This window comes from Pleurodeles waltl, chromosome 1_2, assembly GCF_031143425.1.
Source record: "Pleurodeles waltl isolate 20211129_DDA chromosome 1_2, aPleWal1.hap1.20221129, whole genome shotgun sequence".
Lineage (NCBI taxonomy): Eukaryota > Metazoa > Chordata > Amphibia > Caudata > Salamandridae > Pleurodeles > Pleurodeles waltl.
This window is the reverse complement of record NC_090437.1, coordinates 1,212,280,743-1,212,352,831: the sequence shown is the minus strand read 5'-3', so window position 1 is coordinate 1,212,352,831 and position 72,089 is coordinate 1,212,280,743. Positions and strand designations below refer to the sequence as shown.

General features: G+C 45.5%; 1 long non-coding RNA gene across 1 annotated transcript; it reads right to left on the bottom strand.

The window, feature by feature from the left end:
- Positions 1–22,423: 22,423 nt before the first annotated feature.
- On the bottom strand, positions 22,424–55,805 carry LOC138296105 (uncharacterized). The gene is made up of 3 exons (XR_011203760.1): positions 55,556–55,805; positions 32,934–33,007; positions 22,424–24,002 (listed from the first exon to the last, which is right to left on the bottom strand). It is a non-coding gene; the product is annotated as an uncharacterized lncRNA (long non-coding RNA).
- Positions 55,806–72,089: the final 16,284 nt, after the last annotated feature.

Sequence of the window (72,089 nt, the reverse complement as noted above, 5' to 3'; positions counted from 1 at the left end):
ATTGCCCAGGAGGGCACAAGTATCGTCACTGGTCAGGAGACCACCGCCAGAGTCATTGCCCAGGAGGGCAGAAGTATTGTGGGCAAAAGTATTGTCACTGGTCAGGAGACCACCGCCAGAGTCATTGCCCAGGAGGGCAGAAGTATCGTCACTGGTCAGGAGACCACCGCCAGAGTCATTGCCCAGGAGGGCACGAGTATCGTCACTGGTCAGGAGACCACCGCCAGAGTCATTGCCCAGGAGGGCACAAGTATCGTCACTGGTCAGGAGACCACCGCCAGAGTCAGTGCCCAGGAGGGCACAAGTATCGTCACTGGTCAAGAGACCACCGCCAGAGTCAGTGCCCAGGAGGGCCCCGGCTGCCACAGCCCCGTTGGAAAATGAGGGACCGTCATGCCACACACCAATGCACAGATCAGAACCAACCATGGCAAAGCCCCGCTGAACAAGGGAATCACCGCCATGGTGAAGACCGCTGAACAGGGCACAGCACCGCTGAACAGGGCAGAGAACCGCTGAACAGATCAGAGACCGCCATGGCAAAGCCCCGCTGAACAAGGGAATCACCGCCATGGTGAAGACCGCTGAACAGGGCACAGCACCGCTGAACAGGGCAGAGAACCGCTGAACAGATCAGAGACCGCCATGGCAAAGCCCCGCTGAACAAGGGAATCACCGCCATGGTGAAGACCGGTGAACAGGGCAGAGAACCGCTGAACAGATCAGAGACCGCCATGGCAATGCACTGCTGAACAAGGGAATCACCGCCACATCAAGCATCGTTTTCCCATGTACAGCTGGGACTGTGATGGGACAGAAACCGTCACGGGGAGCTAAATGCAGTGTGGGCACCATTCCCCCTCCAGAACCAGTGGACACTGTCATCCACTTGAGAGACTGTGGCTTTGCACTCCCCAGGATGGTACAGTGGGCAAATCACCCACTGTATGGACTTGAGAGACTGTGGCTTTGCACTCCCCAGGATGGTACAGTGGGCAAACCACCCACTGTAGTGACTTGAGAGACTGTGGCTTTGCATTCCCCAGGATACATCAATGGGCATGGAGCCCCGTCGTGGATCTGGTGTGGTGCTGTAATCCGGCTGAGGTGCCCCCCCCTTCCCTTCCCCATGAGGTGCCTGTTGTATTTCTATCTGATGCCCCAGCAGTGTTCTCTCCGTTTGTGGACAGGTATCGTGTGTGGGCCTCGCCCATGCATTTTTGGACCAGTGGTGCACGGACATTGATATGTGCATACCTGCACTGCTTCTCGTAATGTATATACTTTTGATTGTGTATATATTTATATATGTATATATTTGGTAACTGTATTTTGATACATTACAATTTTTCGACTGATTTCCTTTGGTCTTTGCATTCTTCCGGGGAGGTTATGGGTTGTTACTGTGATGTTTTGACATGCATAGCTGTGTGTGTTATAATGTGCGAGGGTGGGGGTGTTTCGTGTGTGTCCCCCTTACTTTTGCCTCCCCCTCCCCTATGTCGTAGGTGCAGTACTCACCGTTGTCTTCGTCACCGCCGTTGCTGGTGTTCATAAATGAGGAGGAAGACAAGGGCAGGTAGGATTTGTAATTCCAGCTCCATGGTGTCCTCCTTCCTCGTGGAGTGTGTTAAGGTGAGCGTTTTCCCATTGCAAAAGCTGTTTCCGCCGTGTTTTTATCCACGTGAATCCGCCCCGGAAAAGGTGGCGGATTGGCGGGTTGTGATACTGTGGGCGGTACATTGTCTTCTGCCTGTCTGTTGGCGGTGGCCGCCGCGCTGCTTGTCTGTACCGCCGTGGCGGTCGGAGTGTTAAAGTGGCTGTCTATGTTGGCGGTTTCCGCCACGGTCATAATTCCCTTCTGTTGTCCGCCGGCCTGTTTGCGGTATTACCGCACCTTTAACACCGTCCGCCAGGGTTGTAATGACCCCCTAAATGTTTAACACAACTATGTTTCCCCACTGCTGGTTGACAATGCATTAATCAAACAATCTCTATTACCATATAGTTCTAGTCCAGAATAAACATCCCCTCATAGGCGACCTCCCCGGCAATCACTTCAAATTCAGAACCCTCAGATAAGTTGGACATGTCAGCTCTGAAAACTCCCCAGATAGAATACGTAAAAACGGGTGCTAAAGTTCCCTAAAGTCCCCACTCCGCAGCTGTGAAGTCAGGGTAAGCTTTTCCATAGCAAGGATAAACCAGAGCTTGTGCAGCCAAGAGACTGTTGACGGGATCTGCTCTGTCCCCCACACTGATAGCAACAGCTGTACAGCAGCATTCAAGGCCAAGGCCATCTGTCGACCCTTCAAAGATCTTAGGGGAAAAGTGAGCGGGTTGGGGAGACCCAGCAAAGTATACGCAGGAAATCTAGGGATCTGAGTGTCAAAGGCACTGTCCACAGTGTCTATTATGTCCTTCCAGTAACGGTGTAGTTTGGGACAATGACATAGTAAGTGCACAAGCGAGCCCCCACCCCCACACCTCCTCCAGCAAAGACTAGATTTGTCATGATTCCAAGCATGGGTCCTGTTTGGGGTGCAATACCAGGAGGAGGCTACTTTATAAGCTGTCTCTGTACCTGCTGAGTTATAAGCTGTGTGGTGCGCCCTATAAAAAACACTCTCCCACTCATCTTCCGATAGCTCTCTCTCTAGTTCCTTCTCCCATCTCAATTGACCCTTAGTCTTGGTTGAACGGGCCTCCCCGCAAGAGGACATAGAGTTCAGAAACCACACGCTTATCACCCTTTTTCATTAGAATCCATTTTTCAAACGGGGTTAACGGCCAATCAATTAATATCCTATTGGCTGGAAGCAGGGCCCAGTGCCTTATTTGGTAGTACATCATCCTGTCGGCCTCGATTAGGCCATATTGCTCCCTCAGCTGGTCGAAGGGGATAACCCCCTGCTCATCAAATAAGTATCCCACCCTTTTGCAGCCCCTCTCATACCACCGACGCAGTGCTTCCGGCTGTAGGCCAGGGCCAAAATCGGGGTTCACACCCAGTGGAGTCATTGGGGACGGGAAGGTCGTCAAACCCGCCCTGCCGGCCACCTGATCCCACGCTCTCATCGTAACCTCCGTAACCGGTGATATATACAACCCCTGCGCCCTGTGATGGCGCCTAAGCCAGGGTTCCTTCCATATGTGAGAGCCAGCCACTGCCTGGTCCATGAAGCACCAATGCTTCTCAGAAGACGGTCGGCTCCATTCCAAAAGGAAACGCAACTGTGCTACCTGAAAGTATCGAAGGAGGCAGGGGACTGCCAGCCCCCCCTCCCTCTTAGGACGATACAGAACCTGCCGTGATATCCGTACCGCCTTCCCTTCCCATATAAATCTTAAGACCGCCATTTGGAGGGACGCTATAGTTCGCGGGGATTCCAGAGGGAGCACCTGGAACAGATAAAGTATACGTGGTAGGATGGTCATTTTCACTGCCGCAACCCTGCCCAGCCAGGACAATTTAAGCCTCCCCATGACTCCAAGTCGCGCTGCACCTCTCGCGATAGTTTCGAATAGTTCAACTTCGCTGTACTGGCGACTGTGGAGCCCAGCTCAATCCCCAAATATGGGAGCCCCGAAGAGGTCCATGTAAAGTGGAAACGTGCCTTCAGGTCCCTTTCATGCTCCGCAGTGATAAACTTGCCCAGAGCCTGCGATTTAAGCATGTTCATTCGGAACCCCGAAACCTGCCCAAATTCCTCTATAACACCCATTAGCGCCGGTAGTGAGGTCATGGGCTCCACCAAAGTAAGGATGACGTCGTCCGCATATAGCGAAATGAGATGCTCATTCCCCCCAAACCTCATACCTGTGATCTGGGGGTTGTCCCGGAGCCTCTGCGCCAGTGGCTCCATGTAAAGCGCGAACAGGAGGGGCAAAAGCGGACACCCCTGCCTGGTACCTCTTTGGACGGCGAATGGCAAAGAGAGCGTCCCATTAACCCGGACCGCTGCCCGAGGCTCTTGATAAATGCATCGAATCCATGTCATAAAGCCTGAACCCAATCCAAAGCGTTCGAGCACCCTAAACAGGTATGGCCAGTGAACCCTATCAAAGGCTTTCTCAGCGTCAATAGACAGGAAGAGCGCCGCCCTACGGGAACGTTCAGTTTTATCCAAGAGATGGAGCAATCGCTTGGTATTATCGGTGCACTGTCAATGAGGTATAAATCCCGCTGGTCGGGGTCCACAAGCCCCGGCATATAATAGTTGAGACGGTGTGCCAAAATGCCAGTGAACAGTTTGGCATCGATATTCAGGAGGGAGATCGGCCTGTACGAGGTGCATTCCACTTGGTCCTTCCCCGGTTTCGGGATAACAACGATAGTAGCGTCTCACATACTAGGCGAAAGCACACCAGTTTGACGAAAGGAGTTAAAAAGTTGCACAAGAACGGGAACAAGTTCCGCACAGAAGGATTTATAAAAAAGCGCAGAAAAACCCTTGGGGCCAGGTGACTTCCAGGTCTGCAACCGAGCAATCGCAGATATAACCTCCTCAGCCCTTATAGGTTGGTCTAAAGAGGCTGATTCTGTCACAGACAAAAGAAGGATTCTGGGGCTAAGTCACCGGGCTTCTCAGCCATGTACAGATTTCGATAGAATTCCGCAAAAGCCTACGCTATTTGGTCGATCGTGCACGCCTCTGCCCCAGAGGGGAATCGTACCATTTTTATCAGTGATGCTGCACGCTGTGCTCTCAACCTATGCACCAGTAGCTTGCCACACTTATTACTTCTTACATAATACTTTTGTTTGAGGCGGACTACCGCATACTCTGCCCTGTCCCAGTACAACATCCTCAGCAGCTTTCGGACCTCCTTGAGCTCTCGCCATATTCTAGGAGCACTGGTGTGTTTATGTGAGCGCTCTAACACCCTCACTCGCTGCTCTAAGTCCCCCGAGTCGAGTCCTAGCCTTATTGTCCCTAGAAGAAAGCGACATCACCGCACCCCTCAAGACAGCCTTCAGTGCCTCCCACAGTGTTGCAATGCTTGTTGTCCCGTTGTCGTTAAAGCTAAGATAATCTATTATTGCCCTTCGGATCGCCTCTACCGTTGCACCGTTCTGAAGAATCGAGTCCCTAAATCGCCATCCCGATGGACTGACCCTCTCCATGTCCGTGTGAATCTCAACTGTTACCGGAGCATGATCCGCAAAGCCAGCGGCTCAATCGCCGAGTCTCTAACCCTGGGTAGAAGCTCCTGGGATGCCAGAAAAAGGTCCAATCTAACGTATGTTTTGGTTGCTGATGAGTAAAAGGAGTAGTCCCTCAATGTTGGGTGCGCACTCCTCCACACATCCACCAGACCACACTCACTCAGCCACTGCCGCCCTACGTCCTACAAAGACCCAGTCTGACCATACCGTTGGCCTGAGCGATCCAGGTCCCCATCCATCACCAAATTAAAATCACCCCCCAGCAATACAGCACCATCAGGGGATTGGAGCAGCGGAGTCAGAGACTGTCTCAAGAAGGCTTCTTGTTGGGAATTGGGTGCATAAAGAGTAGCGATCGTGAAGGAGAAACACCCCAATTGAATCCTCATGGCCAAGAGCCTCCCCGGAACCTCATTCAATTTGGATATCACTTCCCCCGGGAATGAGCGTGATAAACGTATCGCCACCCCTGCATGCTTTGACGGTAGCGAGGACCAGAACTGCCTGGGAAACCACTTAGAGCGCATGCGGTAGGTATCTTTAAGGACAAGGTGCGTCTCCTGCAAAAGACATACATGACTCCCAGATCTCTCTAATGCTGAGAGAATGGCTAGCCTCTTAGTAGGGTTATTTAGCCCCCTAACATTTAAGCTTATACATTTGATGGTCATAGCCTATACTGAAGAAAGCAAGCAGTGGAGAGACAACATAGGACTACCACCCACAATATTATCTAGACCGCCTAGAATACTCAGGCCTGAGGATGCCTTCTCAAAGGACCAGCATCGCAGGGAAAACCAACAGCAAACAACCAAAAAGCACAACAGGTGCATATGACACAAAAGTCCTCGATCGTCCATCATCGCGAGGTAAAGTCTCCATGGGGCAGTATATCCCACCATATCAGTGACTCGGTCCATTGCCCCCGCCGCCTCGACCCTCTGCGACAATCAACATATTATTACGACTGCGGCCTGTAGTAATCCCGGGCGCCCCTGGGTGTCTAAACTAGGCTGAAGTACTGGCGGCCACGCTGTTCAAAGCGGCTTCTCTCTCCGATCACAGCTCTGAGGCCGTCGGGCGCTGCAGCTTCCTTTTCTTCTCTTTTCTCCGACACAGAAGAGGGCCCCCGCCTATAGAGCCGCCCCCTCACTCGCCTCCCGGCCTATATCCTCAAGGCCCAGGATGCAGCCAGCCTCCATAACAGATTTCACCTGCTGAAGCTGTTCCTCCCAGCGGAAGACCAGGCGGAACAGATGGCCCCAAGAATAGGACACATTGTGCGCCCTCAAATGATCCATGATCGGCCTGAACTCTCTCCGTCTCTGCAAAGTCCGCACAGATAAATCATGAAAAAGCTGGAGTTCATGCCCTCGAAAGAGTACACTCTGAAGGTTGCGGGCCCGCTGTTGAATCTTTTCTTTAAGGACAAAATTGTGGAGACAGGCTACAATGTCTGGGGGCGGTCTCCAAGGGCCCCAGTGCACCCAACTCGGAGCACCCGGTCCAGGACTACCTCCTGTGTCTCTTCTGTGCCAAGCAAGGAGCGAAACAAATCCATCACGTAGCCCCCAATGTCCTCTTTTTCAGCGCCAACCGGGGCCCCTCGTATACGAATATTTTGTCTCCTCAAGCGATTTTCCAAGTCCTCGACCGCCATCTGAAGAAGGTCCTGTTGCTCTCGGAGGCGGACTACTTCCTGTTGCAGGCCCACAACCTCTTCACCCCGAGGGATCTCACTGTCCTCTAGCTGCGATACATGTTCACCCAAGGAGGTAACCTCTCCTCGTATCTCCTTCACCTCCCGTAAGATGTCCCTACGCAGCTCTTGGATATCGCCCCGGAGCGACTCAAACAGAGAGGTCAGAAAGCCCTTCGTAACGGAAGACTCTCCTCTGCATCTGTCTCAACTCGACTCTCCAAGGCCCTCGTCTCGGGTAAGTCCTCCGTCACAGTCCCAGGTGCAAAGCGCGCCCCTTCCAACATATCCCTCACTGAGCGCTCGCGTTTGGACTTTGATGTCGCCATGGCGCGCCAGCCTGATCACACCTCACCAGCTTAGTTCCGCAGGTCCTCCAAGGTCACTTTCCGAAGCCGGTCAGTATGCGCCGCTCTGTCCGGAACCGCGCCCAGGTCCAGCTCCCAGCCGCCACCACTTACAACAGACCGCTCCTTGCACCTTTTCGCAAGACTGCAGGGCCAGGCTACTTAAAAGTTCAAATGCTGGGGTTGTGCCACCCAGAGGCCAGGTAGCTGGGCCCCCACTCTCCACTGTGGCCCCGCACCTCACCGACTCCGCTCCATGGTGCCAGGGCGAGGAAGCCCCGTCAGAAGCCCCCAGTCGAACAGGGCATGTGGGAGCACCTCTCTCCCTTCAGGTGCTCCAACCACCAGGCGCCGGGTCCCGCGGCGATCTCCAGTTCTTAAGGGGCCCAGGGTGAGCCCCTCGGCCCTCAATCCCAGGCGCCTTGTCTGCAAGGGCCGCCGAGGGAAAGGCCCGTCCCACGGCCCAGGCCGCACCTCGTGCCGCTCCGCGGCCGCACCCCGACTCCTGGGCCGAGCTCAGCTCCTCCCGCGGGAGCGGTGCAACTCGGCCCGACCGGAGCCGAGAAGCCCAGAACACCCGGGGGGAGCCTCGCAATGTAGGGAAAGCCTCCAGGCTTCCCCCAATCTGGCCGCAGGGCACCATTTTTACCTAAATCTTTAAAATTGCATACCTCCAGTTCTACTGGTTGGATTTTTGTTGTTTTAGTGTTGAATAATTTAGTAAATCTCACTCTAATTTTCTAAATTGGTGTGGAATTTTCCATATGGTCACTTTATTACTGTTTGGAGTACACTACAGCATAAAGACTTTACACATTGCCTCTAACTTAAGCCTGACTGTTTTGTGCCAAGCTACCAGAGGGTTAAGCCCAAGTTAATCTGGGGTTCGTTGTTTAGTAGGGTCGGACCCCCCTCGACCACTAACCCAATCTCCAACAAAAGGCATGAAGGAAGTTCATCTACTTCCCACTGAGTTCTTGACCTTTCAGCTGTGACAGTGAACTAGTGTTGGTGCCACCTTTCATATCAGCTTCTCACATAACACCGTGGCATCCCACAGGGGCCCATCATATCCCTTCTATTATTCAACATCTACCTAACTCCCTTCCCAAACCTGATTACCTCATTCAACCCCACCCCATACAACTATGCAGATGACAGACAAATCATTTAAAAAAATAGATGGTGTGGAAGGCCTCTACAATTTAAACCTTGACTGCCTTTGGGCCATAAACACATGGAAGATGAAAAACCATCTGAAGCTAAATATTGGAAAGACAGAGCTTATGACCTGCGGAAAATGACAAAAATACCAAAATAGCGGCAACATGAGACCCCTCTAACAATATCAAGAGAACTGAGAAACCTAGGGGTAACCATGAATTAAGACCTACATTTCTTACCACATTAACAAAGTAAGACAGAGTGCCATCTACACAATGAAAACACTATGGGGGTCATTCTGACCCCGGCGGGAGCCGCCCGCCTGGAGGGAACCGCCGAATGACCGCACTGCGGTCAAAAGACCGCGGCGGCCATTCTGGCTTTCCCGCTGGGCCGGCGGGCGACCGCCAGAAGGCTGCCCGCCGGCCCAGCGGGAAACCCCCCTCAACAATGAAGCCGGCTCCAAATGGAGCCGGCGGAGTTGTAGGGGTGCGACGGGTGCAGTGGCACCCGTCGCGATTTTCAGTGTCTGCAAAGCAGACACTGAAAATCATTATGGGGCCCTGTTAGGGGGCCCCACAACACCCGTTCCCGCCATCCTGTTCCTGGCGGTTTTGGCGGGAAGGGGGTCGGAATCCCCATGGCGGCGCATGGAGGATTCCCTGGGCCAGGGGTAAACCGGCGGGAAAACGCTGGTTGCCCTTTTCTGACCGCGGCTTTACCGCCGCGGTCAGAATGGCCCAGGAAGCACCGCCAGCCTGTTGGCGGTGCTTCCGTGGTCCCCGGCCCTGGCGGTCATGGACCGCCAGGGTCGGAATGACCCCCTATGTTGCATACTCCCATTCGTTGGATAATCTGCAAGCTTTACTATGCCAACAGCCTCTATCTTGATGCACCCACATTCATCATAGACAAAATACAACTCATCCAAAATGCTGCTGCCAAACTCCTTCACCCAAGAGAACACATGACACCAGTCTTGCAATCACTCCAGAGGCTACCTATGGCTAGAAGAGCAATGTTCAAAGTACTTTGCATTGCTCACAAAGCCTCCCATGTAAAGTACACGTGCAAGCTAAATTCAAGAAATACAAACAAATCAGGACACTGCCCTCTAGGCTTGCACCACTTATCATACCACCTTACGATAAGAAATCCGCAGTAGGCACTGCTTTCTCAGTACAAGCCACCAAGCTCTGGGACTTCCTACCAGCTAGCATTCAAAGCTTCCAGGATCATATAAACTTCATAAGATATTGAAAACATGGCTGTTTGCAAGAGAGCTACAGCACTACACATCCTGGCAACAGAACCTGGAAAGGCAGTTGCACCCTCAAGCTGAATCTTTATCTTACAAACCACAGATTGAAAAAACCCAACCAGCAACTACTTTCAATAAACTGGTAAGTTAAGGATGGCTGATTTGTGCTTCCCTGGGGTATTATGTTTTTATGTAAGTTCATACATAATACCATACAGACACCTGCAGAAGAGTTCAAAGCTGCCAACGTACTGAAAAACCCTAAACTGCGCATGTGTGTCTCCCACAGCTCATCTTCCATCAGACTGCTACGCGAAGCATCTCGTAACATCTTTACCCGCACACCGTGGTCATCACGCATGACATAGAAAGACTCCCCACATAGGATCACAAAACAAAAACAACACCCTTTCAACCATTCACCACCCTATATGGTGTAGCTTGCTGCCGATGTGAGTAAGGTTTTCAGATCCAAACATGGGGATAGCAAGTACAGTACAAATGTGCAATGCTATATTTATCATTTGTGCATCACCAAGATTTGCTTTGATCTTAGTAAAATCTTTTTTTCAATCAGACGTCAGAATTAGAAAACAAAATGTTCTTCATTTGTGCTTTTATAACTACTGGTATATGTTGAAATATTTGTACAGTTCATTTACAGGTATTTTTTTGTGAGTTCAAAAATGAATTGACATGCTACTGTATTTCTTTTCGCACTCCCTGTACTCTAGGCCACTGGAATTATGTGATTTTGCGGCTGCGGCATTTTCCGCATAATTATAAATTTGCTGTATTTGTCACATAATCCATCATCTACTGCATAAACGACAGATTTTAACCAAAAAAAAATTGTTTCTAGCCTAAACAGATCAAAAGTTACTAAAAACGATGCAACACATGCTGCCAGACAGTGGAATGTTCTTCGCAAAGGCTGAATGGTCACCTTTCAGTTATTTATAGCAGCGTTTGGATGTGAAACTGGTGCTAATGGAGTGAAACCTTTGCCTTGCTGTGACAGCGCTAACGTGTGAAAATGATTAAAAAACATAAAGTGATAATATCACATAATTCAACACATTGTTGCATATTTTGTGTTTTATTGCTTCATAATTTAGTCAACTTTGCCGCAAAATCCCTTTTGGATAATTTCAGTGGCCCTGTCAATGCCCTTGCGAGATTGTCACATAGTTCACTTTACAAAAGCTTCTCACTTTGCAGTCAAAGAAAGAAAAGTAAACCAGATCTCTAGCAGTTTGTCAGAAGACATAGCCTGACATTTAACCTGTCTTGGAACACGCAGCAACTCTGACAAGACAGAATCAAAATGTAAAGGCTTTTTTATTGCTAATTCACCTTCAGACCTCCTGCACCCCTATACTGTGCCTGGTGCCTATTAGGGGGCGAATATGGGATGGCCTGAATATCAAATTACCCCCCCCCCCCCCCACCCACGGCTACGGCCCTTGCTCAAACATAAGAGAGAACCTATATGATGGAAAAAGAAAAGAAATGGAGAGCACTTCAGTGAAATAGAAGGGAGTAAATAGGGTTTCGAAATTAACCCTTTGGATGCGGGCGTCGGCCAATGGCCGACGGCCGCACTACCTCCCTGGTGCGGGTCATGACCAGTGGCCGACACCAGGGAGGGGGTTAATACTTTTTTTTTTTTTTTTTAAACCCCGGGAGACACGGAAGCTTTTCCGTGTCTCCCCCCGCCCCCCACCCGCCACTTTGTGACGTCGCGGCGCGCTGACGTCACTTTGTTGATTTCCCCATCGGAGCAGGAAGTGGCCTTGCGGCCGCTTCCTGCTCCAATGGGGAAAACGGCCCCAAACGGCCTTCCCCACGTTCGGGAAGGCCTCGTAAGAAAGGGGAGGCTCTCCCCTTTCTTACGAGGCCTTCCTGAAAGTGTTTCCTGGCCCCCGATCGCAGCACAGCTGTGATCGGGGGCCACGAAACACCACTAGACACCAGGGATTTCACTTGGGGGGGGGGGGTCGGCCCCATTGGAAAACTGGCCAGCCCCCCCCCCCCCCACCCCCTGGGGGCATTTTTTTTTTTTTAAAAAGGTAGGTGTCCCCTTGGGGGGGGTGGGGTGGGGGGCGATTGCTCGCGATCGCGCCCCCCCAGGGGCAAAATTTTATTTTAAAAAATTAATTTAAAAACAAAAAACAAAAGAAAAACACAGGGGGTCGTCCGTGGGCAAGGCGACCCCCTGTGGGGGTAATATTTTTTTTTTGTTGTAGGGTTTCCCTGGGGGCCATTTTGGCCCCCAAGGAAACCTTACAACTACTAAAAAAAATATAGATCTATATATATATATATAGATACATCTATGTAGTCAATACATGTGTGGTTTCCCTGGGGGCTGCGATCGGCCCCTAGGAAAACCAGACCCACATATAAAAGTGATCTATATATCTATATATATATATATATATATATATATATATATATATATATATATTTGCCACCAGTTGTCTTGCAGTTGCAGCTTGCGTCTTCAAAGCAATGCACATACGTCAACTGTAGCTTTTAGTCAGCAATAAAAAAGTAAAGTAAGTATTGTGATTATGTTTCTGCTACAAAAGGATCAGAGTTTTGTCTAGTGGCAGTTTTAGTGCCATAAAGAAGCGCAGAAGGTTTATATGCCTACTGCAAAGAGCAAATCTGTATTTTATGTAAATAGCTGAGTACATTAGTAAAGTCAGCCATTACCTGCGCTATAATACAAATGAAATGTATGTGCGGGGTGGAGGGTGGCTATGGAGAGATGAAGGGCACTTTTGCTGGGTGGTAATGAGGGAATCCGAGGAGGAGGGAGTGGGAGCACCAATAATGATTGTTGGACTGGGCGCAGGAGGTGCTAAAGAATGTGACGAATGGTATCTGACAAGGTGTTTTTTGAGTATCTTGAAAGAACGTGCTGATTGAGGGAAGAAGCACAGGTAAGGTGGCCTCTACTGTTGCACGTATCTCACACACACCATCGATTTTGTGACCGTCTACGTAGGCTAGTGTTTTAGAGCAACAGTTTAGCCAATAGCAGAGATGGCATCTTGATGGATGACTGCTGCCGTCACTCAGGTTATAGAGGACAGCTCTGACATAGGATCAGAGACTGAGACATCAGATACTGAGACAGCATCTGAGGGATAGGACAATGGCGCAGACTCTGGGGGTCATTTTTCAGTCGGAGGAGTCCCAATCGATAACTCCTCTTCCAGTAAATTATGAGGGAGGTGAGGAGGACAGTCCTGCTGTCCCTTCGCAAGCACAGTCTGTGCAACGGGGTAATAGTGGGTTAGCCCAACCCAGAGAGCAGGTGAATGCGGCGGCAAGCAGAAAGAGAGAGTGCTCTCTTGGGAGCTCCCCCATTTACTTCAGCCCCAAATCGTATTGTGGACACATCAAAATTATCTATCACAAAACAAACTCGTTTTGTAAGGCAGGCACCTGTGTTTTTGGTCCTGGGTTCGGCGGCCATATAGAGAAACATACTAAACCCAAACATTTCTGGAAACTAGATATTCAGGGGAGTCCACAGAGGTGTGACTTGTGTGGATTCCCCAAAGTTTTCTTACCCAGAATACCCTGCAAAGCTGAAATGTTGAATAAAAACTCTATTTTTCTCGCATTTCTGTCACACAAACTACAGGAATATGCTGGGATCCACAAAATTCCTACCACCCAGTGATTCCTCACCTGTCCTGATAAAAACACTACCCCACTTGAGTGCCTACACCTAGTGCCTGCGTCAGGAATGGATCACCCCAGGGTCAACAGCTGCCTCATGTAAGGACCAACATTGACTGTTGTGTGATCTATTCCTGTAGCGGGCACCAGGCCTACCCACACAAGTGAGGTGCCATTTTTATTGGGAGACTTGGGGGAACGCTGGGTAGAAGGAAATTTGTGGCTCCTCTTAGATTCCAGAACTTTCTGTCACCGAAATGTGAGGAAAAAGTGTTTTTTAGCCACATTTTGAGGTTTGCAAAGGATTCTGGGTAACAGAACCGGTCAGAGCCCCACAAGTCACCCCATCTTGGATTCCCCTAGGTCTCTAGTTTTCAAAAATGCACAGGTTTGGTAGGTTTCCCTAGGTGCTGGCTGAGCTAGAGGCCAAAATCTACAGGTAGGCACTTTGCAAAAAACACCTCTGTTTTCTGTCAAAAAATGGGATGTGTCCATGTTGTGTTTTGGGGCATTTCCAGCCGCGGGCGCTAGGCCTACCCACATAAGTGAGGTATCAATTTTATTGGGTGACTTGGGGGAATGCTGGGTGGAAGGAAATTTGTGGCTCCTCTCAGATTCCCGAACTTTCTGTCACCGAAATGTGAGGAAAATGTGTTTTTTAGCCAAAGTTTGAGGTTTGCAAAGGATTCTGGGTAACAGAACCTGGTCAGAGCCTCACAAGTTACCCCATCTTGGATTCCCTTAGGTGTCTAGTTTTAAAAAATGCCAAGGTTTGCTAGGTTTCCCTAGGTGCCGGCTGAGCTAGAGGCCAAAATCTACAGCTAGGCACTTTGCAAAAAAACACGTCAGATTTCAATGTAAAAATGTGATGTGTCCATGTTGCGTTTCCTGACGTGAGCATTAGGCCTACCCACGCAAGGGAGGTACCATTTTTATTGGGAGACTTGGGGGAACACAGAATACCAAAACAGGTGTTATTGCCCCTTGTCTTTCTCTACATTTTTTCCTTCCAAATGTAAGACCAGTGTGTAAAAAAGACGTCTATTTGAGAAATGGCCTGTAATTCACATGCTAGTATGGGCACCCCGGAATTCAGAGATCTGCAAATAACCACTGCTTCTCGACACCTTATCTTATGCCCATTTTGGAAATACAAAGGTTTTCTTGATACCTATTTTTCACGAATTATATTTCAGCAAATGAATTGCTGTATACCCGGTATAGAATGGAAACCCATTGCAAGGTGCACCTCATTTATTGGCCCTGGGTACCTAGGGATCTTGATGAACCTACAAGCCCTATATATCCTCGCAACCGGAAGAGTCCAGCACACGTAACGGTATATTGCTTTAAAAAATCTGACATTGCAGGAAAAAGTTACAGAGGAAAACATGGAGAAAAATGGCTGTTTTTTTCAGCTCACTTTCAATATTTTTTTATTTTAGCTGTTATTTTCTGTAGGAAAACCTTGTAGGATCTACACAAACGACCCCTTGCTGAATTCAGAATTTTGTCTACTTTTCAGAAATGTTTAGCTTTCTGGGATCCAGCATTGGTTTCACACCCATTCCTGTCACTAACTGGAAGGAGGCTGAAAGCACCAAAAATAGTAAAAATGGGGTATGTCCCAGTAAAATGCCAAAATTGTGTTGAAAAATGTGGTTTTCCGATTCAAGTCTGCCCATTCCTGAAAGGTGGGAAGATGGTGATTTTAGCACCAGAAACCCTTTGTTGATGCCATTTTCAGGGGAAAAACCACAAGCCTTCTTCGGCAGCCATTTTTCCAATTTTTTTTAAATAAACGAAATTCTCACTGTATTTTGGCTAATTTCTTGGTCTCCACCAGGGGAAACCACAAACTCTGGGTAGCATTAGAATCCCTAGGATGTTGGAAAAAAAGGGACGCAAATTTGGCGTGGATAGCTTATGTGGACAAAAAGTTATGAAGGCCTAAGCGCGAACTACCCCAAATAGCCAAAAAAGGGCTCAGCACTGGTGGGGTGAGGGGGGGAAAGGCCCAGCAGCTAAGAGGTTAAAATAAATGGAAGAGGAGCAAGAAAGAGTAGGAGAGAAACACCTACCAGGTAATGAAATAGAAGATAATGCATAGAATGAAAGAGAGAGAGCTGGAGAAGGATGTCAGAGAAACGGTCTACTAAAGACGGTGAACATGAGAAGTAAGTTCAAGAAACGAGTGGGACTGGGAGGTCGAAAAGGGAGAAAGAAGGAAGACAGAGAAATTAGGATATGAAAGGGAAAAACAGAGAAAAAGAGTTTGAGAAAGAGAGCAAAAGAGACAGGCGAGCGAAGAGACAGTGAAAACAATATGGAGTGAAAAGGTTAAGAACACTTACAATATTTTCTCTGAATCTAAACAGCTTGCTTGGAAACCTACTCCTCTGTTCCTGGGATGTTCTATAGTGTGTGCAGAATATAAACCAGGAAAAATAAACTAAATACTAGGGTGGTTGAAATGCTTTGATCCAAACAGTGTTTAAACTGCAGACGGTGGATGATGCACAGGGAGATGTGACTTGCTGTAATTATGGGGAATCGACTTCATAAACTGTGAAACATACACAAGCTTAGACTCTGTAGCGTCAGCTCCTCTGAAAGGCTGGCTGGCAAGAATGGAGGATTCCCATCTGGCCTGCTGGCTACAGACATAGTGATGAGTGCAAACAATGAGGACCCACACATGTAGGCGTATATTTATGGAGAGCCTTGCGTCACGTTTGCAAAACGCAAAGTGGTACATTCATGATGCAAGACTGAGTCAGATTTATGAAGCCACGCAAAGCCACATTGCGTGACTTGGAGTGGCCTCATAATCTTGAGCAAGGCAACGAAGCACAAAGCGCTGCTTCGCCTTGCTCTATGTCAAGGAAGTGTTCATTTGGCGTTGCGGAGGGTGTTCACACACAACTCCCATGGGTTTTGGCGCATTCCAGATTTACAAGGAGTGTAAACCGGGGATTGTGTCAAAATCTTACGCCTCCCCAGGGCAGGTGTAACGAGGAGAAACATCTTCACATCGTTCTTTCCTCTTTCTATGTGTGCTGCATCATGCTACTGATGCATAGGCCATGGAAAGTTGAGAGCTCTAGGTATGGGCTTCACCGTACTTGCTGTTCCACTCACTACGCTGTTGTTGCCACAATAAGTGCTAGGTGTTGGGGCCTGCCAGGACTTGAGTTCCATTTTACTTATGCTCTGGTCATCAGCAACACAGGCAATGCCTTACCTTCCTCCATGACTTAAGTTGCCTTCCTTCACTCTAAGATCCAAATTGTCATGCTATCTTACATGACCATTTACTTATTTTCTCCTCCTTCAAATTCATAAATGGATGAATGACAATATTGGTAAAGCACTCACTATCCCATGGCATCTCTTGGCACTGATCTTACAATTTGTCTAGCAAACAAGTATGTATTTAGTTTTTTGCCTAAATGTAATGAAGGAGGCATAGGCCCATATTTATACTTTTTGACGCTAAACTGCGCTAACGCAGTTTAGCGTCAAAAAGTTTTGCGCCGTCTAACGCCATTCTGAAGCGCCATGCGGGCGCCGTATTTATGGAATGGCGTTAGACGGCGCAATCAGACCGGCGCTGCCTGGTTTGCGTGGGAAAAAACCACGTAGACCAGACAGCGCCGGCGTAGGGGGAAAATGGCGCATGGGCGTCTTAAAATGGGGCAAGTCAGGTTACGTCGAAAAAATCGTCTTAACCCGACTTGCGCCATTTATTTTCGACGCCCATCCCCCATCAACATGACTCCTATCATTGTAAAGATAGGAGTCATGCCCCCTTGCCCAATGGCCATGCCCAGGGGACTTCTGTCCCCTGGGCATGGTCATTGGGCATAGTGGCATGTAGGGGGGCACAAATCAGGCCCCCCTATGCCACAAAAAATTATTAAAATAAAAAAAAAAAAATACTTACCTGAACTTACCTGGGGTGGGTCCCTCCAGCCTTGGGTGTCCTCCTGGGGTGGGCAAGGGTGGCAGGGGGGGTCCCTGGGGGCAGGGGAGGGCACTCTGGGCTCATTTTGAGCCCACTTGTCCCTTAACGCCATGCCTGACCCAGGCGTTAAAAAGCGGCGCAAATGCGCCGTTTTTAGCAACGCCCACTCCCGGGCGTCTCTTTTGCCCGGGAGTATAAATACCACGTAAAGGCCTGGGAGTCATTTTTTAGACGGGAACGCCTCCCTTGCATATCATTAACGCAAGGAAGGGGTTCACGCTAAAAAATGACGCACATTCCGGGAACTTTGGCGCTATTCGCCTCTAACGCCATAGTATAAATATGGCGTTAGTTTGCGTTAGTTTTGCGTCGAAATTGCGTAAAAAAAAACGACGCAATTTCGGCGCAAACGGAGTATAAATAGTGTCTACAATTCATGGGAAGTGAATTCCCTTACACAGGTCTGTGTACTGAAAATGAGCATCTCCCCTTCAGAGACCAGACTGAATCAATGACACTTGAAATAGGAGCTCACTCTTTTTGTGAAGGGCCTCTAGCCATTCGTTATTTAATCACGGTACCTAGGTACCAAGGAATTCCTCAACAGCAGTTCTAACTTCTTGGTTCAATAAGACCATCTTAACTTCTTAAACACAGTAGAGGGGTTTCATGTGGGCAAGCTGAGGAGTTGCAACTGGTCTACTCATTCTCTATAAGCCATATGTAACTTTTTTAGCCATCGCCACTTTCCATCTCCTAAAGTAAATGTCCACCTAACTCGCAGGACCCACTGACAGAGGATATAATCTTTAATTCTTGAACCTGTTTTCAGTCCTCTCTTCTCATAATGGGCCAAGCAAGATATGATTTTTTTTTGAAAAACACTCTACCTTTCTTGAAGACCCCTGAGTTAGTCAGCTTTAGTCGATTATCTTAAAAGAAAATCATACAAAATAAACTGTGCCTTTCATAGGCGTAAAACAGTGAACATAAAAACATTTAAAAAGTGAGCTATCAAGCTTGGAGTGCTGCCTAGGCAGGCTCTTGAAATCACATGGTAGGTGTGTGTTAGTAATCAGAGAAGATTTACATTCTTGTTCATAAAACACTTAAGGCCATATCCAGGAAAAAATAAGAACCTAAGTAAAAGTCTGTGTGGCAATTTAGATCTTTGCCTGAATGTACTTTGATGTTTTTTTGGAATTTACATTCATTCCCAGAAGTACACATGGAGCGCCATGTTAGGTCCAGGCTTCCAGGTGCACTTCTGGGAATGTCTCCTATAGCACATATACCTGTGCTGGTGGAGTGAAGCATCCTATGCAAATCTACATTTTTTTCTCTGCCGGGAAAACATTTTTTCCCAAGGTGAAAGGCCATTCCAAAGCCCCAGAATCTGGGGCTGATCAATCCTCTTTCTTTGCTGGAAGCGGAGTTACTTAAGCCACTACATATTCATACTTCTATTCAGCCACACAGCCATCAATCCATCCATGCATCCGGACAACACCCACTTGTATCTACATATGTGTCTATATGTGTATTGCCTTTGAGTGTGTATATGCTTATTTGATTATTGTTTGTGTGTAATAGGTGCCTGTACATTTGTTTTTTTAACTGTATAGCCAAACATGCTGCACAAGAGTATACAGCCATTACAATGAGAAGCGCATACGTCTAAAAGAAGTCAGCCATATTTACTTTTTCAGGGCTTATCTTCCTTACATTGAGGCAGCAAACACAGTTATGTGAATCTCTGGCTTTGGGCACACAGATCCCTTCATGTCATGTGGGGGCACCTGCATTCCGTTGGCCACCTTGCCACCAGCAAACTCTGAACTGCCAGTGTGCTACGGACTCTTAGTCCTCTGCCCATCTTTGGTCACCTACTTCCTGGGACTCCCCCTTGTGCTGAAGGCTGGATGACCCCTTTGGGCTTTATCCTCAGATCCTCCACAAAATTTCCCATCCACCCCCATTTTTAGGGTGCAGCTGTCTGGTTTGCTAAAGACATCTTGAGGACTTTCAGAAAGTTGACCTAGGAATGCATTCCGCCCGTAGATTACCATTGGCTTTATGGTTTTTAACTCACATTTTCTGGCCTTCTGTTTGCTGGCTTTATTTGCTTTAGGCACTCCAGGCCAGGTTGAGTTCATCCCTCCCGTGTTTACTGTATCCTTCCACAAACTCCTTTTCTGCAAACAGGGTTTTATATCTTCTTCTCATCTTGTCACATTTCCTGTGCATTCAAAGGCTGATATCAAATGTCAGGTGCTGTCTTCTGAGGGTGCTTGTTTATTTTTCTTTATCTTACTTCAAAGTGAGAGGATTTATGTGACGCTCTTGCTGGATACTGGGTGTAGGAAATATTTTTTTCTAGCTCACCACAACATTTAAATGAACTGTGTAAGGATTTCAGAATATATCAAAATGAGTAACACAAATGAAGCACATTTTTGTTATTTCTCAAGTGTATTGGAAACAAATACTTTAATATGATCAAAACAAATCATTACACTAGGTGGTGCAATTTCCACACATTTTCGTTTATGCACTGTATAGTTTCATTAGTAAAACTGTATGTCTGTGCAAATGAAATTGTCATTTCAATTGAAAATGTGTTGCCTGTAATGGCAGTGTGCTACCATACCATGCATACTTCACTCTGTGCCACTCCACTCTGCACCTCCCCTGTGTACTCTGCACCACTCCGCTTTACACCGCTTTACACCACTTAACGCCACTGCACTCTGCACCACTCCACTGTACGTCACTGCATTCTATGCCACTTCACGCTATGCCTCTCTACTCTATCCTGTACCATTCTATTCCATGCTAATGCACTCTGCGACTCTGGCCATTGCACTCTACACCACTCCAGTGTAAGCCATACCAAACTACTGTGCACAATTCCACTCTATACCACTGTACTCTACACCACTCTGTAACACTGCTCTCTATGCCGCTGCAATCTATGCCAATACACTCTATGCCAATGCGCTTTACTCTGTAACACTCAAGTCTGTCCCTACAATCTACGCCAATCCACTGTACGCCACTCATCTACTCTGCACCATTGCAAAGTATGCCACTGCACTCTACACCACATTACTCTAGGCCATTACATTCTATGCCACTCTACACAACTGCAGTCTACCCTGCACCACTCCACTTCACTCTGCTCTTAAACAATCTACTCTACACCACTGCACTCTACGCCACTCTACTATATTATGCGTCACTGCACTCTGTGCCATTCTACTCTTAACCACTGCACTCTGCACCAATGCATTCTACACAACTGCATTCTGTCACTGCACTCTATGCCACTGTACTCTGCATCACTGTACTCTGTGCCACTGCACTCTACTCAGCAACACTGTACTCTATGCCACTGAACTCTCCACCACTCTACTCTGCACTACTCCACTCTATACCACAGCACTCTATGCCACTCCACTTTACAGCCCTATTCCCTACTCTGCACCACTGTATGCTTCTCTACTCTGCACCACTCTATGCCAGTCAACTCTACTCTTCACTCTATGCCCCTGCACTCTACTCTGCGCTACTGCCCTCTGCATCACTCAACTCTACACCACTCTATGCCACTCTACTCTGTGCCACTTCACTCTGCACCACTGCACTCTATGTATCACATAAATCTATGCCACTGCATTCTACAAAGTTGCACTATATGCCACTGAATTCAGTGCCACTGCACTCTACGCCACTATACTCTGCAGCGCTGTACGCCAATGCACTCTACACCAGTCCACTCTACGCCATTACAGTGTATGCCACTCTATGAGACTCTACACTATGCCACTCCAATACAGAACACTATCTGTCACTCCACAACACTCTCTGCCACTCCACTTACAACACTCTACTACACTCTTTGCCATTCCACTCTCCACACAACTCTCCTAAATGCCACAAATTTTTAACCATGCTGAGCAACAGCCATGGTGGTGTGCAACGTGCCTAAAACACGTTGGCAAAGTCCGTAGCTCATGCATAGGCAAGACCTATTGGCTTTGCCAATGCTTGTATGTTCATAACCCCACGTTCTCCTTACCCCTACCCTTGGATGTTAAGGCCTTTTAACCTTCATGTATTTACATGTACTTTTAGGAATACAATTAACTAATATTGTAATTGCTCTCTGTATTGTGCCGTGCTGTCTCTTGACACTAGGTATACGCCGTAATGCATCTAAAAGGAAAAAGAAAATCTTACTTCGCTTCGGTTTCATGCTATCTGGGAAGCAAGTCAATAACAGAAAGATCCGAGAACCCCACCGGATGCAGGGAGGTTTGGGTAACTGGATATAAATGTTTCAGAATTAAAGTTTTAGGTTTACGCTAAGCACTTGGAAAGCCTTCCGATAATTTCGTGCCCTTTGTTGGCAGATATTTGACATATTTTCCTGACTAATCCATCATTTTGAATAATCAACCATGACGCAGTTATAGTCCGAGTGATGACAACGTTACGTCCAGCTACAGTCAACGGTGCAGGATGTTGTTTTTATGCTGAATTTGCAGGAGTTTTGAAACTGGAAATAAAATACTCATGGATAATTCCTCCAGTGATAGCATCTCCGATTCTTATGAAGCGCCCAGAGCTTCCAGTAAACTCCACACTCCGCGCTCACGGTGTCCGCGTGAGGTTACACGTTTATCGAGTGCACGCGAGGCAAGGATAAAGGATATTACACACATTGCCAGGGATAGGATACCCTGCTTGTTGGCAAGGACGCGACGATCTACAGCCACGATTTACGCTTATGACGCAGAGCTCGCGTCACAAACATATTTTGCACATCCACGTGAACCTTATGTGCGCAAAGATATGTATTCGTGTTTGTAGGCGGGACAAACTGTTTTACAAACTGTTTTTCAAACTTTCTAAGTGCATTGCACTTGGAACAACAGAAAAACGACCAGAATGGCAGATTTTCCACATCGTAAGTTTAAAGTTAGGAGTGAGTGCATCAATGAACTTGTACACTGGCTTTATGAAGTAAAGGGGCACTACAGAGGAGAACAGGTTCAAATCACAAGTATTATATGGCAATACTAGCTTACACATTTAACAAAGAGCACTAGACAGGAGAGCAGAGCAGGTTTACCATAAAAGTACTGTATTGTAATGTGAACTTGACAATAAAGCAGAGAAGCGCTATAAAGAGCAGGTTTCCAGCACTAGTATTATATCGTAAAGGTAATACAGACCTACCCATATAACAAATAAGCGCTACAGAGGAGAGCGGATTTTCATTACAAACGTTACATTGTAATACAAACCTACCCATATAACAAACAAGCACTATAGAGAAGGGCAGGTTTACATTACACGTGTTAGACTGTAATACAGACCTACCCATATCACAAACAAGTACTAGACAGGAGAGCAGGTTTACATAACACGTGTTACACTATAATACAGTCCTACCCAGAGCAGGATTGCAGGAAGAGCAGGATTGCATTACAAGTGTTACATTGAATACAGTCCTACACATATAACAAACAAGCACTACAGAGGAGAGCAGGTTTGCATTACAAGCGTTACATTGTAATACAGTCCTACCCACATAACAAACAAGCACTACAGAGAAGAGCGGGATTGCATTACAACTGTTACATTGAATACAGTCCTACCCACATAACAAACAAGCACTACAGAGAAGAGCGGGATTGCATTAGAAGTGTTACATTGAATACAGTCCTACACATATAACAAACAAGCACTACAGAGAAGAGAGGGATTGCATTAGAAGTGTTACATTGAATACAGTCCTACACATATAACAAACAAGCACTACAGAGAAGAGCGGGATTGCATTACAAGCGTTACATTGTAATACAGTCCTACCCACATAACAAACAAGCACTACAGAGAAGAGCGGGATTGCATTCCAAGTGTTACATTAAATGCATTCTTACCCATATAACAACCAAGTACCGCAAAGAAAAGCAAGTGTACCTGAAAGCTACTGTATTGTAGTATGAACCTTGCTATAAAGCAGAGAAGCATTACAAAGAGCAGGTTTACATTACAAGTGTAATATTGTAATACAAACCTACCCCTATAACAATCCAGCACTATAGAGAAGGGCAGGTTTACATTACAAGCAGATAAAGAGAACGAAGGGACAGTGTTAGCAGGCAGAAGGTGGTATGGGGGTTCTCGCTGGGCACAGAGGGGTGAAGAGAATGGGATGAGGAAGCTAAGTGTCAGGGGAGTCAGGGGACAAGTCGAGAGGGGATTATGAAGCGACAAGGGCCTGCTTAAAGAGATGTGTTTTCAGCATATTTCAGAAATGTAGGAGTGATGTGATCTGCCTGGTTTGAACTTCAGGAGAGTTCCAAACAGGTGTGCTTGGTATTGTGTCTTCTCTTTCTTCCAATTCCTTTTTCCTTTGAGATCATACTACTACTTGTTATCAGAGTCCTGATCTTGGCTGAAAAGTGTGGCAGAGTGTTGGTGTTGACAGCCTCGTAGTTGATGCAGCTGGTTTATAATGTGTACGCGGCGTGGTCTTCAGATATGGAGGTTGGTAGTCACAGTAGGGGCACACCAAGGCATCTTTCCTGTCCTGAGACTTTTCTCAAAAGACATTTTGCGGGCAGAATTGACCTTCTAGGTTCAGTAGCTCATTGAAGAGGGGATACCCGTGGTACTGGATGCTGAAAGAGCAAAACAGAAGAAAAAAAAACATTTTAATTCCAGGAATTTAGAGTCATCTGTCTGAATCTTTCCCATCCAGCTCCTTGTATCCAGAAGAGGCAGGCCCCTCCAGTGCCAGAAAACATTTTGATCTGAAGTTTTGAACATCTTTTTGAATCACATTCAATGACTGAGTTAGAGCCAGATCACTTGCAAACTTTGTTTTACTCAGTTTCATAATTCTTCCAGTCAGATGCTGCCTTTACATAACAAGATATATAGGCTTTCATCAGACGGTAATGGTGAGAATTGGATCATCTATTTGAACATTTGTACAGTAGATGTAGGTGCTAGAAACTGCTGAAGCAGTATTACCATGTGCCCTAACATTGACTCAATGCAAGCAACCGTGATCCACCGTACTTCAGTCAATCCAGAAGAATATAGACAAAAAGGTGCAATGGATAAACAAATAGAGTGTGTTCTTAAAAAGGCATTTGCTGGAAATAAGGCTTAAGGGACAGAAACGATTGCCATATACATTGATCAGTCTTTTGAAAAAGGGTTTTTATAACCTAGCATGAACAATGCAGGAAGGAAAAGATTGTATTGCTGGTATCAATCAATCAATCAATCAATCAATCAGGGATTTGTAAAGCACAGTACTCACCTGTGAGGGTCGCAAGGCGCTGAGGAGGTGAGGGGGGAGAGGGTGAGGGGAGGAGGTGCTGCTACTACTCGAACAGCCAGGCCTGGAGAAGTTTCCTGACAGTAAGGAGGTCTTTGGTCTGGCACAGGTGGGTGGGAAGAGTGTTCCACGTTTTGGCTGCGAGGTGTGAGAATGATCTACTGCCGGTTGTAGTTCTGCAGATGTATGGGGTGGTTGCAAGGGCGAGGTTGGCGGAGCTGAGATGCCGGGTCGGGGTTTAGAAGGAGAGTCGTCTGTTGAGGTATTCTGGTCCGGTGTTGTGCAGTGCTTTGTGAGCGTGGGTGGGCAAATGGAGCAACAAGCTAGTTTCCCTTTAGATACCTCATGTGGCGAAATGCATGCCTGCATGAGCTGCAGAAGGTGGGAGCTACAGAAAAAAATTATTTATTAAAGATTCATTTTATTTGACAATAAACTGTGTAGGGAGCAATTAGCTCAATTAGTCAGAAAATCATTTAGGGACTTGAAGTACGTATTACTCTTCATGGTTAAGGGAACATCATCTTCACATATGGATATAGTAAGAAATTGGGCTGTTGGTTGACTGGGAATTAAGCCTTGGTCAAACAGCAACCACAATCTTTGTACGGGTAAGGCAGAAGCAAACCCTGAATTAACCTGTGCTCAACCCCCTGGTAGCTTGGTACAGAAATGTCAGGCCTAATTAGAGGCAATGTGTAAAGTATTTGTGCAACACTTGAAAAAGCAATATAGTAATGACACCACAAAAGGAGCCAAGAACAGATATAGAATAAGAGTAGAGTCATTTTTAATAAAAGCAAGACCAAAAGGACAAAAACCCAATTAGTAGAACTGTAGACACTGCATTTTAAAGATTCAGGTAAAAATAGCACCAAAAGGTGTCAAGTGACAACTGTGGATATCTGGACACACCAGGCTGGGTCAAAGTCACAAGCTTGGCTGACTGTGATCGAGCACCTGCCGGCTAGTGGGACCAAGTTAGGCCTGCTGAACAAAAAGTGAGGTGAGGCTGCGATGAGAGGTCCTGTTGCGTCGACAGTGAGGATTCAATCAATGTGACTTGTGAAGTGAAGTCTGGTGTATGGGCTGCGATGTGTAGTCGGGGCAATGCATCGCTTTCAAAAAGTTGCAATTCAAAGTCCGGGATTGTTGTAGAAGCTGCATCGATGGGAGATGCGAGGACCTGCTCTGGGGAAGCATTGCGCACCAGCAGTTCCAAAGGTGATGTGGGTTGTGGCAGCAATGCAAGTCTTTGTGACCGGTCTATGCAGCGGCAGCGGCGTGTCGATTCTGCTCGCTGCACAGCCGACAAGATGGGTCTGTTCTGCTGGATACACAAGCAGGCAGAGCACCTTAGGCCCACTTCCAAGGCTCCAGGACAGGGGTGTCACCACTTGCCAGGGAAAACTCACAGATGGCAGAGTTCAGGATTGCATGCAAGGTTGTTGGAAATCTGTTATGTCCCTGAGGCTTGAGCACAGCATAGCAGGAGTCCAGCAGAGTGCAGTCCAGCAGAGTGGCAGTCCTTCAGCAGCACAGCAGTCCTTCTTCCTGGCCAAGTATATACAGGTTCAGAAGTGTGACAAAGTGGTGGGGGCTGAGGTTCAGTATTTATATCCTAGTGCCTTGGTTCTGGAAAGTGGGAGAAACTTTGAGGCAGTGGTTTTGAAGTGCAAGGAAATCCTGCATCCTCTGTAATGACTCCAAGCTGTCTGGAGTGACAATGCAGGGTCGATATTCCCTTTGTGTGGAGACAGGACACAGCCTATTAAGGTAAAAGTGACGCTGTATCTGGCTCCTCCCTCCCATCTGCCAGTGATGGCTCATCTGGTCACACCTAAGCACCCATTGTGTGTGGCTGTCTGGGAGAAATACACAAAACCCAATTGCCACGTACTCCCAGTCATGTGACCAGAGACAGGCTGCATACATCAAATGGCTAAGGCAAGAAAATGCTAAATTTATAAAAGTGGCCTTTCCAGAATTGTAATTTAAAATCCGCCTTCACCATAAATTAGGATTTTAAATTGTGATTCCAGAGACACCAGGAGTCATTCCACAGGGAGGTGTTTTCCCAAAGATCAATTCAATTCAAAGGAGCTTTATTGCGGCTACAAGAGCCAAAAAAGCAAAAGCAGTAATAAATACAAATAAATACACATAATGATAATTACAAGTAAATATAATGATAAAAGGGAGTAAAAGATAAGAGAAAATGGAAAAAAGTGGAATAAAAATGGAATAAAATGGAATAAAAATGGAATAAAATGTGCTGCACAGGACGATGGGACAGTCTTATTTGGAGTCTTTATCCAGAAGGGTTTTCCCTCTAACAAGCCAACTAGCTCCGAGGAATTTGGCGACGGCGATCACTAGCGTTGGCCTAGTGTCTGATCTGAGGATTCGCAGGGCTAGCGCAGAGCTGTGGACTCCCAGTAGTCTGCATGCCGGGGCCAGCCATTTCCTACGGGGGGCGGTGTACGCGGGGCAGGCAAAAAGGAAGTGAGGGAGATTCTCGACGGGGGCTTTGCAAGCTGGGCATACGGTTGATTCATTGTGTGACCAGCTACTGGTGAGAAGTCTTAATGGGAGTGTTCCAATGCGGAACTGGAAGTACAGTTTCCTTTCCCTTGGCGCCGTGATTAGGTCCCAAAAAGCTTTGTACTTGCATGACTCTTTTAGATTGGCAAAGTCACAAGATAGTGTAGCGTGGAGTGCAGCCCTTGTGTCTTCGTAATTTGACATTTGCCAGTATAGTTTCTTTAGTTCGCTTTTCGAGGGGAAGACTGACGTGGCTGGTGAGTTCCAGAGATCATCGAGCCCAAGTGAGTACAGTGAACCCTTGATGCATCGTAGCCAGGGGATTCTGTGAAGATGGTCGGCTTTTAGGATGACCTGTAGATCTTCAGTGAAGATGTCGAGCTCCGCAGTGATCCAGAGACGCCGCCAGTACAGCAGAGGTCGCAGGCGGGCTTTGTGTCCAATGCGTTTGATACCGAGATCCTTGAAAAGGGGGAACAGTGGGGTGCTTAGCGGAAGGGACACAAGGTTTCTTAGGAAGTTGTTTTCAGCTGTGGTTAAGTCTTGGGTTTTGGTATAGCCCCATAGTTCAGCCCCGTAAAGCGCTGAGGAAACGGCCTGGGCTTCGTATAACTGTAATGCTGGGCGAATTGGTTTTGTGTATGAGAGGTGAAATTTTTTTAGTAGTACCCCTGTTGTTTGTTTTAGTTTTAGTTTTAGGGCTTGTTTTCCCATGTGTGGCTTCCAAGACATGTTGTCAGTGAATGTTATGCCCAGGTAGCTAAAAATGCCCACCTTCTGAAGTGTGGAGCCCTCTAAAGTAAACTTCCCTTTAAAAGATCTGTGGGGATTGAGGGTCATTAGTTTTGTTTTCGAGGCGTTGATTTTGAGTCCCTGTGATGAGCAGAAATGCTCGAAGCACGCAAGGAGTTTCCTTAGACCACTAGGGGTCTTGGATATCAGAAGAGTGTCATCGGCAAAGAGTAAGACTGGGATTTTTTGTGTGCCGAGTGAAGGTGCGTCAGCCTGCAGTATGAGGAGGGAGGGGACGATTTCATTGATATACAGGGAAAAGAGGGTCGGGGCAAGTACGCACCCTTGCCGAACACCCCGGGAAACGTGGATTCTATCAGTTAATTCGCCCTTGTCGCCCCACCTGACTTGTGCGTAGTTGTCCTCGTGGAGTCGTATCAAAATGGCAAGAATGTGCTCCGGGATTCCCAGCCAAAAGAGAGTGTCCCATAGTTTGTTGCGAGGTACTAGGTCAAAAGCAGATTTGAGGTCCACAAAAGCTACATAAAGGCTGCCTTTACCAATGAACACTGTTTTCCAATATAATAATAGGAATCTGAGGGCTTGATCAGTGGTGGAAATTTTCTTCCGGAAACCGGCTTGGAGGGGGCTAAGGATATCGCGTTCAGTCATCCATTCTTCGATCTTTCCTAGGAGGCAGTGGCAGAAGACTTTTTGGACACAGTTGATTAGGCTAATAGGTCTATAGTTGCAAGGAAGTGATCTGTCGCCCTTTTTAAAGATTGGAATAACAATAGCCGCTTTCCAAGACTCGGGAATTGATGCCCCAGATGCTATTGCGTTAGCTATAATGGTGAGGTATCTTGACCAAGATGCTAGGTCTGTTGAGAACAGGTCTGCTGGGACGCAGTCTGATCTAGGGGCCCTGCCGCGTTTTAAGGTGCTTAGAGAATAGGTTATGTCACTTTGGGAAAACAACAGGGGTGCTGCGGTGGTGGGTGCTAATGGGTGATTTAGGTGGGGTCCCGTGCAAACAGGGATGGGGCTATTATGATCAGGAGAGTACATGCTGCTAAAGTGAACTACCCAGTCTCTCGGGGCAATATTGGTTGTGATGTCCAAACCACTGGTTTCTGGGCCTCGCACTGCCAGGGACCAGAACAGACTATGGTTCCTCTCGCGCACAGCGTCACTGAGTGCTGTCCACCATTTATTATCTTGGTCACGCTCGTTTTTCATCCAGTTGGCGATGCTCATAATGCACCTGTGGAAGTAGGACCTCGTAGTGGAGGGCTTTTCTGACAGCAAGAGGATGAGTTAGGTGTTGTCGCCTTAGGAAATTATGTTTCGTCCATGGGTTCTGATGATGTTGGTCCGGGAGGTGTTATGTAGGTGTTGAACAGGGTGGGTGCTAATGCTGAGGGATGAGCCATGATGGATACCGCAGATGATGCACCTGTGTTTGGGGGTGAAGGGAGGAAGGCGAATTCTCTGTGTTCTCCTGGTGAGAAAGGAGGCGATCCATCTGAGGGCATCTTCTTGAATTCCGGTGTGGTGGAGCTTTTTCATAATGGTGTGGTGGGATATGGTGTTGAATGCTGAGGAGGATCAGGGCTGCCCTTTCTCCTCAGTCAAGGAAGACTCTGATGTCGTTGGTGGCAGCGATGAGAGTGTTTTCCGTCCTGTTGTTGGTGTAAAATTCCGAGTGGGAGATGTCCAGAAGATTGCTGTTCTCCAGGTGCTCTGTCAGTTGGTGGTTGATTGCTTTCTTGAGGACCTTGGCAGGAACGGAGAGCAGGGAGATGGGATGGAATTTATTGAGTTTGTTGGGGCTGGTGCATGGTTTCTTGAGGAGGGGTTGACTTCAGTGTGTTTCCATTTGTCAAGGATCATGGTTCCTAGTGGGACCTAATTGCTGAGTTGTAAGCATTACAATTTATTACTTTGAAACCTTTAGATGTGATGGATCTGGAATTGTTTACCTTAAAGGTTCTTTTTCTCTTGGCAGCTATCACTTCTGCCAGGAAATTAGAGATCTCTGTGTAGCAGACCGCACTTTTTGAGAATGTTTACAGACAGACTAATGCTGAGATTAAAATTTAGTTTCCTAAAGCTGCTTCATCCTTTCAGATTGAAGAAGATGTTATATGGAGTGTGTTTATGCCTGAATCTTCTTCACCAGAGGTGTTTTCAATGTTCTGGATGTTTGAAGATCTGTTTTGGTTTCTCTAAAAAAGAGTTGCATCCTTTCTCAGTTCAGATTCCTAATTTGTGAGCTTTGGTCCTGCTCGTCAAAGTGTACAACCTTCCATTCCTACATTAAGTTGTTGGATTCCCTGTCCCATTTCCATGGCCTGTGACGTTCAAAATATTTCCTGTTGTATGGGAAGAACAAGGACATTCAACAAGAGGGATTGCTGGTCAAGGGCTGAGTTTCAATGAGCTTCTGTGACTGGGATTTGTAGCGTTTCTTCTTGGGGAGCTCTATCTACTTTTGTCAATCATTACCGTTTACAGGACAAGGGAACAGAATCAGCTGATTTTGGTTATGTGTTCTCTCTGCAGCCATGTAAATAAATATTCCGAATTTCCATAAGGAGAATTGGTTTTGGAATAAATGTCTACATGGGTGGTGTATCATTAGAGAGTATGGTCTAAGAATATTATAAACCAAAATATTGTTTGACAGACCTTCGGTGTCCTATACATAGTTTACAAAAATATTGCCTGTTAGAAATTGGGTCTTTGGTTGGCAGTCAGGTTACCCCCATCCAAGCAAGGACCCTCACTCTAGTCAGGGTAAAAGAGAATCACCCTCAGCTGACCCCCGCTCACCCCCTTGGTAGCTTTGCACGAGCAGGCAGGCTTAACTTCAGAGTGCTAGGTGTAAAGTATTTATACCAACACACACAGTAACTTAATGAAAACACTACAAAATGACACAACACAGGTTTAGAAAAACAGAAAATATTTATCTAAACAAAACAAGACCAAAACGACAAAAATCCACAATACACAAGTCAAGTTATCAATTAAAAAGCAAAAAGAGTCTTCATGTAGTTCTAAACACAACGCTAATGCTGTTAACGTGGAAATTTACCTGGGTGCGTCAAAAATAACCCTGCACGAGCGAATGTGCATCAAAAAGGGCCTGCGATGCGTCAATATCACTCACATGCGAGACCTTGCATCGTTTCTCCGTCAGTCGGGTCGGCGTGCGTCGTTTCTTCTCTCCGCAGGAGAGCGATGCTTCAATCTGGTCAGCACTCTCGGGTCCGGGCAAGCCTTGTGTTGTTTTTACACATCCAGCGATATTTGCGTCAGAAATCCAGCTGCACGATGATCTGAAAACCACGCAGCGCGGGTTGCAATCTCAGCAGCCTCTGTCAGCGATGCTGCACGTTGTTTCCCCAGGTGCGGGAATCGATTTTCCGGTCGCGTTGCAGGCGAGTGTCGATTTTCAGCAGCAAAGCCGGCAGAGCGTTGATTTTTCAGCCGCAGATCAGAGTTGCGTCGATCTTTTCCCCGCACGGCAGTCGGTGCGTGGATTTCTCACTCTTGGGCTGCCAGCTTCTCCTTTCAGGGTCCCAGGAAGAGGTTCCTCTTGGTTTCCAGAAGTGTTCTAAAGTCTGTGGTTTTGGGTGCCCTTCTTATACCAATTTTGCTCTTTGCAGTAGGCTTACTTCAAAGAAAAGTCTCTCTTGTTTGTGAAATCCTGCCTTGCCCAGGCCAGGCCCCAGACACATACACCAAGGGGTTGGAGACTGCATTGTGTGAGGGCAAGCACAGCCCTTTCAGGTGTGAGTGACCACTCCTCCCCTCCCTCGTAGCACAGATGGCTCATCAGGAAATGCAGACTACACCCCAGCTCCCTTTGTGTCACTGTCTAGTGAGAGGTGCAACCAGCCCAACTGTCAAACTGACCCAGACAGGGAATCCACAAACACAGAGTCACAGAAATGGTTAAGGAAGAAAATGCTCACTTTCTAAAAGTGGCATTTTCAAACACACAATCTTAAAATCAACTTCACTAAAAGATGTATTTTTAAATTGTGAGCCCAGAGGCCCCAAACTCCACATATCTATCCGCTCCCAAAGGGAATCCACACTTTAATCATATTTAAAGGTAGCCTCCATGTTAACCTATGAGATAGAGCTTTGGTTTTACAGGCCTTACAACAGTGACAAATGAATTTAGCAGTATTTCACTGTCAGGACATATAAAACACATTACTATATGTCCTACCTTAACCATACACTGCACCCTGCCCTTGGGGCTACATAGGGCCTACCTTAGAGGTGTCTTACATGTAAGCAAAGGGAAGGTTTAGGCCTGACAAGTGGGTACACTTGCCAAGTCAAATTTACAGTTTAAAACTGCACACACAGACACTGCAGTGGCTGGTGTGAGACATGATTACAGAGCTGCTAATGTAGGTGGCACAACCAGTGCTGCAAGCCCACTAGTAGCATTTGATTTACAGGCCCTAGGCAGCTCTAGTGACTGTACTAGGGACTTACCAGTAAATCAAATATGCCAATCATGGCTGAACCAATTACATACACATTGTGTATAGGAGCACTTGCACTTTATCACTGGTTAGCAGTGGTAACGTGCCCAGAGTAAGAAAAACAGAAAAAACTGAGTCCAGCAGACATCAACAACCTGGGAAACAGATGCAAAAAGTTAAGGGAGAGCACGCCAAGGATGAAAAATCTAACGTTGCCTTTTTCGGGTTAATAATGGAAGAAATTCACATAATGGAATGCCATTTTTGTAAATGATATTTATGGTAGTGTTTCAGTCAGAAGATAGTTTTGCTAAAGATATTCTTGCATACAACTCATTTGAGAGTCTGTGTGAATAATTTATTTCTGTGGATATGGACCAGCCCTGCTTGGCATTGTTGTTTCTCATTTGTCATGAATGCAACATTAAGGTGGAGAAGGGGGGGGGGGTTTAACGACTTACTGGTAATTCCCTTACCTAGAGTCCATTCTGCTTCCTTTCAGTCATTACATTTTGGTTGGGACAGGATGCCTTCTGGATAGATGGTCCTCCTAAAAACCAAGCAGCGGGTGTATGAGATGCTACACTTTTTTTTAGGAGTTAAGGCAATAGATGGTCTGTCTGGATAGAACCCACCACAAGTCTAGGAAGAAAGAACTCAGAGTATGAAATTACCGGTAAGTAATTAAAATATTACTCTCCATATGACCAGGACCAAAAACAGAATTCTACTGGCAAACAAAATGTTCTCTTAATAACGTTAGCGAAATAATAGTTGTAAAATAAAAAATAAACTCAAAACAACATTTGCCTTAATGAGCATTGACTGCTCCCTAATCCCCACTCCACCCTATTCCTGCCCATTGGATATATATTTTAGGTCTTATTTACATTTCTGTAGTATTTTACCTTCTTAATTCCTTGTGAGATACTCTTTCAGTGTCTCTTGGTAAAAATGATTGTTTTATTTCTGCAAAAAAACTCTGCAAGTGCATGACTTTTTAAATGTAAAAAAACCACACAACAAATATACATCTGGAATAGTGTTAAATGTGTTGAATAGTGCCAGTGTTTGCAGGTTGGGCCCACCGACACTTATTTTTGGGACACCAAGACTTATTTATCATCAAGAGATGTTGCCCCAGAACAAAAGAAGAAATGTAAGAAAACGCGGGATATAATTAGGAAAAAAGACAGGTAAACAATGACATAGAGAAAGCACGGATGAAAAAGAGCCTCCTAAATGAGATAAAGGGGCACAGAAATAATGGTGGTTCACGGAAGGGGCGTGAGGTGGAATCGCTCGCTATAGGCAGCCTTGGTACGGCATCCCTGAAGTTCGCCAGCACCGCCGGGCTCCGACATTTACTTATTTTTTTCATAAATGGTGCTCCCACTTCTGGAACCCACTGTAGGCACTTCTAGGAGGTGCCGCCCCAGGTTAAAAATACACTGAATTAGTCACTTTAGCGGTAATTGTCAGTATGACCTCTAGATGGCACTGATGTAAAACAAAAGCGGAAGATTTTTTTTCTTACTTTGCACAAGTAGTATAACCAGAGCTCTTCTGACTTGGCACCAAAAGAAAAGCTCCCTTGAAAGGCCTTAGTGTTAATTCCTTCTACTGAAGTGTAGCACCCTCCTTCCATGTAAATTGTCTCTTGAAATGGACAATATGGTGTGCCCTCTCCTAATTTCTGACTCGCACAATGTGTTTCATATCCCCTGACAGCACCAGACAAAGTGAGCTTGAACATGCATTTAATGTGTGTCTACGTTCACGAAACATGAGACAGGGTCCACTTGGCACCAGTTCAGACTTATTTCCGGCGGACGCGTTGATATATGGCCCGACCGACGGATTACTGTGGGGGGGGGGTGGGGGGGGGGGGTGGGGGGGGGTTGTGTTAGTTCCTTGTTTTCATAGTCTACTCCGACTACACGTGATACAGGCGCCAAACTCCTGACAGGAAGGAGAGTTGTACTCCCCATTTTCACATTTTTAAAAGGGGAAATATGAACTGATTTGTAACAAAGCTATTATGGGCCTGATTACAACTTTGGAGGAGGTGTTAATCCGTCCCAAATTTGAGGGATATACCACCAGCCCTATTACGAGTTCCATAGGACATAATGGACTCGTAATACGGCTGGTGGTATATCCGTCACTTTACCGTCACTTTTGGGACGGATTAACACCTCCTCCAAAGTTGTAATCAGGCCCTATATTTTTATGGGCGAGCGCAAAGCGCTCCGTCCATTCTGTAATCTCTCTTTGGGCTTCAAACCACGCCCATGTCACGTCAGTCACTTACATTGGTTCATAAGCTTGCCTTTTAAAATCCGCTTGCTTTTATTTGTGAAGGGCATGCATACCGCTGTTTAGCCCACCTAGCCAGCACCGGTAAACTACTAAAAACATGCGAAGCTCGATGTTTTCAGCCTGGGGGTCCGGACTACTTTATCTGTTTATTTTCCACACAGCGTGATTGCGCTGCATTTTACATAGAGTGATTGCGCTGCGTTTTTATTTCTTTACAACGCTAATAGCTCTAACTCGAGCAAATGCGAGACCCGTTGCATTGAAAATGCTTGTTCTTGTGTTTCATCACTGCTGACAACTATAATTACTGAACGAGGTGGGGGTGGGGGGGGGGGGGTCAGAGTGATGGGAGCTGTTGTAACAGTGCACTGTTTTCAACCTTCACCTCATCGCTGCTGTGTGACTCTCCTCCTTTCCACTGACGAGACATCCCGTCTTTCCTTTCCTCTCATTTTAATTACACTTTTATGTTTGATTTATACTAACCTTATAAACACAAAATATATCAAAATGTCAAATCAGCATGTACATCCTTGAAAATACACATAGGTAGACTGAGGTATTAAGTCTTCAAAAATTGCAGTTTTTCTGAAATTTCTGAGAAAGCAGAATAAGGGCCTGATTACGATATAATGTGATTTAGATTTTGGCAGCTAGGAGATCTGTCACCGTTGTGAAGGAGTAACCCACCCGTCAAGTTCTAAAGCAGGCCCTATATCACTCTACATATTTTGCACAAAAGCCTACATCCAAAAAAACATAGGATAAAATGAATCTCTGGACTCCTGTCGATTTGAGGCCATACGCAAGGCTGGTTCCCCCTTCCAAAAAATGACGCACATGGTGGAACTTTGACGCCCGTGGGGTCGGACGTCAAAGTATGAATATGGGGCAGTGTTTGCGCCGATTGTGCGTAAAAAAGTTTGACGCACATTCGGCGCAAAGAGAGTATAAATATGCCCCCAAGTATTATAAAGCAGCCTTGTGTTAATCAGCATTGAATTACAAGTGTTAGGAGAAAAAAATTGTGGTTGCGGATCAGCTACACACAGTCCGCCAATCACAGGGTGGTAGCCATGAGTACTTGTTTCGGAAGAGATGGCCCCCATTAATGGCAGCGTGAACTGATGTTTTGGATCGCTGAAGGTTGTCTCTCCTTGTGAGTAAAAAAACCCATAATTTAATGTTCAATCCTACTTTGTACCACACTCTTACATCTGCAATCTTTACTACATCTTTGTCTCCCCACCTTCAAGGCTAAAAGTACATGCACTGGACAAGCCTTTAAGGGCCTCATGTTCTAACCTCTAGGGCCATTGGTAGGTATAGACCTAGATAGAGCTTTGGTTTTACATACCCCATCTTGGAGGCTGCAGGATACATAGTCACCCATGACTAAGTGACATACACAGGGGACAGGTTCAAAATAATTTATTACAATGCATCTTTGCCTATCTTTGCGTGGCTTTTCATGGCCTTGTAAATATGGACCCCTACCAGGCATAGCACTGTGTGAAAGGGGCATTCCATGGGTGTTGATGTGGGTGTTACCTCGGAACACCCATGGAATCTGATGCATTCCCAAACCTGGGAATGCATCAGATTCCTATGCCACCTCAGAGGTGGCATTAAAGTGACACAACAGGAGAAATAACATTATCTCTCTCTATTTTCCCCTTTCTATGTGGGTTGCAAAAAGAGGAAAATGCAATTAATGATTGTTTATGTTCAGGAGGGTGTCCATTCCTGCACATAAACAGTCATCCCTGCAACACAGGCATCCTTGCACAATGGTGCAAGGCTGCCTGCATTGGCGCTAGGCAACAATTTCTGTGCCAGTGCAGGGGACAAGGACAGGAAAGTGCGGTATCTTATAGATACAGTGCATTCCTGCCCTTTTGTTTTGATGCAGGGCGGCTCAGCAACAAGGCTTGCAGTGCTGTCCTATGCCAAAACCTAGTAAATGTGGCCCTATTTGGGGCTGTAATTTGATGGATTTCAAATTTTCACTTATTTTTTACTTTTGTTTTAACCTTAGTTTATTCATTCTCATTTTCAGCCCTGAAAAAGCAGTATGACATGCAACGAAACACGTGCGGGCTGGAACTGTGATTATTCATGGAATTGTGATAATTTACTAAATAGAAAACTCTGTTATGAATGATGGCAGGAATTGTGATAATTTATAGACTCGTGATCATTTATTAAACATGAAACTCTGTTAATAAGCATCGATGGGTATGTTTGCCTGTTTGGTCTTAGTGTGTAGAAAAGAAATGACTTCATAATCTAATGTTAGCAACAGTATGTTGCTAAAGATATAAAAAATTAAAGGAACATATACAGTTTATATACTTCACATTATGTGTATCTGTATGCGCCCAACAAACTTTATTTGGAGAACTTGAACTTATGGGCCAGATAGGGCAACTGGCTTTGTTGTGGCAGCTTTATTATTATTACCGAATTTGTTAAGCACGTGGCTACCCGACACCGGGCTTCCCAGCGCTTGTGCATGTGCTGGGCCTGCTCATCTTATTGCCCATATTTTGCTTGCGTCTTCCATGATGGCTTATTGAGAATGCAAGGTGCTTCATTAGTCACTGCAATAAGAGGAAAACTTAACACAGATGCAGCATACAGCTTGTACATCATGATGGGACAAGTCCAACCCATATGGTTCTCAGCTCCCTGCCTAATCCAGATTATTCTCACTAATTAGAAGGGAAGTGATTCTCCCATCATCTGATGTTCTAATTACATTTCTGCCAGCACAAACAGAAGTTGCATAGACATACATGTTTTCACAATGTTTGTAGGCATCACCAGAACATTTGCTCCCACCACCTTCAGTGGGAGGAAAAAGTGCAATTTTCCACCAGCCTCCCTGATGTAATGAAAAATTCAGGCACCGTGGCTCTACCGAAAGCTGTGTAAGTCTAAAACAATTGTGTTCATTGATACAAAAGATATGCTGAATGCTTTATCTTTCTGTGTATTAGGGGGAAATTTAAGTACAGACACAAAGCAGGGAGCAGGATCATCCTGTTGAAAGTTAGATCCATAAGCAACAGAAAGTAAACATATCTGTATGGACGTATTAATTATCCACTACTAAAATACAGGACCTTTTCTTTAGATGAATTTCTTTCTCAAAGTCAGCAAATTCAAATTGCAATGTGAATGGGCTATTCTAAATGCTCGGCTATTCCAAGAGAAACCCCAGGGACAAGGCAAATTATTATGTTTTGAGCATTTGTTTTCCTATCAAAGCTTTGCTTCAGTCACTGCTTTTGGAGCAAGGTGGGGCTGACCAGTTGTCATTCACTGTTGCAGCCTAACAGCCCAGACCAGGGCAGTCTCACTGTTACCAAGCTCACCTGTCTGTTCCCTGACTGCACAGAGACAAGCCTGAGAGAAGAGGGGGTGTTGAAAGGCCAAGGCCACAGTATTCGTGGCCGCCTCTGCCCAATGGTGCTCGAGGGACAAGTGTAGAGTTATGTAGTAGTGTCTATGCTGCTGGTACCTCTGCTTTTCTTGCATGACTCCCCTGCGGGGGCCCTGGGAGCCTGTTCTACCAGGGCAGGCAGGGGCGGGGCATGCTGCAGCGACCCACCAAGCAGCCTGTGTGTGTCGGGCAAAGCCAGAAAAAGTTACCCAGACAGTTTCAGTCTCTGCAGCACCATAACAGGAAACAAATGATCCATGTGGCGAACTCTGTTAAATGCTGAGCTGAAGATAGAAAGTGGAGAACCAGACGTGGATGGGATCTAATGGTAATTACTTTTCCAAGATATTTTAATTTTAACAGAACTGTTCCCATACTTTTTGTTAAAAAAACTGTTCCTGATCGGTTAATAATGATCTTGAATAATCTCAGGCTGAAAAGGAAGAAGGGAGTCCATGTACTGTGAATCAAGAGAAGGGACAGATAGCTCAAGAAGAAGCTGGCCTTCTGTAGCGGGTGGCCTGATGCATTAAAAACGTAAATGTTTGCAAGTGGTTAATCAGCAAATCTAAAGGCTGCTTGGGAGTCAATATAGGCTTTTATTGATGTCATCATTTCATGATTGAGGTGTTCCATATGCATAGCACTATGCTGGTGCCACTAAAAGTTGGTGGACTTGTTCTGGGACCTGCAGTTCGGGTGTTATTGGTTTCCCCCTCTGTGATAATGCAGCCAATAAATTGTACTGAAGCCTGGAACACAAAGGTCATGCAATTTAACTCAGTTGCTCTGTCTGTGGCTTTTCTTTACCTAGCCACCTACTGCAACATCATATGTTGGTGATGAGAAGTGACTTGTGCTCCCCCCTGTGGCCAAGGCATTTTGAGCTGCCACATCACTGCTTCTCTACTGCGGCCACCACACACGCCTGGCTGTGCTGCTCTGCGATTGTCAGATGTGAAGGGAAGTGCCTTGGAAGACGAGGCTACCTCATGGGCCTCATCACCAGATGTGTGGCCAAGTTTCAGCGGCAACACCAGAAACATGGTGGTGAAGCAGCACTCCTCAATCGAGAAGCAGACAATGCTTCTGAAGTTGCCCATGTGCTCTCCAACACCCCAGAGTGTGCTTGATTTAATTCTGAAGAAGTGCTGATACCCGCTTTCAACATGAGAAGAGACTTGCACATGCCCAACACAAATAACATTAACTGTGGCTGCTCCTCCCAGGAGAAAACACCAATCCAGACCTGTTTGGTGGCCTTTGCAAGAAAAGTGCGTAGCCATGCTAAGAGTGAGGGCCCATCTGAATCTCTGTGCACTGTGGTGACCAAGGTCATTAAAGACAGTCAAGCTCCTGTCTTGACTATGAGACAGAGTCACACATGGTGCAGGGCCACTCAAGTTGGCATACAGTGTAGTGGAGGTGAATATCTAACCAACCCTACACCAAGACACCTTGCTGAATAGGTTCCCTATCACCACAAAGTTTTGCCTACTACAAACCTACTAAAGAAAAGCAGCAAGATAGAGACACTACAATGGCCACCATACCAGCCATTGAACCTGTACTCATTTCTGGGCCCTATTGCACCCTAGTAGAATCTGTGGGTGGAATGCCTGGAAATGTACTTTCCTGCCACTGCAGTAGAAGGCAACCAGAAACTTCCTGTGTTAGCAGTCCTTGCGGGGAGGTGGGCATCTACAAGCTGTCACACAATTTCCCTGAAGAAGATCCCCGATTTACCAATGCTACAATTGATTCTGTGCTCCATGGTCATTTTGAACCCATTGCCAAACTGGACTGCAAGTGATTCTTACTGTGGTAAGCTCAGCAAGACCCACAGGAATCTGTTGACACTTTTTACACCTGCTGTAGGACCTTGCCAGCACATGCACATTGCAGCATGAAACAGAGGCGATCAGAAAGCAAATAATCCACGGGTGCCCCCTCCGCCCATCGAACTGAGAGAGCAAATACTGTAAGAGCCTGGTATATTATTACAGGACAGTCTAACGCCGGGGTTGCCAAAGGAGCTGTCAAAAGCAAAAAAATGAGCTGATAAATCAGATCACCAAGGGTGAGCACCTGCAAAAGGCAGAAGAGCATTCAAGAAAAAGACACCCATCTGAACACTGTGGAGGACCATTCCCTCACCTGGGAAACTGCCCGGCCAGCAGGACATGTTGGTCTGCATGTGGGAAAAGGAACCACTTCTCAAAATGTGTGTAGGTTATCTCTGCCACAGAAAGTGACTCTCATAAAGACAGTGAACACCATCACTTTCCTTGTAAGCAACCCTGTGAAAGGTGGCAAGGATGATAATGAGGAAGAAGGGACAGTGGACATCCTATACACTGTAGACCCGTGCCCCACTAAGTCACACTCCACTCCCAAATGCCAGATAATCATTGACAACAGGACAGTGACAGACATTATTGAGACTAGTACAGCCATGAATGTAATGGCTCAGAAAATGTATGACACTGTGGGCCACCAGCTGATGTTGAGACCTACAAAGGTCAGAGTATATGCCTATGGACATTCCAGCCCACTGCCCCTAATGTGTATATTTACTGCAGACATCACCCAAGCAAAGCTGTATGTTATACATGGAGGTACCACTATGCTATTAAGCTAGCAGACTGCTGAAAGACTGCGACTCATCCAATTTACATTTCGAGTCAGATAGACTTCTTGAGTAATTCTGAGAATTCTTCAATGGAATAATGAGAAAGAGGTATGATTAGAAATCAACAACACAGTACAACCCATGGCACTGCAGTACCACAAGGTGGCAGGTCACCTCCATCCAAAGGTTTTGGAAGAGCTTAGAAAGTTGAAAGAGGCCAACATAATCAAAACATAAGAAGGCCCCACACCCTGTGGCTGTCTCCAATAGTAGTGATTTGCTAACCCACATAACCAGGTGAAGTAAGACTGTGTGTGGACATGCACCCTCAGAACCTTTCGACCAAATGAGAGACGGACATCACTCTGACAGTAGATTAAATAGTGAGTGTTAGAAATTGGGTTTCTGGTTGGCTAGGGTATGCACCTAAGCCAGGCAGAGCCCACCCACTCTAGTCAAGGCAAGGGAGTTCCACGTCCAAGATAACCCCTGCTCACCCCCTTGTTAGCTTGGCACGAGCAGTCAGGCAATGTGTAAAACATTTGCACAACACACACAACACACGTGACGCACTATCCCACCACAAAGGAAACACAACACCAAGTTATATAAAAATAAATTGTATTGTACACAACTTAACTATTAGACCAAACACAACATGTCAGTAATACCCTGCTACTCAAGCAGTTGTCAGAACGTTTCACAATAGTTACCCTGCAGAACCAGCAGTGGTCACACACAATACAAAGGTTACTTATTATTCTGCAACACAAGCAGTAGTCAGGAATCACATTACAAAAGAAATGCACTTGTCATTAAAGTATCATGAATGCCTATACCAAGAGCATTATCAAACACATTGCAAGTCATAAAACATATCAGCATGTCATGCCCGTAAAAGGAACATCAACACCTATCTGTAGCACATCATAAAAGTAGGTCGGTTAACATATACATTAATAATGTCCATACTAGGAAGATAAGAAATATGTATGTTCTTTCAAAGCACCTGTTTTAATGATGAAAGGCACTTCCAGTGCCAAGAAGAGAACAAAGGGGCCCCCGGTGCTCCACTGAGCGAAAACGGGGGCCTCACGATGATTTTGGGGTGGGGGCATGCACCTCTTCTGGTTTTTAAAATGGGCCTCTCATGGAGCCCACGATCTCTGGGGGCCCCCCTGGGCCTCAACTGGACCTGGCAGTGTGGGGGGCCTCGGACGAGGCTTCCGCCCTGCCCACGGTCTGTGAAGATGATTGGGGGCCTCTGTTGGGGCATGGGGAGCCTCCAATGAGGCTTCCTCCCCCCTTGCCCATCCACAAAGACAAAAGGGGGCCCGGTGGGTTGGGGAGCCTCCAATGAGGCTTCCTTCCCCTGCCTGGCTTCCAAAAGAAGGCTGCGGCCCGCCCAGGCCGTAGCAGACAGCAGACACCAGAGTGGGTGACTACTTGTGTCCTGGGGGCGCTCCTCAGAGCACGCTTTGCCCCGGGAGCATGGTAGGAGCGAGCTTGCTCCTTTTCCTTACTCAATGGTGCCCCGGGGTCCCAGGGACAGCGCGTAAATCATGCTTGCAGAGAACAGCCCGGGTCACGGCGATGATCTCTTGGGACATCAAAACATACGCTTAGAAGTGCAACACCCGATTCACGGCAGTGATTTCTTGATTCAAGAAGGTGCTTTACCAAGCACATACGGCACCACGAAGAAGCAATTTTAAGTGCAAAACGAACTGACAAAGGAGCGCTTTCCAAGTGCTTCAGGACAAGTTTATCAAAGCACTCGCCAGGTGCTATGGACTGGTTGCAGGGGTCCTGGGCCACGACACTCAGCCCATGGGGGACAAGGAATCATGGAGCACAGGGGCGGTAGGACCCAGTGCCAGACCAGCACAAGGGGGGATGCCAGCAGATGGCAGTCTCTCTTAGTGACCCAGAAGGTCACATGTCAGCACAACAGCAGCAGTCCATGACTGTTTGCTGGTGAGTCACTCGAGCATTCTGTGTCAAGTTCCACGTAAGTTCCAAAATGTCACCAAAGTGTAGGGAAAACTTCCCTGTACTAATACTCAGTTTTACAAAGCATTTTTAATGAGGAGGAGAGGGGGTTTCAACCAGTTACAACTGGTTCTAGGAGTGTCCCCTCTCTCCTTCAGCACAGGCTCCAAATATCAGTTGTGGGTAAATGACCCCTTTGTGTGAGGCCAGGGCACAGCCTTCACAAATGCATGTGTGCCCCGCCTCTCCTGTCTCTCAGCCCAGGAAGACTATTCAGTATGCAGATGCACCTCTGTGACACCTCCACCCTCCCTGTGTACAGGCTGTCTGAAAGGTAGGCACAAAGCCCAACTGTTACTCTGTCCAGACGTGGATTGCAGTCAAGTTGCAAAATACCAGAGTCATAAGCGCAGAGAAATGCTCACTTTCTAGAAGTGGCATTTCTGTAATAGTAATAAAAAATCGACTAACACCAGCAAGCAGCATCTCTCACTACCATTACAACCATACCAAACATGCCTACTTTACCCCTCATAAATAAGACAATACCCCCTAGACATAAGGCAAGGCATTTCCAATGCAATCCTATGAGAGGGCAGCACTCACAGCAGTGAGAAACCAAATAGGCTGTTTGTCACTACCAGGACAGGCCACACTAGTAGGCACATGTCCTGCCTTCTACATACATAGCACCCTGCCCATAGGGCTATCTAGGGCCTACCTTAGGGGTGACTTACATGTAGTAAGAGGGGCGTTCTGGGCCTGGTAAGTAAATTTAGAAGCCAAGTCCCTGCGGCAGCAAACGGCACACGCAGGTCCTGCGGAAACAGGCCTTAGACAGGTTTGAAAGGCTACTTCAGTGGGTGGCGCAAGCAGCACTGCAGACCTACTAGTAGCATTTAATTTACAGGCCCTGGGTATAGAGATACCACTGTACAAGGGACTTACAGGTAAATTAAATATGCCAATTAGGTATAAGCCAATTATACCAAGTTTACAAAGAGAGCACATGCACTTTAGCCCTGATTAGCAGTGGTAAAGTGCACAGAGTCATAACGTCAGCCAAAAAGGGTAAGGCAAAAAGTTTGGGGAATGACTCTGTAAAAAGGGACAGGTCCAACAGTGAGTGAACTGCAATGTATTGAGATGACAATTGAGTCACTCTATCATTTGGTGTTAGTTTATTGTGTGTACATATCACAGAAAAGTTGTTCTGTTGCTGGCTACAGCTCCTATACCTTTATCACATGGTCTTGTGGCTACTTGTCCATTGACTCACTAGGAGTTATTATGCCCCAACAGTCTAGTGCAGATGAGAGAATTTTCGCCTTGTGGTTTGCCACATTGGGCACAGTGGGAAACAAGATTCTGAGTGCGAAATCACGCTAACTATGGGATCCAGTTAGACCTTGTGACCATTTTGGACGGGGATCAGGTACTTAATTGGGCCCTGCCCCGTGGCGGTTGCTTGCCAAGTAACTACAATTGGAAGGCATGTGTATTTGGGAAGAAGAGGTGAACCCTATTAGGCTGTTTTGATAAGCTTTGTGAGCACCCCAGAAAAGGCAAGACCTGTGAGACTGTCTAGAGATACTTTGTCCCATGTTTATACTTTTTTAGTGCCGCATTTGCGTCATTTTTTGATGCAAAAGTAGCGCAAACTTACGAAATGTAATTGTATTTTGTGAGTTTGCGCCGCTTTTGCCTAAAAAAATGAGGCAAATCGGGCACTAAGAAAAGTATAAATATGGGCCTTTGTGGTCATAATGGAAAAGGCGCATGAGACTGCTATGAGAAACTTTGGAATGATCATGGGAGCGCAGAGACAAAGAAATATTGGTACACTTGTAGGAGCATTTTGTTTAGAACATTGGCACAATTTTGAACTGGAGTCGCAATTAAAATAAGTTTGCCTCCGCCTTTGGACAAGGATGTTAGTTTGTTTCTTGAACAGCACTTGATAATGCACTAATACGACCAAATATGGAACATTGAAGACGCTCTGGTAGATCTGAAGTTTGGACTTTGTGGATTACCAAAAAAGCATTGGGGAGAACCCTCACTATATGCAAAGATTCAAAGAACTGAGAGAAAAAAGTGCTTCCTTTTTAATCAGACATTAAGGTGTGTATGGATAGAGGTTTGTGGGAGATACTTATTGACTCTAAGGTAGTTGAAAAAGAGATTGTGTGATATGTAATGAACGTATGTTAACTTATGCACATCTTTACAGGAAATGCAGTTCCCTTCCATGACATATTTTCAAATTTTACCCAGTGAACAAACTATGCTGTTTATTTTCAAGACAAACACATAGGAAGAACACACAGAAAAAGTAAAGAGTTAATTTACTCATAAGAGTTAGAGGATAAAACACTGGTTCATTAGGAAAGACCACCGTAAGTGACCATCTTCTCCCTGTTTTCTGTCATTGTCCCACTTTTTTAAATACATTGAACAAATCTGCTAATGGACTGCACTGGTTACCAGTTGTTGAGATTAAAAATGTCTGTAGTTCTTGGAGCTGGAGTTTTCCATTAACATGTCAATTATTGCTGTACTTTTGAAAATTAATGCTGTATAACTCGTCCAGTATTAAGCTTCTTTTCGACTAGATGTATAATTAGATTACCATTGCTTTTATCAATGTGCTCCATAGAAGTTAGTTCCATATGAGCTACTGATATCACAGATTCTTTCCTAGTGTATGTTTAATTGGACTGCCATTATTAGTTCATCAAGTTGTGATGTTGGTATTGCTTGTGCGGCCTACTTATCTGTTTAGGTTTTGATTCATGTCCCAATACTTTGCCGGTATTGTTCAGTGTATGCTATTTGGTTGTTTTTGTCTGCGTTTGAGTGGAGACAGATAACACATTGCGTACTCATTGCTTCCTCAAATTTGATGGTGACATTTTCAATTCACAGTTTTGGAAGCTCTGAACCTGTAAATAATTTCCCTTGCTCCAAAGCAAGCGTTTAGCCTCCAGCTTGCTAGATCACTTAAAATACTTCCTAACTCTTTTTCCTTTTTAGGTTTTGTCTGTACATCACGTGTGCGGTGCTTGGAAAATCTCTTGTAAACAAAAAAAAAAAGCTACTTACCATTAATTGGTTTCAATTTCACTCCTGTTTCCTTGCTTCTTATTGGTCAGCATCTCTTGCTTCCTCCTGAGGCTTGGAGTGTTTGCCTTGCCATATAGCATGGACCAAGTACAGCTCCCAGTCTGTGGCCAGTGTCCTTCCACTGACTGCAGGCTTCTTTAGGCACTTTTTCATTTACTTCATGCATTCTTATAAAAAGTACAGTCTGCACTCCCACCGCTGTCCATGTTTTATTTACTCTCTCCAGCCTCCCTTCCTGCCCCTCCCTCATGTTTCTTGCCTCCCCCATCCTCTTACTGTCCATGGTATTTTCTCTTATTCTTTCAGTTTTATATAGAGCCAACTCGACCTGAAGGTATTGGCGCGCTCTTACAGGAGCACCAGTTATTTTACACAAGGTCCAATTTATTAATGTTTTAGGCATGGAAGATTAAGTGATTTGTCCAGAATCACAGGATATTGAGCTGATGCCGAGACTCACAGGTGGTTCCCCAGTTGTTGGCAGGTATGTAGGTATTGCTATATTCTCTTGCCCTGACCTCCCTCCCTTGTGTTGCTTACCACTCCTGCCATCCATTATGTTGCACCCCACTTCCACACCCCCCCCCAGCTGGCACAAAAGCTGACAAAGTCTTGCAGATTTGTTACTGTTACTACTATCTTTCTCAACATTACTCATGTTTTTAATGTAGAAGGATGAAAAGCAAAGCATTTTAACTGTGACCTACTATTGTGTATGAATCTGTGCATCAGATGCCTTAGCCCGGCAAGTCAAATAAATAAAAATTGTGACAGATTAAGCTAGTCGTGTCTAGTCACTGTCATCCATTGATATGTAGTATTAGAGGACAATGTTCTTTCTTCATGGTCCTCTGAAGTCAGATGTGCTCTGCATTCTTTAGTTGGGCTGGTCCTCTCACCATCATCCCCCTCACAGTCATCACCCCGCCCGGATGCAACATGCTTCGCCCGCCACTGTAAAAAGCATTGGCAAAGCCAATAGATTTCACCTATGGAAGATCTATTTACTTTGCCAATGTTTTTTTAGACATGTTGCAAACAGAGTTGGCTCCTGTGCCATATCATTTAAAATTAAGGAACAAGTGCTATGACATAGCCAACTTTGTCACATCATAGCACTTTGTTTTTCTTTACTTTAAGCTATGTTGTACAGCAACTTGAGCTTCTGTGCAACATGTCTAAACACATTAACAAAGCAAAATATTATTTCGCTTTTTCAATGTTTATTCAAAAATATTGCACAGCCGTGCTAGCTGCTGTATAACATGGCTTAAAGTCATGAAAAACTAAGCACCCTTTTTTCTTTATTTTAAGTGGTGTTAAATAGCAGCCTGTGCTGCTGTGCAATAGGTCTAAGTAAACATTGACAAAGGCAAAAGATCTTGCATAGGTGAAACCTATTGACTTTGCCAGTGCTTGTTTGTGTGTGTAGTGGTCCCAGCTAGTTGTAAGCCGAAAAATGTTTCACTTCTTGTCCTTTTATTGAATGACATGCCCTTGATACAGTCTTTACTTTTATATACAATTAATTGTTTGTAATTAATGGGTCTCTTTTCAAATAAAATTGTTCCTAATCTTATTAGTATGACTTTTCTTAATGATAGACTCTCGTTTTTCTATGTAGATGAATTGGTTTTGAGTTCTCGATAAGAACGTCTGCGCCGCTGTTAGTCTTGAAGCCCCTTGATTGCCCCATTCTTTGCAAATTCACTTTTTTGTGAGTATTGTTTGCTATGCAGTGGTTAGCTACAACGATCCTTCACAAACCTTCCAGTGATTTTACCCTTATGTTTTGCTGTACACAAGTACCTTTGAACCCGGATGACAGCTCATTTTGGGGCCCTGATCGATGAGTGTGCCTTGGTGTAAGTCAGTGATATTTTCGATTACTTACATTATGGTCCCTGGGGCCATACATTTTTGTTGATGGCGATTGTTTCCATTGCTTTAATGAAAATTGAGTATTTCTCTACACATCAACTCAAAGGTTTCTTTTTTGACCCCTTTGTTTTTTGGGTTAAATCTTATACTTGTCGTTCATTGTTCTGGTAGTTGCTTCCTCCAGTACATCACTGTCTTGACATTTCTTGTTGCTCTTGACTCAGTTGCTATTTCCACTTGTTTTATCTGTGCCTTATCCTGATGGTTCAACCTTGTATTATGCATATTGTTCATTTCATACAGCTGTAAGGACTTTCTTGGCTTCATCTCATGTCCTGATGGTGACCTCGCTCATAGATGACACAACACCAAGACACCCATTTTGAAATGGTTATGAACTGGTGGAATTTGCCAATGGTTGCCTAATAAGAACCCGTTGTGTTTTTGGTGTACATCATTTGTTTTATTCCAGTATTTGTACTGGATTGTGTGTTTGATGATTTGTTGTTTGTTACACATATGGTCATCACATTGCTACGTATGACAAAGAGTGGTTACTTCGTTTAACTTGAAATATCTGCCATTTTACTTGTTCCGAACTTCTTTGCTGATTTATAATGAATAAGTAGGTGCATCTCATAACAATTAGAACCAATGGTTTAAGTGATTTCCCCCGGGAACACGTAGGGGCTTATTTACAAGCCCCTCTGTGCCGCCGGAACGTCACTTTTAGTGAAGGTCCGGCGGAGAACACTGCAGGGCTATATTTAGAAAGCCATGTAAAGCCACCCTGTGTGGCTTTTCATGGCCTTGTAAATATGGACTGAGGCAATGCAGCGCAAGTCACGGTGTTGCGTCACCCTTCAACAGGGAGGTGTGCCATGGGTGTTATGGTGGGTGTTCCCGTGTCACATACAAGGCATTTGACACATTCCCAGAGTTACAAGGTTTTGTAAACCTGGGAATGCATTAAAAGCCTCTGCCTCCCCAGGGTGGCATAAGGGAGATGCAGAGAGGAGAAATACCTTTATTTCTCCTCGTTTTATCTTTGTTATGTGTGCTGCAATTTATCCTTTTTATGTGTGCTGCAACCTGCAGCACACATAGAAAAAGGAAAACACCCCTTGTGATTGTTTTTGTGCAGGAAGGTGCCTCTTCCTGCACTATAACAATCATCGCCTGCTTTGGTGCTTGGCAGCCCATTGTGTGCCAGCACAGGGGAAGAGGACAAGAATGCGCCATATCTTATAGATAAGGTACATTCCTGGCTTTTTCTTTTGACGCAGGGCAGTGCTGCAAGATTCCTTGTGGCGCTGCCCTGTGCCAAAACCTTGTAAATGAGCCCCCTAGCATCTGTGCCTGCACCGTTATTCCTAGAGAGGGAAAGGGTAGATCAGGTTTATACTACATACAGGACACATGGTCCTGCTCGCAATAACACTCACACCACACAAAACAGGCACAGGCAGGAAGATAAGTTTGGTAGAACAGCTACCTCCCCACAAACACTAAGCCACATATGTGAACACCACATCAAACCACCCCACCATAAGAAACAAGCATAAGAAAATCAATGGGAGTCACATAATTCAAAGTGGTCCACGTATAAAAGAAGCGCAGGGAATGCCCCATCACAAACCCAATGGTAAACAAGATTGAGCAGCAGGAGAACTAACAAAGCACACTGAGAAGGTAAGGCCAAACCTGAGTGGCTAAACATCAGAACTAGCCCCCAACTAGCTCAACAGGGTGGGGATGGCAGAGTCACAAAACAGACAGAGGAGGCAAGACAAGGCATACATCCCAACAGTCCAAAGTTCAGAGACTACAGTGAACAGGCCAAGTTGAAGCTCAGCAGAGACTACAGTGAATAGGCCAAGTTCAACCAGCAGCCCTCGAAAAAATAGGGCTCTTACCTTTCTTCTTGTGAATAGGGCTCAAGAACTGTACACAGAACAGAACCGCCACCCCCAGTGGCAAGTGCAGCATGGGACATATGGAGGGGGCTGCGGCTGTGGGATAATCCATATCCATCCACAGAGGCTCACAGCATCATCAGGCAGGGCAACTGCAATCCTAGGTCAAGCTCCAAGCTAATTTGGGAGCCAGGAAAGGGCAGGCCAAAAATATAGCTAGCATCACACACCTTCCAACAAGCCCAGTAGAGAGGTATATTTGCACAGCCTAGCAGCCATACCTAGGCCAAAAAAGGCAGCAGTGGCTAAGCAAGATCAGAAAAATAGAACCACACCACAGAACAAATATAAATTGCTGTCCAAAAGAAGAAAGGCCCAGAAAGGACCTAAAGGGTAAGCAGGAATTTCCATCCAAAACCAGGAAGCACAGAGTGACTGCCTTCCTTAGAAATTCACCTGGAAATAGGACTTTAAATATTTTCCTTTTAGGTAGGTACCAATCTCCAATGGGTTCAGGTATGTTGTGGCTATTAGGAAGAGTCTGTGTGCAATGTTTCAATGTAAGATCTAGTACCCCACAATACAACAAAATCTTGAAAGAGAGTCAGCGGCGGCCGCCACAAATGTCAGGGGGTATGCGGGGAGGATGCTGGAAACATTAACATTTAAAAAAAAAAAAAAACTTTTCCTGCTGCCACCAACTCCTGCCGCCACGCTCGTTGCTCCTCTTCTTGTGGTGTCCTAGCATTCACTAGGACACCAGCTATTCTGGCGCTGCTTTCATGCTAAACCTAACACGAAAGCAGTGCCAGGTTTGGTCTGAATGGCTTGGACTCCCGCTCAGATACAGCCCCGGGGTCTGTGCAGTTTCTCCAGCTCTGCTGTTCAACACAGACGGGCTGGAAAAACATAAGTGCGCATGTGTGTTTGGCCCACCTGGGACAGCCGGCTTAAGTGGACATGCGCACTTAAGTGGACTCTCGCCTCCTCCCCCTCCCACATCCGATGACCCACCTCACCCCTCCCTGCACTGCTGGCTGAGCCAGCAGATGAAAAATAAAACAATACCAAGCTATTGTTTTATTTTTCATCTCCTGGCTCTTGGCCAGGGGGGCGACGCTCCTCCGCCATTGCTGAGGAGCCGCTCCTGAAGAGAGGCTGACAGCTGAAGCTGCACTAATGTGCTTGGTCCTGCTCCCTGCTTTGGGTTTTTTTTCTAACCCTTCTGCTATCTCTCTTAATCAAAGATAGGTAAATAGTGAAATGTTGCAGCCAATCAAAATTTCATGAAGAAGGGTAACAGAGACAACCTTCTAAACACTTGCTTTTTATAAAATAATATGGTCATCGGTCTTTATAGCAAAATCCTCCATGTGCAGTCTACCGAATCCCTGCTCACCAACCAAATTGTCAGACCACCATTAGAGATGGGACCTGACTTGCTGCAAGCAGACAAAGACATTACACAGTGCTCTACAGAATTTTTTTTTTTTTTTTGTTACAATTCTGTAAAGTTTTGAAATTTCCCACAGATTTTAATACGTTTTTAATGTGACACAAATGTTTTGCTACATCCTTAATTTCCTGCAGATTTTCTAAACCAGCCTCAATCTCCAGGCAGTGACCACTTGCAAGAGCATTAGAAAAGAAGAAGCAATGACTGGAGCCAAACAGATGGTAGTTGGCAGTAACTATAAACATACATCTACCGTTCAGACGTTTTTAGAGTAAGGTTAGGGTGACCAGGTGTCCCGGATTTCATGGGACAGTTCCAGTTTTTAACCTGCTGTCCTGGAAGTTTTGGGGAAATTTAGCTCATGTCCCGGTTTTTAGAGAGTGTCGACTGAAAACAGTCAGAGGTGTTTTTTCATGTTTTCCAAATCAGGGATAGTTAGCAGCTGTAATAAGAAAACAATTTGATTAACAGGCATGATACTGGCATTAGAAATTGCATTTTGTTCAAGTTGTTAGTGCCTCTTCTGTAACTCTGTGCTGATGAGTGCGGTCATTCTGTGAGCTTGGTTGAAGTCAAATTGTAGTCCTTCTGATTTTGTGAAAATGTCCTGGTTTTTGGCTTTAAAATTCTGGTCACCCTAAGGTACTAATGTCTAGTAATGGCAGCAGAACTGAGGGGGGACTTGCATGAGTATCGAGCCGCCAGCTGGACTTACTTAGTCACCCTCTGCAGGCTTGCTCCTGTCTCATAAGACTCAAGGTAGACAGCTCATGGCTTGCTATGAGAGGCACAAACATCTCAGTGGTGGCTGAGGCAAGATGTGGAAGGGTGCAGAGCCTGGGCTTCGGGACACAGAGATGTGAGCAGTACGGAAACTTTAACAGAAGGGCAAACCAATGTTACATGTATTTTGGCATAGTTAGCTTGATTTGTTTTGGGCATTAAACTGAAAAATATTAACATCATATTTTACCAATTTTGGCACGTTTTCGAGTCCCCCTAACTATATATTTTCCCTGCACTTCTCAGATGCTTCCAGCGATTTCCACAGATTGTTCTGAGTGCTTCCAGGTATGATCCATGAAATGATGCTATGTGGTTCGCTGTGAAGAGAGTCAAGAGGAACATTAAGGTAGCACACATCTGTAGGCACCATACAAGGAATCCAATGTCTTAAAGATGATCACCCTGCACTAGAGTGTACAAATCTCTTCATTGCATAAGTGTAATAATTCAAACATGATTAAAAAGAAACAGCTTTATTCGCATGACCAGTCCCTATTATCCTAGTTTGAAAATCAAAGTGTAAATTCCCAGGGGCCATGTAGGGCCTTATTCAAAGTATCTCGCTTGTTGCTCTGTTGGTCAGTGACAGCGGGCATTATGTCTGCCACCCTGATGGACAGAATTCTGCCATATTTAGCGATCACCACCAGCCCTGTTATGATCCATATGCCACACCCTGAAAGCTTCCTCTCAGGACGTTGTGGGGAGGGGTGTTATTTTTTTCTATCCATGGGTAACTCTGCTCTAAATAGTGTGTGGGGTCTGATGTTTTTAGCAGATTGATGGGGAGGGGGTCAGCTTTAGATTTTCCAACGACAAGTCTGGCATATAGTGTTATATAATACGTTATACGACAAGCAGGGTGCATGACAGGAGCCTAAGGGACAGTGAAAGGGACACGAATGTGGATCAGTAGGGGTACTATGGGAGAGAAACACAATATTTTGTGAAGTAACCAACATTGTTGAAGTCTTTACAGAGAGGGAAAGAGAGTTTGTGCATTTTTGTCTGTGTGTATGTGAATATTCCTGGCAAAATCTGACAGACACCTCACCTTACCCGACTGAAAACACCTGTACTCAACTATTTAGCAGAAAATACATTTATTAGGGGGGTGTAACACCCCTAAGATGCCCCTGAAGCTACATCCCTGCCTATTCTGTCTAGCTATCGGAGTAAGTTTTTTGGTCACAGAGTTAGCAGGGACATCGGTGTCTGGAAACTGACTGCTCACCCAACTCAGAACAGAGCAGTGGTTCTCCAGGGGAAAACATCAGTGGGCCCCACCTCAAATTTTTTCACAATTATTTTATTGAACTGGCAACATTTAAATATGTCTAGACTTATTTAAACATTGCAGTTAAGTTTTTGTTACTGATTCAAAATTGCAATGAAATACGTGATTGTCAAACATATTATTCTGGTCAGGAAGGCCTTACTAATCTGTAAAGGTATCCACAGTGTGATCATTAGAAATAAAGGTAAGGGGTTTGAAGAATATTTAAAGTCCCTTCCCTTTTGACACCTTCTCCCAGGGAGGATATAAATGATGAAAGAGGTTAGTGATGACCCATTACAGTGCGGCTTACTGCTGCTCGCTAACACAAAACACTGTTATCAGTATAATGCTTCTTTTGGCCAGAACCTTTGCACCCCCCCACCCCCGCCACCCCGGATCACTTGAGCCCCCCTAGGAGGGCGCCCTCCCCCCTAGTTTGAAGTCCCCTGGAATAGAGTGAGCAGAGAGTGGGTTTGGCAGAATGGGTATTCCAACACATCTGAGACACACAAACCTGTCCTCCAAATTTTAAATCGGTCAATAATCTAGGTTAGATGGCTTCCACTGTCAGGAGGAGACCAGCAAGGGACGTCTATATTTCCCTGGTTCATCTTAATCTCCAGCACCCTTACTGCACACACCTATTGTGCATGGGAGCTCAGGTTCTGCCATTGCAAGGACTGTGGGTGCAGTCTGGTGGACAGGAGACAGAAGTCGAAGGAAATGCTGGCAAGAACGCTCCGGTCAAACAGGCTCTCGATCACATTTTGCAGGTCCACGTTCCAGTAGCACAGGAACATGGTTTCATCCGAAAAGGATTAGCTCTGATCCCGCCTGGGCAGCTTCTGCCTTCAGCCATGCTGCTCTAATCTCCATTTTCTGCCAGTTACCCCTGGATGCAGCTGGGGGGAGCTCACAGCGCCTTAATTGGTAAATCATTTAAGCTGGTGTGGATAATTCTTGGCTGGCTGACTCTTGTGGGTCCTGAAATGACTCCACCAAGATTAATGCGAAATTAGAGAGCCCCTGTGTCTCTGCCAGCTGCCCGCGTGCAAGCCAGGCGGATAGAAAGTTATCCACGGGTATAGCTTAAATACAGTATATCACAAATGTGTTTCTAGTGCAAATATATCCGTAAAATATGTGCTTTCTTGTATATTTTACCATATCACTTTGCAGGTAAATTAGAATACTAATTATAACTCTGCACTGGGACTCTTTTACAAGATGCCCGGTAATCCAGAGTCAGGCTCAAATGGGGGTTAGTTTACGTACAAAACGGTAATCACTGCTATAAACCCTCTTGTGCCAGCATCTTAACTACACCCAGTGCACACAGTTTGCACTGTGCATGAGGTTTTCTCCTGCACAGTTTTCTCTGTAATACTTTTGTTCAGATGAAACGTAAAGAGGTTGTGACATTCGATCCGCATCAGTGTGTCATGTCTCGTGTGACGTGGAGAGATCAGATGGGGCGGTATTTTCACACCAGGAGAATAACAAACCGTGCAGCGTCGGTAATTCCTCTGATTGAAATTACTGGCTACAAATCCCACAGCACTTTGAATGTGCACGAACTTCACACTATTTTCGACACGCACATTCCACCACCTAATATACTGCAAACTTTGTGCATGGAAAAAAGGCGCTGTTCTGAATTTTGTATCCCAAAAGAGGGGAAAACCAAGACGCGGAACTTTAGCTAGACAGACAGGTAATGTGACGCCCAGGAAATCCCCCACACTGAGGGTCGGTATTTACTGGATGCCGTAAAACCTTCCCGTATATTGAGTAACTTATAAAGAGGCGATTGGTCTAACACAGTAGCCTGTCCCTCATGTATTCAGTAGTTTCTGAAAGGAACTAAACATAGAAGCCCAAAACAGTGCATCCACTCTTGAAATGGAGGGCTCCGAACAGTCCTCCTGATATTTCGTTTTTAAAAGCAGCCTTGTCCTTCCCTCTTGAATATTCAGTTTGTGGGTAGGCCTGAAGCAAGCACTTCTCGCTTGTGCAAGCATCAATATTTAACATCGGTGGTGAAAGTATGATACACCCCCCGAATACGCTCCACTATCGTATAATCCAGAGCTAAAGCGAGTGGGTGCTTTTTCTAAAAAAAAAATAAAAAAATTACAAAAAACATAAACGAAACAAGGAAATAATTTACTGCGTACAAATTGCTGCTATCGATATAACATACAATAATAATAGTTCTACAGGTACAAATATTGAACTTTGGGAACATCAGCACGATTACCTAAACGCCAGAGAAACAGCAACACGAATGCGCCAAGGAGAATGCTGGTGACTGACGTTGAGAGAACACGTGTGACTGATCAGGACGATGAGTGATGTCTGCACATTTCCACGGGCCCTGCATTCTCCATAAAAACACACTCTGCGCTTTGGAATGCTCAGCGTCACCCCTGCTGTCAAATACAGGGCACCCGGGCGATATCCTGTTCAAATTAAGCCTGTCGTGTAGAAAAACTCGGGCTTCTCTTGGGTTCCAGCCAAGCAGAAAGCACTCAAAACTGAAACTGTCACGTGTCAAACATTTGTACCGTATTTATGGAATGACAAGCGGCCACTTGAGGCCTCTTCTACGCTGCTTAGAGCAGACATTCAAGGGAGGGGCAGCCATTTTTTTTGCCAGTTAACCTGCCTGATGTAAATGGCGGCTGGCAGAGAACAGCTTTATCTTTGGTGATATATTACATCTTTTTTTTTTTTAATTCAATGGAATATCATATACGAGCACTGCAAACCAAGGAAGTGATCAAAACCCATGCAAGTTTATATGGCTTGCAAATATAAGGTAATCTCCGATTAGAAAATAAAAAAAACAAAAATTTCCAGGCACTTAAGCGTCCTGTAAGGGACTGAGGCTTCAATAATTTAAGAAATAATCTTCCATCATTACAGTATTTATACTATTTTAGATGGATATGTTAATAGCATTCATGTTGGAACCCTGATGAACATGACAGACGGTTCTGACCCTAGAGAGAAGGGCGACCTCTGAGGGAAGTGTAAGCCCTTTGGTGCCCATTATGTAATTACTACCAGTAGGAACAATGTGGGATGTGAAGGTCTCAATGAATGTTGTCCTGTGTCCCACGTGTTGTGCCTCTGTGGTTCGACAACTAGCTCGGCCCCCTGTACAAAGCCTGAAGCCCATAACACCTATCTGGCATGCCATGTGTTATTCATGTGTCCATAGAGTGCCCGCCATTGTCTTGTGTGTGTGTTGTATTGCAGCCCACACTTACCTGCCTGTGACTTGCCTGTTTAGTTGTACTCACGCTAACACTATTTATGGACCACGTAAATATGGCCCAGAACGTTGTGACAGCTCGGTGTTAGCTTGTGATATCACACGATCAAATAACGTCAAGAAATAAATCTGCGTGGTTGATTATCGACCATTAGCCATATTAAATAAATCCAAAATTTATGATGATGTGTGACATCTATACCTTTTAACTATGATATTGGTTTTCATCTCCTGAAGAAGGTGGCTTCTGACAAGTTCTTGGGACCACTGAAAAATGCAATTAAACTGTTCACGACTATTTGACTGAGCACCATTTTTAAGACTTTTGATGCTGTATTACAGATGTAGCAGGACCACAAATATTTTTTAACTTTTACATTTGTATTGATTGTTGGTGAGGTTTGATCAATGTATTTGACTATTGAAAGCATGAGTTGTATCAAATGATGTACACATATGAATGGCATACATGTTATTTCTGTCTGTGTACTGCAAACGATTTGTGTATATCACCAGTTCTGCACAGTGGGGAGATATGATTTTGTTAGTATATTTTTTGATATCGTAACATAGCAATGGAATGCACCAGCCCCTTCGAATAATGCTACTTTCCCTGGATTTTATACACCAAACACCAATGATGAAATTCAGCTATCCCTTGTGAAGCAAGGAGAAATCTCTCAGCAGTCATCTGGATCGATGTCCCTCACCTTCAAGGGAATTACACCAGTGATACGATCCCTGATTTGCTATCAGTAGCATCTTCTCACCAGTTTAACCGTTTTTTTTAGCAATTGCCTTAATAGATATCTTGAATCATCAGTCAGAGGAAGGAAACAACTCTCAAGAGTTTCAGAAATAACTGAGAGTGAAATCATTTAATTAAATTATCTGATAGCAACCACATACAGTTTCCGTGGACTATGATAAGTATAACACAAACGCGCACGACTTCACCAGTTTAATCGAGAATGAAACACTAAAATTGTACTTATATTTACGTCCATCTTAGACAGTCAATGTCATCAGCATAGTAAGAGGAAGGTGATCCAAGTTTCTTCCCCCAGCACGCCTCTGTGAAGAAAGAACACAAACTCATACATCCTACTGAAAAAGCTTGCTCTGGTAGGCTTAGCAATAGAGTGTGGAGGTGTCCTAGCCATGCCAGGGTGATGCTGCATATCAGTAAGATGGTAGAGCTGAAAACATGATGATGTTCTGTCCTAGCAGGCAGCAATACATAACTACATGGGGAGCTTTGAGTGGTGACATGTCCACATGTGCCAGTCTTTGGCAGGCCTACTGTGTGTGGGCACCGTGTGTAGTTTGTCCAGTTTAGTGTAGTGCAGGTATGACACTACAGGGGAAGACCCTTGAGTTTGCCAAGAGCATAAGGCATGGCGAATCCTACAGACTGCGTTCTAAGCTGGCTGTGTGGCACGTTCATGCATGAAGAGTCACATGGGTTCTAGAAAGAGTCAAATGTTCCTTAGAGTTTCAAAACCCTCCAGAAGAATCACAGTATAGGCATACACCTATTCCAAGTCATCAGGCAAAGTCACAAGTCATGCTATAAGGTATCAAACAGCCAATCATCCTGGTACCCCAGGATGACAGAGATCCAGGATTTTACTCTCTCTTTGTTTTTCTTTCCTAAACCAGATGAATCTTCTGAATGATTCTAAATCTAAAGAGACAGATTAAGTATGTAAAGGACATCCCATTTAAATTACTGTCTCTTCAGGCTGTGATCCAAGATGTATATCCTCCTGGCTGTCTCTTTTCATATTCCCAAACATCTAGTACATCAAACATTCCGGAGATTTGCAGGCAGGAAGAATCATTATCAGTTCTGGGTCTTACCGTACAGACTATCATCTGCCCTGAAGAACTCAGAAAAGCATCAGCCTATGTGGTAGCATCTTTTCAGCTGGAAGGTATTCATATTTATCCCTAACTGGATGATTGGTTAATACTTACTTCCTCTTTTTCAAAGGTAGAATTAGATACCCAGAACGTGTGCTCAAGACATCAGGAACAGACTTTTATTCTGAGCTTAAGCAAGTCACATCTATAGTCAGAGAAGGAAAAACATTTCACTGGAGTCTGGTGTCAGGCTGAAGTGGGCTATGTCTTTCTTCTGGACAGACACTTATCTTTACAGAGACGCTTAACACATCTTCTAGCACTATAAAGTACCAGAGCAAGGCAATGGTTACGAATACAGGATTTGATGGCAGCCACTATTGCAGTCGCTTGGACCAGATTACAGATAAACTCACTGGTGACAAAGTTACTTCATCATTGGTCCCCAGGGTCTCAGGATTGCAAGCGATCAATCCTGTATTTTAAGAGAAAAGCAAGGCTCTAGGTTGGTGGTTTTTCTAGGGAACCTTCAGAAGGGCATATTTCTAGCTCCCCCTTCTCACATAGTTCTAAGTTGGCAGCAAGATGAATGGCATGTATTTCTCCTAAACGTGCACTGTGCATGAGATTTCTTCCTGCACAGTTTGCTCTGTAATACTTTTATTCAAATGAAAAGGAGGTACAAGAGAAACAGTCCGAGTCCCAGTGTAGGAGGTCTTTCAATTGGTGCAAATTTTCTGTGATATTGTTTGGTCTCCAAGAGTTTGCCCCTATAGTGAAAGGAAATAATGTGTTAGCTAGAAAATAAATCAGGTAGCACACACATATAAATAAATAAATATATATATATTTTCTTTCTGTTTTAGCAAGAGAAAACTGCACTCTGTCGTTGTGCCAAAAATACCTTAACTTTTAATACATTAGTGAGATCATAAACAAACAAACAGGAATCCCCTGTATTATAGCTGCCCATTGAGGATGTAGGTTAACCTCTTTGAAACCCATATCCATTAAAATTCAAAACTTTAAAAATGATTACAGGATTTTGGATTTTGAATGGTCATGATTCAAAAAGGTTTAGTGTTTGACATAACTACTACTGATAGTTAGCTTTCCTAAAAGTTTGAAAGTCTACATTCACCTTTCTTGAAAAAACATTGTTTTTCAAGACCTACCCTCTTTACCTCCAGGCCGGGAGATAAAGACAGCCTAATATCTGTTGGGAGAGATGAGGATATTGTGGTGGAGGTGGATCTAGGGTCAGATGAAATGGAGGTATAATTGCCAATTTGGGAAGCCAAGAGAACCAATGCCACTATGCCTATTAAGGTTCAACTAATCTACTTCCAAATCTTCTTCAGCACCTTGTGAAGAAGGGAATTAGGGGATAACATAAAGGTGGCCTTCAGCAATTTGAAGTCTGGGGTATCCACCTCCATGCTTCCTGGCACCATACCTCTTTACAAATTTGGGGATGCTAAGTTGACACTTTGATTTCAAAGAGGCCCTGCCATGGATGGCCTAGAGTCTTCTGTATCACTCAGATTTGATAGGTGGAAGGACACTGATGAAGGACATCTTCTGCTCAACTGATCTGCAGAACTGTTCTCCACCCATGGAATGTATGTGACCTGTAGGGATCCCACTTGACGTCCTGCACAAGCACAAATTGTCTTGGCTTACTGAGACACATTCTGACATTTTGTGCCCCATATGGGCAGCTATAATATGTTTTAGAAAATCTTGGAGTCTTTAAGTAAGACAAATGACTAATGTTCCATTCTCCTTTAGCTCTTCGATTCCTTCTGTAGTTTTACTGTGATTACATGAGTACTCTTTTGAGCCCTTTCCTTCAGTAGACTTACAGTAGTTATCTGCTAAAGCTGCTTTTATGATTGCAATCGCTTTAGTATGCAGATTGGGGGATATTAAGTCCCTTGTAATTACCCCTCTCATTTAAAGATCCTCCAAGACAATATAGTTCTAAGACCAGGGCTGGGTTTTGTCCCAAAAGTTCAGTTCCACTGCCATGTAGTTTAGGAATTGATTCTTCCAGAATTCCCTCTGGAGGGAGAAAGTCTAAATCAACACCCTTAGATGTTAAAAGAGCATTCTTAATAGATGTAGACAGAACAAGAGACTTCAGGATATCTGAATCACTGTTCGTTTCTTTTGAATGTACGAACAAAAGAGAATAAAAGTATGTTAGTTGTAATTAGTAGATGGTTAAAACAAGCAAAGAAATTCCAAAAGTAATCTAGGGGAACCCTGCAAGGAGGGTATCTGTATCCTGGGTAGAAGTAAAAGGGATTTCTTAGCAGGAAATTTGTACGGCTGCAGCATCGGCTACTTTAATCCTCTTTTAAAACATTATCAGTTGAATGTTTCTCAGTCTGGAGAAAATGTTTTTGTTCTACACTGTTGGAAACAGTTTGTTTCAAAACACTGCAAAAGAGTTTACTCTGTTTAAGCATTCCATGTTGTATGTGGTCTTCTACCAGCTTGGATACATCTTCATAATGATTAGAATTGGGAAGGGGAAGATGGACAGGAAGGCAATGCTTGGATTATATACCCGTAATCTTCATTACTTCAGGTTCAAGTTTTCCTCGTTGCAGTTCAATTCCTCCCCTACTTAGCCTTGAATAACACTAAAAACAATATGCTTACTCTTATTCTGATCTTTGGTGAAAAATAATTGAAGGGCTAGGGGTGGGGCTTTATTGGGAATGGAAGTATGGAGTGAAGATTTAGAGTTTGTCTTTCTTCCAATTCCAAATGCTTGGAAAATGTGTCTTGGGAGGCTCACTGTCTTGTAATGGGTAGGGCTGGGATGAGGGCCTGGCAGCTGCAAAGTGCAAAAGCTGCATCGTGCTACTCGACTGCTCACTCTATTTTTTGTGCATGTGCTTGCACACACTTTTCTACCTTTATATTTTTATTTATTTACTGTTTAAATTTAGCCGCCTGCCTTGTTAGAACCGGAATTAAAAATGGCTGCCATGAATTTCCAGGCATATGTTCCGATGCTTCATGGCCCATTCATGCGCACCAGTGGCAATCTTGGAATCAGTTATTATTAACATGAGCCCATTGCAACATTGCTGGCCATGCATGCTCACAGAAGTGGAAAAACGTATTGTGAATCAGCACCAAACTGTCAGAGCTCAGAATGCATGCAACACATATTGTCACATGATAATAAACATAAATGAAAATATATCATCCACAGATGCAAATATCTGAATGGTGGGCAGGTGCATAATCTAAAACACTACTTTTATGTTGTGTGGATTTCTCCTTCACTTTCAGATTTTGTTGAAGCTTGCTGCATTACCTACAAAGCAATTGTCTTTAATGAGCAGCCTGTTCTGGGGTTTAGTTCTGTGGCTTAGTTTTTCTCTGATTTAGACTGTGGTCTTGTTCTGTGGTTTAGGTTTTCTCTGATCAAGACTGTGACAACAATCTCTTGTAGTGCTTTATTCAGAGTAGTTGTAAGACTCCCTTTAATATGGTTAACTGCATTTGCTTCCCCTGTGGGCGAGAATACATCTAAAAAATGCAGCCTCACCTGCACATGCCTGACTACCATAGTCCTACCCTGTCTCTGATGCAGATTGTTCACTTATAATTCAAACCTCCCCCTCAGTGGGTAAAGTTTTAAAAATGCTCCTTGTCAACGTATAAAAACACAGGAAGTAAGCAACAAGTTGTAGTATGCTGGTAAAGGTAAACTCATGCATGGTACGTAACGAATTTGAGGTGTGTATGAAGAGATTAGATAAACATTACTTACCCAAAGTAAGTACGATATTGGAAAGGTACCACTTTGGTAGGAGAGTATAAAAAACACACGTCAGTAGAGAAATATGTTACAGACTTAAGAAAGTTAGCATCCACTTGTAAATTTGAGTAATTTGCAATTATAATAAAAAGAAGCAAGGACATAAGAAGAGATAAGAAATGTACGATGATTTATTTTGTAGTGTATAGAATTTTTGTATTATTGTCGAATGGAGATGTCTTATCTTTGCATATCATGTATTTCTCGTTGCTTTAGTCTCCAAACCAGAGGTCTACAAAATATGATGCACTGGTAACAGATAGACAGAATGGCTTACATTATTAATTGATAAAGGTATCTTTCATAGGGGGGAGGTGGTCACGTTTTTCAGCAGACTCTACTTCAGCCCCCAGGCCGTGTGGGGAAGCCGACTGTCCAGGTCTGCCCTGACCCGCTCCTTACACATGTGTGTTCCCAGTGCCAGCTATGCAAGCTTTGATGACCTCAGGGACCTGAGCTCTTCCTTCTCCCTGGGATTTTCCTAAATCGGGTGAAGCCCGTTGGGCCCCATCACCCCTTCTGATCACTTCTTCCCCCACAAGCCTTGCGTCTGATGCTACGATGATTAGGAAACCACCTGCGACCCCATGGAGGGTAGCACAGTAGCATAGAGGCCCGGACTTGTTGCTGTGACCATCTGACACTCTGGAGGGGGCTTGTAAGCTTTCCTTATTAACAACAAGTCTTCAGGTACATTTTATCTTTTAATGTGGAAGAGCAGGTGGCTGAGTCCACTCAACCATTTAGTGGTTTCCAACTGCCCATTTACAAGGATAAACAATTCTAGAACAGAATGCAGACTACAATACAGAGTGCATGTACTTTAACATTAATACTAGAGCACTTTACAATACAAAACATAACATATCTTCCCTCTTCATAAAACAAAACCACTAATCATCACTACAAAAGTATAGGTATACAATGATAGGTGCCATAATAAAATGAAAAGATGATTCTATCCCATAGTCATCCATCCATTTAGGTTTGACTCTAATGTGTTTCTTTTCTCTTTCCTTCCTGTTTCCAAACTCCTCTCATCAACTTTGTTTTGTGAATCATTCACCAGATCCAGACCCTCCTGGACAAAGGCGAAACAGCAGCCCTCATCCTCCTGGACCTCTCGGCTGCTTTGACACCGTCTGCCACCATACCCTGTTCATACACCTCCATGACGCAGGGATCCGCAACAAGGCCCTGGACTGGATCACCTCCTTCCTCACCGACAGAACACAGAGTCCACCTCCCACCATTCCTATCTGAAGCCACCAAGACAATCTGCGGCGAACCACAGGGCTCCTCCCTCAGCCCGACACTTTTCAATGTGTACATGGCACCACTCGCAAAAATCGCCCGATCTCACAACCTCAACATCATCTCTTACGCCGACGACACCCAGCTGATCCTTTCCCTCACCAAGGACACCGCCACGGCTAAAACCAACTTCCACGAGGGAATGAAGGCCATAGCCAACTGGATGAAGAACAGTCGACTAAAACTTAACTCAGATAAGACGGAGGTCCTCATCTTCGGCCCCACCCCCTCCGCTTGGGACGCCTCCTGGTGGCCGACCTTACTGGGAGCCGCACCAACGCCCACCAACCACGCTCGCAACCTGGGTTTCATCCTTGACTCATTGCTCTCCATGACCTAGCAAGTCAACGCTGTCTCGTCCTCCTGCTTCAACACCCTTTGCATGCTCTGCAAAATCTACAGGTGGATCCCCTCCGAAACCAGAAGGACAGTTACCCATGCCCTCGTCAGTGGCAGACTGGACTACGGCAATGCCCTGTACGCGGGAACCATGGCAGCTCTCCAGAAAAGACTGCAACGGATACAGAACACCTCTGCATGCCTCATCCTCAACATACCCCACCACAGCCACACCACAGCCCACCTAAAAAACCTACACTGGCTTCCCATCAACAAAAGGATCACATTCAAACTCCTAACCCACGCCCACAAAGCACTCCACAACGCCAGACTAGCATACCTCAACAATCGTCTCACCTTCTACTCCCCGAACCGTCAGCTCCGCTCCGCCGATCACGCCCTCACCTCCATCCCACGCATCTACAGAACAACATCCGGCGGCAGATCCTTCTCCTACCTCGTGGCCAAGATCTGGAACACCCTCCCAATCCACCTACGGCAAACCAAAGACCTACTGACCTTCAGGAGACTCCTCAAGACCTGGCTGTTCAAGCAGTAGCAGCCCCCCGCCCTCAAAAGCGCCTTGAGACCCTCATGGGCGAGTAGCGTGCTCTACAAATACTATAATTGATTGATTGATTGACCAGATCATCTTCCTCCTGATCTTGACTTATACTCTTTCCTCCACCACCCTCTTGACTTTTCACACATGCTTCTATGTCTTTATGTACAAGTTCATTGGTATCAATCTGTTTACTCACTTTTTCTGTTTCCTTCTCAACTCCTATTGCCAAGTACAGCTCATTTCAGTATTCACAGCCTTCCCCTTAATTATCTCATTCCATTTGTTCTCACTATTTAACACAGCTATTCTTTTTAAATTCCAAACTCTGCCATCACTTAACATGAGTGCATTGCGTAAAACATGTATAACCTTCAATAGTTCAGTGAACTAGCTTTCTCTTTTCTTGACCTTCTAAGGCTTTTTTACCTTGACCATCATGCCTGCTTCTATTGTAACATATTTTGTGTTCCTTCTCAAATCATATTGTTTTCTGTACATTAAATGAGTATCAACAACTTTTGTTCCTAACACCTTCCATAGAAAGATTTGTATTGGCAAATTGCACCAAAAACATAGGATTAGCTTTGGTTCTAGCTTCCCTTCCTCTTATAATTTCAAAAGGTGACTCTACCAAAGGATCTTGTAAGACTGTTCTGTACATTCAACCAGTTTTGAAAATGTGGATTTCCCAACTTATTTTTGATCACCAGTTTCACAGAATTTTAATCATTTATTGAATCGTTCAATCATAGCATTACCACTATGGTTGTACAATGATGTGGTTCTATGTCTGATGCCCACACTATAAAAATAATCCTGTGCCTTTTAGGAGATAAATTGAATGCTACTACAACTAATTAATTGTGTGCGCAAACACTTGTTTAGGAAAACTTCATACATAAATGTTAGAACAGCATCAGTGTCTACCTTTTCAACAATTTTGATGACCGGCCATCTGGAAAAGATATCATTCAAAGCTATCACATATTTCTGACCTACTCAAATGGGTCCCATAATGTCTATTGCCATAATCTTCCACGGTTTATGTGGAACAATGGGTTCACACAAACTGGGTCTCAAAGTCTATAATTACTTATCAGAATTAGCACAAGCAAAGCATTCTCTTACCAATTTTTCCACACATATCTAAATCAGGCCACCGATACAATTTCTTTGCAATTTGTTTGGTTTTGAAAATTCCTCCATGTCCTTCATGACATAAGCTAAGTAATTTTTTTGTTAAAATGCCTTTCTCAACTGATACTTAATTTTTTACCTTCCAAAAATGTCTTAAGTCAGTAAACAAATCAGATTTTCTAGGCCAGCCTGATCTAATAAATGTGATTATTTTTTGCAAATTGACATTCCCAGTCAGATTCCGCACATTCCTGAATGTCTCATGGCATTCTTGATAAAAAAATCAGCTACACAATTACTTTTATCAGGAACATACTCTATTTCATAGATAAAAATCCTGCAGTTGCATGGATATTCTTGCAATTCTAACAAAGGCCCTCAACATACCTTCATTTGTCAGGAGTTTAACTAATGGTATATGATCAGTTCTAACTATGCATGCTTTACCCCATAACAATGACCTGAACCACTCTAATGCCCATACACAAGCTTTTGAAAAAATATTAGCATCACCACCACAAGAATTCCTCAGTAATTGCTCAAAAACCTTTAAACCCGTAGGTCCTATTGAATGAGGAAAGATGTATGGTTTTCATTCTGGGGCCATTTTTCCATCCACATGAACGGTGCTTAAGTAGTTCAGAAAATATGATTTCCAATCTGTCCACTTCATGCATGGTTCTCCACAAGCAGGCCAAAAAGCTTGTGGAGGTGGTAAAGAAAAATTCTTTAGCACTCATGACTGCCACAACACAAGGTATATAAGATAATTAGAGACCTTTTAGCTTGAAAATATAGTTTGAAAATAGCACTTTCAGTGTAATGCACAGTTTTAAATATATGTTATATTAAGAGGTGTGTGCATCACCGTGAATCGGTATGCACAGAAACAATAAATGAAATACAAATCACCATGAAATGCCAAAGCAGCGGCGGCTCCTCTGCAATGGCGGAGGAGCGTCATCCCACTGGCTCAAAGCCAGCAGCTGAAAAATAAAACTAAATTTTATTATCATTTTATTTTTCAGCTTCTGACTGAGCCAGAGTGTGCAGGGACAGGCAGGGCCAGGCTATGGAGGGGGAAGGAAGAGTGGAGTGCACTTAAAAGTGCACATGTCCGTTTGGCCGGCCCTCTCAGACCGGCCTAACTCACATGGACACTTAGGTTTCTTGGAGAAACAGCACAGACTCCCATGCACTGTCTGAGTGGCAGACCAAGCCGCTCAGACCAATCCTGACACTACTCTCATGTTACGTATAGCATGAGAGCAGCACCAGGATTGCATGACCGTGAATTAGCATGCACAGAAACAATAAATGAAATGCAAATCACCATGAAATGTGAAATGCGACGTGGCCAGCAGAGGTAGCGGCAGGACATGTATGTTTTTTTTATTGTTTCCATAATCCCACCCCCACTTGAGATTTGTGGCAGCCACCACTTTGTCAAAGCTATTAAATGAAAGATGTGCACATCACTGTTTTAAATGTCTTTTTTATTAATAACAGGTATGTGCATCACAGTGAATAAGTGCGCTCAGAAGCAATAAAAGAAATACAAATCATCTTGAAGGGTCCAAAGTGTGTAAGTGAAAGGTGTGCACATCACCATAGTATATATTCCATGCACATAACAGTGTCAAATTATATCTATATTATAATTTTATTGGTGTGCACATCACCGCTGAAGAGGGTGTGCCCAAAAGGTTTATACACATTGATGTGCTAAGAATAATGTAAACCCACTTTAATATAGTACAATTAAAATGTCTTGTGTGTGCATCACCGTAGATAATGATGAGCGCAACCTGCAGTGTATAGAAATATTGTCTGGTGTGTGCATCACCGTAGGTATAGATGAGCGCAACTTGTCAGGAGTAGATGCCGTGCAAATAACAAATGCCTTTGCTGAAGCAGATGTCTTGATTAGAAATTATTAATGAGTGTTTACGTATTTTGAATAATGAATTCTGTAGAAAATGAATAACGTAGAAAAAAATAATGTGCACGTTTGAAATTGTGACCTCGAAGAATGGCCACCAGTGTTCACGAAATGTACTAAATAAATAATAATACATATGAAATACATTTTTTTTAAATTAGATTAATGTAGTAATATGTCATATTGAGGGTTATAAATTATGTTCTTGCTTATTAAATGTATGCCTTAACTTAGCGAGTGTCTTGGCCTAGTTTTGCCAGGCCTCATGCAGAAGCTGTATTTCTTAGCGGTTAATGAAAAATGCTGACCGAGTGAACTAACTGTGAAATGCCCATTGTTTTCATAAAATGCTTAGCAGAAACTTCCTATGGGAACTAACGGACAGGAGATGTGGTCCCTCGTAAAGTAACTAAATGCGTGTAAAATGTGCAAAGGGTTCTTTCCCAGAATGCGAACAATGAAGACACTGGCCCTCATTACAACCCTGGCGGTAAATCCCACTTACCGCTGTGCAGAAGACCGCCAACATACCGCTGAGGTCGCGGAATTCCCCTATAGGTATTACGACCCACAGCTCGGAATCCGCCACAATACAGACACCCACACAAGTCCGCCACACCAAAGGTCAGTGATAAACTGGCGATAACAAAACCGACACCGTCACACAAACAAGAATACCCCCACACTATCACGACCCATGAATCAACGCGGTGAACCATTGGCGGTACACACCGCTGCTCTCAAAATACACACACACTTACAAAACACAACCACATTGGACAATTCAAATTACACACACCTGATACACATACACACACCACTCCCACACACCCAATCCAATATAAAACACACACCCACATTACCCACACTTACTATCAGAAATTTGAAAGCAGGCCAGAGAGAGACACTACCAAAAACAACACCAGCATCCACAGACACACAACACCATCACTTACACAACATCCACGCACCTCAAACAACACACACCAACACATCCCCTCACACATCACAACAGACACCACCTCACATATCACCCACACCACATCATGGCACCTCAAAGACACCCCAGGTTCTCTGAGGAGGAGCTCAGGGTCATGGTGGAGCAAATCATCTGGGTAGAGCCACAGCTATTCGGATCACAGGTGCAGCAGATATCCATTGCAAGGAAAATGGAGCTATGGCCAAGAATTGTCGACAGGGTAAACGCAGTGGGACAGCATCCAAGAACACGGGATGACATCAGGAAGAGGTGGAACGACCTACGGGGGAAGGTGCGTTCCGTGGTCTCAAGACACCAGATTGCTGTACAGAGGACTGGCGATGGACCCCCACCTCCTCCCCACACATCTACCAACATGGGAGGAGCAAGTCTTGGCAATACTGCATCCTGAGGGCTTCGCAGGAGTAGCAGGAGGACTGGACTCTGGTAAGGCAAATCTTTACTACCTTATCCCCCCCACCCCACCTGCATGCCATCACATACTCCCACCCTTACCCTCACACCCATCACCCCAACAACCCACAGATACCCCACCAACACAACCCACACATCCGAAAACCAAACCCTGCATGTAACACCAATGCATGGACACCCATCACCCAAGCATGTCCAGTACAGAGACTCACTCATGCACCAAAATCACCAATCACACAAGGACCAAGCCATTAATGCAAGCACTGGAGTAGAGGGTCACTCACCCATTGCACAGGATGGCACACACAGATACAATAACTATGCATTTACACCCCAACAGGACCCCTACCCAATGTCACCGGACAGGAGGTGCCAGACATATCCAGTCCTGCCACAGAAGAGGCCCACAGTGATGACGCGAGACCCACCACCTCCGCACTCAACCCATCCCTCGTCGACAGTGGAACAAGATCCCTGAAGAACAACTCTTCTCCGCACTCGCCGCCAACCAACCCACCCTCACCACCGACCCCAATGACGCAGCCCTCAACCTCACAAACTGGATCTCCAACTGCGCAGACAACCTTGCTCCCCTCAAACGCACGCATCGACAGACCAACACCAAAAAACCTCTCTGGTTCTCTGACACCCTCAAAGAATCAAAGAAAACTTGTCGCGCCCTTGAGAAAGCCTGGCGCAAGGACCACACCGCTGACAACATGACCGCCCTCAAGAACGCTACCCGCGAGCACCACCACCTGATCCGCGCTGCCAAAAGGAACTTTTTCACTGACAGACTGGACAAAAACAGCCACAACAGCAGAGAACTCTTCAGCATCGTCAAGGAGTTCTCCAAACCCAGCGCCAACGCCGTCACGCCCTCACAGGATTTGTGCGAATCCCTCGCCACTTTCTTCCATCGCAAGATCAGCGACCTCCACGACAGCTTCGGACACCAGACCCAACCAAACACCACCGAACCCGCATCCCCGGCCATCACCCTCAACAACTGGACCCACATCAACACGGAAGAAACCAAATCCATCATGAACTCTATCCACTCCGGCGCCCCTTCGGACCCCTGCCCGCACTTCATCTTTAACAAAGCCGACGACATCATCGCCCAACACCTCCAGACCGTCATCAACTCTTCTTTTTCTTCTGCTACCTTCCCCGAATGCTGGAAACACGCCGAAGTCAACGCCCTACTAAAGAAACCTACGGCTGACCCGAGCGACCTGAAAAACTTCCGCCCCATCTCTCTTCTGCCTTTCCCAGCCAAAGTAATAGAGAAGACCGTCAACAAACAGCTGACCACCTTCCTGGAAGACAACAACCTGCTCGACCCCTCACAAACCGGATTCCGAACCAACCACAGCACTGAAACCGCCCTCATCTCAGTCACAGACGACATCAGAACCCTGATGGACAACGGTGAAACAGTCGCCCTCATTCTTCTCGACCTCTTGGCTGCCTTTGACACCGTCTGTCACCGCACCCTAATCACCCACCTCCGCTCCACCGGGATCCAAGGCCAGGCCCTGGACTGGATCGCCTCCTTCCTCGCAAACCGTTCCCAAAGAGTTTACCTCCCTCCGTTTCGCTCAGAACCCACCGAGATCATCTGCGGCGTACCCCAAGGCTCATCACTCAGCCCGACACTCTTCAATGTCTACATGAGCCCCCTCGCCAACATCGTACGCAAGCGCGACATCATCATCACCTCCTACGCCGACGACACCAAACTTATACTCTCCCTCACCAAGGACCCCGCCAGCGCCAAGACCAACCTACAAGAGGGTATGAAGGACGTCGCAGATTGGATGAGGCTCTGCCGCCTAAAGCTGAACTCTGAAAAAACGGAAGTCCTCATCCTCGGCAACACCCCGTCCGCCTGGGACGACTCCTGGTGGCCCACGGCCCTCGGCAAACCACCGACCCCCACAGACCACGCCCGCAACCTCGGCTTCATCTTGGACCCTCTTCTCACCATGACCAAGCAAGTCAACGCCGTGTCCTCTGCCTGCTTCCTCACCCTCCGCATGCTTCGCAAGATCTTCTGCTGGATCCCCGCCGACACCAGAAAAACCATGACCCACGCCCTCGTCACGAGCTGCCTGGACTACGGCAACACCCTCTACGCCGGGACCTCAGCTAAACTCCAAAATCGCCTGCAACGCATTCAAAACGCCTCGGCCCGCCTCATCCTCGACGTACCCCGCAGCAGCCACATCTCCGCACACCTGAGACACCTGCATTGGCTCCCAGTCAGCAAAAGGATCACCTTCCGACTTCTCACCCACGCACACAAAGCCCTCCACGACAAGGGACCGGAATACCTCAACAGACGCCTAAGCTTCTACGTCCCCACCCGCCTCCTCCGCTCCTCTGGCCTCGCACTCGCTGCTGTCCCTCGCATCCGCCGCTCCACGGCGGGTGGGAGATCTTTCTCCTTCCTGGCGGCCAAGACCTGGAGCTCCCTCCCCACCAGCCTCAGGACCACCCAGGACCACTCCACTTTCCGGAGACTCCTAAAGACCTGGCTGTTCGAGCAGCGATAACCCCCCCTTTTCCCCTAGCGCCTTGAGACCCGCAAGGGTGAGTAGCGCGCTTTATAAATGTTAATGATTTGATTTGATTTGATTTGACAGCAGCTCTGCACGCCTGGATCAAGATGACCAGCCCGGCCCATCTGGGACCTCGGGACAGTCGGTTCCCCTGCCACTGTCACAAGCCACCACAGACCCTCCCCCCTCAGGAAACACCAGCACAACACCCACCCAGCGGGCCCATCCCTCTGTCCCCAGGACATGTCAATCAGCAGTGTGTCCACCACTGCAGGAAACCCAGGCAAACCCACTAAAACAGGACGATCAGGGACTTGGGGGCAGTGGCAGTGGGCACACGGTTCAGGGGACAGAGGCACAGGATAATAGAGAAACTGGGAGGACTGCTGTGTGACGGTGGGGACAGGCCCAGGGAACCAACACTCCACGAGGCACTCTCCAACATCATGGGAGCGTACCAGCATTCCCATGAGACCATGGCAACGGTACTGGCCAAGTTTCAAGAGACCCAGCGGCTGCAGGAGGA